The sequence below is a fragment of the Mesoplodon mirus genome (genome assembly GCF_964341445.2).
Source record: "Mesoplodon mirus genome assembly, chromosome: 11".
NCBI lineage: Eukaryota > Metazoa > Chordata > Mammalia > Artiodactyla > Ziphiidae > Mesoplodon > Mesoplodon mirus.
In genome coordinates, this window is record NC_138987.1 from 12149014 (window position 1) to 12221102 (window position 72089).

Below are 72089 nucleotides of genomic sequence, written 5' to 3' on the forward strand. Positions count from 1 at the left end.
TGCTAACACATATATATGGAATTTAAGAAAAAAATGTCATGAAGAACATAGGGGTAAGACAGGAATAAAGACACAGACCTACTAGAGAATGGACTTGAGGATATGGGGAGGGGGAAGGGTAAGCTGTGACAAAGTGAAAGAGCGGCATGGACATATATACAGTACCAAACGTAAGGTAGATAGCTAGTGGGAAGCAGCCGCATAGCACAGGGAGATCAGCTCGGTGCTTTGTGACCGCCTGGAGGGGTGGGATAGGGAGGGTGGGAGGGAGACGCAAAAGGGAGGGGATATGGAAACATATGTATATGTATAACTGATTAAATTTGTTATAAAGCAAAAAATTTTTTAAAAAAAGAAATAAAAAAAAATACTACAATGAAGTATCACCTCACACCAGTCAGAATGGCCATCATCAAAAATCTACAAACAATAAATGCTGGAGAGGGTGTGGAGAAAAGGGAACCCTCTTGCACTGTTGGTGAGAATGTAAATTGATACAGCCACTATGGAGAACAGTATGGAAGTTCCTCAAAAAACTAAAAATAGAACTACCATACGACCTAGCAATCCCACTACTGGGCATTTACCCTGAGAAAACCATAATTCAAAAAGAGTCATGTACCACAATATTCATTGCAGCTCTATTTGCAATATCCACGACATTGAAGCAACCTAAGTGTCCATCGACACATTTTATTTTTTTTAATTTTTAAATTTATTTTTTGGCTGTGTTGGGCCTTTGTTGCTCCGTGCAGGCTTTCTCTAGTTGCAGCAAGTGGGGGCTACTCTTCGTTGCGGTGTGTGGGCTTCTCATTGCGGTGGCTTCTCTTGTAGTGGAGCACGGGCTCTAGGGCTGTTGGGCTTCAGTAGTTGTGGCTCACAGGCTCTAGAGCGCAGGCTCAGTAGTTTTGCACGGGCTTAGTTGCTCTACGGCATGTGGGGTCCTCCCAGATCAGGGCTCGAACCCATGTCCCCTGTATTGACAGGTGGATTTTTAACCACTGCGCCACCAGGGAAGTTTATCTTTATCCATGAATGAATAAAGAAGATGTGGCACATATATACAATGGGATATTACTCAGCCATAAAAAGGAACGAAATTGGGTCATTTGTAGTGAGGTGGATGGACCTAGAGTCTGTCATACAGAGTGAAGGAAGTCAGAAAGAGAAAAACAAATATGTTAACACACGTATGCTAACACATATATATGCTAACACATATATATGGAACTAAAAAAATGCTTCTGAAGAAACTAGGGGCAGGAGAGGAATAAAGACACAGACATAGAAAATTGACTTGAGGACACAGGGAGGGGGAAGGGTAAGCTGGGACGAAGTGAGAGAGTAGCATGGACATATATACACTACCAAATGTAAAATAGATAGCTAGTGGAAGCAGCCGCATAGCATAGGGAGATCAGCTCCGTGCTTTGTGACCACCTAGAGGGGTGGGATAGGGAGGTTGGGAGGGAGATGCAAGAGGGAGGAGATATGGGGATATATGTATACGAATAGCTGATTCACTTTGTTATAAAGCAGAAACTAACACACCATTGTAAAGAAATTATACTCCAATAAGATGTTTAAAAACACAAAACCAAACTACAATCCTAGATTCAATAGAAAGGCATGTATGATGACCTCTATAGACCCAACAAGGCAATAGGAAGTTGGCTGGAGCTTGTATTTTTCAATCCAACTCTAATAGTGTTGAAATGACCTGCAAGGGCAGGGAGGGAGCAACAAAGGAATATATACACCTTCTATCTCATTTCTTAATCTATGGCCTTTCCAACTTGGATAAATGAGAAACTTCGGAATTTTACTGAGGTACAGTGATTTTCAATTGTTCTCCATTGTTGCACATTAGAATTGCTTAGGAATTTTTTTTAAAATACTGATTCCTGGAAACCACAGAACACTTATGATAGACTCTCTGAGAGAGGAGCTGAGGAATGAGCAAAATACTTCCCTGGTGATGTTAACAAGCAACCAGACTTAAAAGCTACTAATTTAGGTAAATGTAAGTAAAGAATAATGGTGTTCATAAGAATTGGGTTTAGGGTTTCACTCTCAAGGTCAGAGTTTTGATCCAACTCAACTGTGTGATCTTGAGCAAATTGCATAAATCTAACTTGAGATACCTCATCTCTGAAGTAGGAATAATAGTCATTCCTACTTAATAGAGCTGGAAGGATTTAATGCAGTATTTCTGAAAGGAGTTCATGCACCATCTGCATCAGTGTTAACTGGAATACATTAAAAATACCAATTCCTAGACCCATACTATGTGTACCATAAGAATGCAGTAGTCTGATATATGTATTTTCAGTGAACTATCCAGGTGATTCTTTCTCATAATGCCTTGTAAAAACCATTGTTTTAATAAGTAACAGAAGTACCTATTAGGAGAATACCCCATACATACTAAGCACCCAGTACATGTAAGCTGATAATGTAACTTTAAAGTTTGTTGGTGTTTTCCAACCTTTCCAAAATATTTACTGAAAATTTAAAAAAATTCAGTTAATCAACTAAAAATATTTCACACATATTGCCAAACTACCAACTAGGCAGATTTGGGGTTAGAGCTATGAAAGACTATCATATAATGCAGTAATTCAAATTTACAACTTTGGGAGTCCTTTAATACACCGAGTCCATAAGTTTTGTTTCTTTCTCAAATAACTGGAATTAGAAAAAACAAAACAAAACAAAAAAACCAAACAACCTTAGACTTCCAGGCTGTGGCTGAGTACAGTAAAATAAATTGTAGCAACATCTTAGATGTTCAAATTTTTTAAAAATGACAAAAAACATTTCATATGAAAGAACTTCAATCTAAATTCAGTTTTAAACTTTTATATTATTTTTAATGTAGTCGTATCTTCTAAATAATCACTTTATAGCCATATGCATTCATCGTCAATGAATGTATCATAATTAGGAGGTGATTTACAGTAGTGGTTAAGAGCAGGGACTTTTGAATTACACAGACCTGAGACAGAATCTCTTTTCCATCACATATTAGTTACTTGACCGTGGACAAATTACTAAACTCCAATTTCCTCATATGCTGTTAGTTTAATAATAGTTATTGTCTTACATGATTGTTTCAATTATTAAATAAGATAATGAAATGTACATGAAGTCATTAAACCATTGTTTCACAGTCGCTCAGAACATGTTATTTACATGTAAGCACTGTTTTAGATGCTGAAACTATACAAATAATCTATAAATTAGAGACTTGTTTTGTCTTCTTATCAGTCCAGGTGCCTTTTCTTTGGAACTTAGATAACTTAGTCTCACTTTCTGTGTTCCTCTTTTACCCTCCATTAAATATGAATTATTAACATCATGATTTAATCACTCAGTTTGTCAGGAAATATTTAATTTGTTAAAATTGCCAATAGATGAAACAATGCCTTTCTTACATCACTCAAATTTCATTAAGGAATGAATCAACTGGTAAATTTTGAATTCTATGGTAGATTCATTAACATAATTAATAAATTCTATCAAAAAAAACCCCTGAATTTTTCCCAAAATTGAAAAAATTACGTTTTTTATTTTTCCTTGTATTTCTTGGAAATAGAACTTACATTCTTGGGTCAAGTCAGTGAAAGCTGTTAAAGTGATATGAATGTAGACACATTACTTAAAAATCCTCCTAGATTACTTAAAGACCTGTGAATACTTTGTCAGTATAGTCCAGCTGTAACACGACCATATGTTTCTTGTTATTTTTAGGTCTATTTGGACACAACTGATTTCCTTGCGTGCACTCATTTTAATAAATTGTCTTGAATATATTCTGAAGAAAATTATTGGTTTAACAAATCACATTTACTATTCTTAGACTATTCCAAATTCCTATTGATTTCACAATCCAGACACTATTTTGCTTTGAAACCAAATGGAGAAATTGTAAGCAATTTAAATTAAATATTTTACATTATATTTTATATGGTAAGACCAATAAATTGACTTATCAAGAATGTTGACATAGTATGTAAAGCTAGTTCCCTAATTCACCCAAAAGGTGTCTTTGTACCTGTACAATCTCTATCTCTATGACTCATAAAATGGCTAAAAAAGCAAAATTAATCACTTAAATTATGAGATTAAATACAATGAAGCAGTGGCATGGAGATTGTTATTGTGTTAAGTAAAAGTGCACCTTGTAAAATCTTTTAGGTATTGTGAGAGTGATGTATAAACTTTATTGCAGCAATTATTAAATTTACTGATGAAAATCAGAAAAATGGTGAAAATGAATGTATTTATAATAAATTTAGTTATTCATAGTAATACAATTTACATTAATAGTAAATAAGTATATTTGAAAGAATAAAATAGGCATCAAAAGAATTTAACTAATGTCACTTTCTTCTTACAAAACAAAATACTAATTGTTAGGGTGACACTGTATGAATGGAATTTATGACAACTATTTTTAGTAGTGCATCAGATCACTACTTCTTAAGTACCTACTTATTGGTGGTGTGTTGATTGAAAATGTGTAGCTATAAATACATTAACTTGATTTGTCCAGTTGAAAGATTTATCAGAAAAAAATATTACAAAATATCTTTTTACTTTTCAAAGCTGATCAGTTTAGTTTGCTTTAACTAGAAGGGCACTTATATATTTTTAATCGATTTTATAGGAAACACACGACTCAGATTCATCATTCCCCATATTAATTTGGACCTCCTGTTGTAACATCCCATAGCAGAAGACAGTTTATCCATTTTATAAAATGGCAAACAAAATACAGCTTTGAGCCTAATCTGGAATTTTGATTTAATTAAGTGTGAGCTTGATCTATTTGGTCAAGTAATATTGTCTTTTGACAGTCTCAAGGATCAAATTTTGATTTGCAGGAAGAAAAATTTGAGGAGTATTGTAGACTAAAAAGTTGAGCCATGGTAATTTGTAACGCTGACAGGAAAGATAACTTGCTTTAGGCAAAATCATGAAGCAAAGATTTTCAGTCTGAATCCTTCCAGCTCTTGTATGAGGTATTTCCTGTTGTGATTTTTACATTCTTTGGTTGCCCAGCAACCTCTCCTTACCACAATATTTGAAAGGATTATCTCATCAATTGTCAAAGTTCAATTAGCAATCAGTTATTATTATCACTCATTTCATAGCAATTTGATATGATAGAGAATATTATGAGAGGATGTTTTTTGACCACTCTGAGAATGGTTACAAGGAATCAGCAGAAAGTGAAGGTAGAAATATGTACTTTGGTTCATGAATTTAACTGAACAAATCTGCAAGCATTAAATTACAGATACTTCAAATACACACTTAAGTCTTAGAAATCTTCTTGACTATTAGTGACACATTTTCCAAATGTTTCTCCAAAGTAATTGGATATTCTAAGTGATTTTTAAGGACACTAATGAGGTCATGATTGATTATCAAATTATGGTGGATAAAGATAACACATGTAATAAACAAAAATTTTGTGCTCAGTTATATATGATTTAGAGCTTGAGAAATGTTGATAATAGAAGTACAAATTGCATTAACATAATTAAAAATTTTTTAATTTGGATATTTACTCAAATGGCAAAGCCTCTTTATTGTAATTCTATAAAAAGCTAAGGTTATAAATATTTTCATTTAGGGAAAAGCCATTGTTCATTCCATTAGCAGAGATCAGTTTGCCCTTTGGAAAATAACTGACTTAGATAGGTTGATTTATGAATCAAAGAAATTAGTTTTTAGGGAATTATTCTTCTTAAATTTATCCTTTTATTAATAGTATAATTATTTGTAGGTAGGGAATTCTAATTCAAGAATAGATCCAATGCGTTATAAAAAGAAACGTGGAAACCCTCAATGCTGTTCAACAGTACTCATTGTTAAAATGCAAGCTGTAGTTTGTTAATGTGTTTATTTTCTAATACGAATGAAAAACTTCTGCCAACTATTGACACTGTCTTATGTGGTGCACAACTGTAAGATTACAGACGTAATTTGTAGTCAAAACCAGACTACTTTAAAAGAGAAAAAGTTGGTAGAATTGAGATCATTATTTTAACTTTTTAGAAATATACTCTCACTTACTGATAAAGTAAAAAATGTAAAATAACAGTGTGTGGCAAAATATAAATATATTTAAAAGTTGGAGTGAACTATATAGATTATTTTAAAATGGGAATATAGGAAATGTCAAACATTTAAACCAATATGAGGTATTTCATGGGGAAAAATGAATATAATATTTTAAAAGTTTTTTTCAAATAGTTGGGGAAATACCACAGATAAAATGATAGATTATTATTCAATAAGAAAATTGTCTTAGATGAAATTATAATAAAATTATTTTTAACATCTTTATTGGAGTATAATTGCTTTACAATGGTGTGTTAGTTTCTTCTTTATAACAAAGTGAATCAGCTATACACATACATATATCCCTATATCTCCTCCCTCTTGCGTCTCCCTTCCATCCTCTCTATCCCACCCCTCTAGATGGGAGTGCCTGAAGTACCACGCAGAGATAGATGGCAATCCCATTTTCAATCTCCAAGGTTTTAAACTCTGTTACAAACTAGACATTTAAAAAATGAAAATATTTTATTTATATTTAATATTTAATAAAAGTATTTTTTAAATGTCTAGTTTGTAACAGAGTTTAAAACCTTGGAGATTGAAAATGGGATTGCCATCTATCTCTGTGTGGTACTTCGGGCACTCTGTTTCCTCGGTGACACACAGTGAAGTGAGGCAGGAGGAGGTAGATAGAAGAAAAACTTCTCTACATCTCTTCCAGCCCTTTGAGTATACCATAAACTAAATATTTTTGCTATAATTAGCTTTCAAATATGAGTGCTAACAGCTTCCATTGCTTTATTTGTGCATTGACTTTTGGTGATTTTTATACATTAACATTGTATTTATCTGCAGTTAGACAGAAAGATTGTAGGTTATGTTGGCTATTGTGGTTTAAGTTGTATTAAACACGTAGTATTTTGAAAGTATAGACTCAGTTTCTAAATATTTTTTTATTCACTGTCATTATTTACCCTTAACAATTAAAGTGATAATTTCCTGTATATTAAATTTAATGAGCATATGCCTAAAATGAGCATTAAAAAATGAAAATTTTTATTTAATAGAAAAGGTATTGAGAATCTTTTCACTGCATGTTTGATTCAGCCATTTTAAAGAGCTGGCTATTTAGGGTATTGCCTTTTCCTCCTATAAGACATGAAATTTGAACATTCTATGTTCTTAATGTGATTGTATTTTTCTATGAGCATATACACTTACATATTTTCTCACATAGTGAATTTAACTTTTGAGTAATACTTCAAAGAGAATATCTAGACAGAGTGACATGGGAAGCTGAAGCAATTGTTCAAATAAAAAACTACTTTGGTCTCAAATATGTTTTTCAATACAGATGTTCATATCCAATAATCCAGAACATGGCTTCAAATCTACATTTCAATCTCAATGTTAAAAATAGAAGAGTAAATCATCTCAGAAGATTTGGGGATTAATGAAATGATTTCTACTCTGGACTTAAATTGGAGTAACTAACTGATTTTGAGCAGATTAATGAGGTGGAAGGGATTAGAATTTGGGGGATGCATGACTTTGTTATCAGAGTATCTTTACAGTTTGGAAATACAACCTCTTGAAACTGATATTTTAACCTTCAAATTTTATTTAAATTTTATTTAAATTCAAAGGAATTTAAATTAAAAAATAAGGAATTTAAAGAATCTAAACAGTTGCACAAAATCTCTAACGAGAAATATTTTCAGAGGATGTCACGTATAAAATATGTGGTAAGGACAAGTAACCAAAAGCCAGTTCAGAAGGGGAACATAACCAGGAAGACAGCATGTCATGAAAGCAAAAGCCAAAAATAAATGGAAGTGTGGAAGCTAAAAATAATGCAAAGGATATACATCTCTCTCAGCTATATAGGTACACGTGTACAAATATATATATATATATATATATATATATATATATAGCTAATATATAATATATACATGTATATACATACATGTTTATATACATATAAACATATATATATGTATGTGTATATACACACACATATATACAGAGAGAGCACTCATGACAGATATGTAGATACACGCATGTGCAATGATTTTGGAACATATAAAAATACTAAAGGAGATGTTTTCTCAGGGGTAGATAAAAAGTACAGTTAAAAGCAAAGGAATAACATGGGACTTCCGTGGTGGCGCAGTGGTTGAGAGTCCACCTGCCAATGCAGGGGACACGGGTTTGAGCCCTGGTCAGGGAAGATCCCACATGTCGCGGAGCAACTAAGCCCGTGTACCACAACTGCTGAGCCTGCGCTCTAGAGCCCACACTCTAGAGCCCAACTACTGAGCCCACGTGCAACAACTACTGAAGCCCGCGCACCTAGAGCCCGTGCTCTGCAACAAGAGAAGCCACTGTAATGAGAAGCCCGCGTACCGCAACAAAGAGTAGCCCCCGCTCGCTGCAACTAGAGAAAGCTCACATGCAGCAACGAAGACCCAACTCAGCCAAAAATAAATAAATAAATTTATATTTTTTAAAAAAGCAAAGGAAAATCAAAAAGTAAGAACTGATCAAATCACCTTACATTACAGCCTTTTCCTTCCTAACAAGAATTCTGAAATGAATAGAGACGAAATTCAAAGCAGTAGAAATACAAACACTGGAACTCAAGGTAGTCAAGGGGATAAACTGTCTATTTCCAAGTTTGAACATCATGCCTGGGTCATTTATATCATTGCACTGGTCACTTTTGCCATTAATGGAAAAGATACCAGAGAACAGGAAGTCAACATTAAAAATTTTTTTTTTTTAAATCCTCAGGTCTATGAGCTTAATAAAGATTCTAAGCAAAATTTTAGAAAGTACAAAAAGCCTTTCTTTTTCTTTATTTTTCAAAGTAAATGAATTTAGATTTCTTTAAAAAATGGTCATTAATATTTACAATGGGAACATTAGGAACAAATGTTACAAAAAAAAAAGAGGAACAAATGTTACAAATTTTGAATAAGATTTCTAAAGTAATAGATTAGAATGACAGAAATATATCTTGATTTTAGGAAGGCATTTACGTAATTCTACATGACATTCTTTTGGACATAACATAAAAAGGAGGGTGGATAATATATTTAATGCATAGTCAAGTTTATGATTCCTATTGATCAGGATGAAGGTCTCTGGTAGTGTTTTGAAGGGCCATATCCTTTTACATATGTATAACATGGCTAAAAAGGAAACATAAGTTTCTTGATGAGTTTATGTTATCTGATTTCCAACTCTAACATCCTTCAAGGTAAAATTATTCCAATTTCACAGATGAGGGAACTGAGTTTCAAAGAGATTAAATAACTTTTATCACATCTAGAGACTAATTATTGTAGATCTGAGTTTCAAACTCAGGTCTGCATGACTCTTCCATTGTATCTCCTATGAAGACAAAAGACATACATATTAAATTATGGTAACACAAATTTGGAAGGCTATGTTAAAACACTGAATGACAGAATCAAGAACTGGAAAGTGTGGGATCGTGGGTAAGAAGAAACAAAATGAAATTCTTTTGAAATTAATATTAAATTTTAGAAGAAATCTTCAAAGAATCAATTGAACATGTACAAAATGGCAAATCATGTTTTATCAGTAGATCATGTAATATAAAGTTTGAGTGTGGGCTCTATTAGTCAGTAGTATGGTGAGAAAAAATGTGTTGCATTAATGGATATATTGATGAGGCCACAGAAGAGAATTACATTTTCATCTTCAACTGCTAGAGGAGATTGAGAGCAGTGTTTTGAGAGCAGGGTTTTCAGTGTTAATCCTGGAAGCAATGTTAAAAAGGACATGCTGCAAACTGGCAAATATTGAGTGAAATGTGCCATACGGACATCTAGAAGAGCAAGTGCTTTCCCTGCCATATATTTCATATGTTTGTTTCATTTATACACCATTATTGTACAGCCAGTTTTTCTATGATAGCTTTATAAAAATTCCCCAAGAATACTGGCTCAGTAAGAAATGGAATGTTCCAATGTTATGAGTGTAACTGTATGACAGAAATAGTTCTAAATGACACATTGGTTTCCAAATTATATTTTTATAACTGGAAAATATCTATTTTATAAATTGCACAAGGTTATAGTTTTTCAATGAGAATGTAAAAGTGCTTGTGTTAACAAGTTTTATGTACATTTTTTATATCCACACTTGTTATTGCCGCTAAAATGTGTATTTTCCGAAAATGGTTATTTTCCAAATTTGTATTGTGCTTTTCCAAGATGCTTTTCTTTGATGTCCATAAATGCTGAAAAGGCTCCCATAAGAAGAATTTTAAGTGTAAGTAATCTCAGTCAGTTTAAAGTATAAAAATCGAGACGTTATTTGTCATACCATATTTTGTGCTTGAAACCTGTCAGTGTCTATTTTCATAGCAATTAAATAACTCAGCTATTCATGTCACATTCCAGTCGTTTTCAATGGGTACTTGTAACAAAGAATTTAATATATGTATTTTTTTAATTACTGCAAAGACAGAGATCTCACATAATGCTTAATAACAGAATATAATTAAACCTGTTTTTTTTTTGCTTTGTGTTTCTGAGACAAGATTATTAGAGCCTTATTCAGAATTTTAAAATATAGGATATATAGCATTGAACCATGTAAAGATAAAGAATGTTTGGTCAGGTTTTTTTTTTTTTAAAGAGAAAGGTTATTTGTCCCCCTAATCCATAATGGAGAAGCTTTCTTTGTCAAAGTCTTTTCTTACAAAGTTGACCCACAGTCAACCTGTAAAGAAAACAAAGAGACAGTCTTAGGTGATTGATCAGCTCAAACCCAGTTTTAGTAATGAAAGGATCAAATTTAAGATGAAATGTGATCCCTTTGGTTCACATTAGCATTTGTAATTCTCCAGCAAACATCCAATTTCACTGTTACCTTAAGTAATCTTTCTTGAAGCATTTTCCAGAAGTTGATGTCAATGGCTGGTCTTTGGAAACACTCTCAGAAGAATATGTAAAAGTTTACAACTCACCTCATGGAGTCTACCTAGGTCTTGGTATTATATGTCTTTTTTGTGTACCTATTATCACTGAAAGTGCAGAAAAGTTATTTCTGATTTCTGAGATATGCGTAGAATACTATATATATGATTAGCCAGTTAATAAAAGAGGGTGAGAAAAACCAAGAAAACAGAATATTTTTAAGTGTCTGGCAAGCATCCTCCAAATGAAAGCAAAGGTTATTACCGTTAGCTTAGTTTAGTTTAGTTTAGTGGCAGTATTCACCTTTTCTTTGGACTTTAAGACTTAGATGTGCCACAGAATATTTATACTTATAGGTTCATTGTTTTCTCTATCTAACACTATAGCAACTGGGTGCAAGGAAAATACACAGTAGCTATTGTATCAATAAAAGAAAATATTTCCCAATTTTTAAGTCTGAGTTTCTAATTTAATTGATTTGAATAGAATTAATAAAATACTTTCCATTCTATTTTTGGACTGTATCATACCAGTGAGTCCTAAGGATTTTGTTTCAGGATGGAAGAACAAGAGGAATTCCTATGCCTTCTCACTATCCCAAGTCTAATATCTCTCTCTCTTGCGCTCTCTCTCCATATATATATATATATATATATATATATATATATATATATATGTATATATTTGTCTATATAATAGTGTATATGAGTCTCTCCATAAACATCCATGAAGTACTCTTTATTTCTCTTAATAATAACCCCCTTCACCTTTGCTGTTTGTCAAAAAATAAAAGGATGAGACAAGCTCAGGACATTCTGAAAAAACAATGATTTTAGGATGCACTAAGGTGTCCTGAATTGTTTTAATGGACCCATGGTGTGGATACTATTGTCAAGTCCCTCACAGTAAAATTTTGACAAGTTTCCGTACCATTTGGGTGCATATACCACAAGAGCATCATTTAGCACACTTTAGGATTATTTTACAGAATGATAACATGACTTACAGAAGAATTATACAAGCTACTTCCAATAGGATAACTTATTATCTGAGACTCACATACCAGAGAACCAAAAGCATAAATTATGTGAAGACTAATCTCTACATAAGGGAAAGAACATTGTCTGGATATCAGAACATCTGATCTCTCATTCTAGCTTTGCTATGAACTAGCTCTGTGTGTAGAGGTGACTGATTTCTGTTTCTTACTTCTGTCCTTCATAAGATGTCCATTTGAACTCCAAAAAAGTATATGATAAATCACAATGGTTTCAATCATATGAATTTTAATACAAAACATATAAAATCAATTTCAAAAATTTTCTGCATATACTGAAAATGTTCATTAAGAATGGACTAACTATAAGCCTTCTTTAATTTCTTCTATTAAATGCAGGTACCCAATGGAACCTGAAAATATTGAGCATAACTTCTTCTTTGCAAAAGGGAAACTAGAAAAAGACTGCTTCCCACAGAAAATTTATTGACAATAGGTGTTCAAGTTTTTATACATTGAACAATGTCCCCTTTTATATAATCAGGGGAAGATATTTTTTAAGTCTTTTTTTTTCTTTCTTTCTTCATCACCCCACCTACACACAAAATTCTGTTGTAAAGACATCACTTCTATAAGGAGGTATTCATTGTAGATGTACAGAAGTCTATGGAAACCTAAGTTTACAAGAAAAAAAAACATTCTCATTCTAACCAACTGCATAGTCACAGAGATGCTTAATAAAAGTTATCTGCTGATATAATGAAGTCACTTCTTAACTAAGTGCATACAGTGGCAACTATTTTTCAAGATTCACCATCCAACAAACTACATTTTCTCTTTGAAATCCTTCATGTCACCTTTTGACATTCAGATGAAATTTTGAAAGTAATATGATAGCATTAAAATATAAACAAAAGTAGCATTAACTGTGAACTTATACTCAACTTCAGAAGTTAAAATAAATGTAAGTGTGTATTAGAGTAAAAGTATGCTGACAATGTGTAAATCAAAACGGCCAAAATGAGTTTTTGAATATCTGATCCACTGTTTTCCCTCCAGAGGATAAAGGGAGCAAAAGAGGAAGGTAGCCAAAAAGGAAACAGGAAGACCTGCTTCAGTAACTGGACATATTGATTTAATTGGCTAAGAAGTCCAAATGCTAATACTCCTAATAATCAGCCATTCCTTTTGTGTTTTGGTAACATATATCCTCATACAATGTATATCAAATGGAATTTTTTGATTTACATCAGATACTTCAAAGTTTCCATTTTTGAATTCCCCTAGTCTTATGTAAGTAACACATTGTCTATTTTGTTTAAAATATCTAATATCTCCCCCAACATCTAGGGCTCCATGATGCAAAATGTCATTTTGTCGATCTTCTGTTCCAGTATTCACTTTAATTCTTTTGATTACAATTGGATTTTCAAATATAATCACAAAGACATCTCCTGTTGACGGTGATTTTCCCCAAAAGTATTCATCAACACTACTATAAGCCTTGCTCGCATCATAATTTTCAAAAACACTCATGTTGGTATATAGACTTGCAGGAGGGTTATCTGGGATATCAAATGGCTCCTCTTCAAAATCATCATCCTTCAGCTTATTCTCAGTTCCTTTATATGACGAGTAATAACCCATGTGCTGAAAGAGAGATGGTTTGAAACGAATCACATTTTTCTGAGCCAACAGACTGCGGAAATGAGTCAGTAGCCAATCACAAGGCATTTCTTGATAAAACATTAATAAAAAGTGCGCCAAACGTGGGAGGTCATGAGAATGATAAAGTTTTCCAATATAGCCAAGCTTAGAGAATTCAAGGGTTACCCAGTAAGTTGCTTCTAGGGATGTAATGACTTTCTTGATGGCAGTAAAGAAATTTTTTGAACAGCGAACATCATCTTCAAGCATTACATAGTAGTCTGAAATATTGGCACAAAAATTAAGCAAAAAAGCATAATCTACATTTTGTTTGGAACGAAATCTCACTCTGTCTTCTGGATCATTGTAATTTCTTTTAAGGCCACTCAGGATTGGGTAATATTCCTCTGGAGCATGTATAACCATTAATCTTCCCGCAATAATATGGTGGGCAAATTTCTGTGTAATATCCTGTAACATGACCTCACGCCAGGATGAATTAAAGTCAGCTAGATGAACCACCACTGAAATTTCCTTCAACTCTTCATAGCTGGATTGCTCAAAAATTGACTTGATTGTCTCAAGTAAATAATTTCCTTTTTTTCGTCTCACTGATGAAAGTCCAATTGTAAGAAACCCTGAACAAAAGAATTCATAAGGAAGACAAATTAAATGTGAAATTAGGTTTTGAATAACAGAAAAAAAAAAGAAAAAAAGTTCTTTTCTCTTTAAGCCTGCTACTCTATTAAGTAAATCTAAGTGAATGATTATATACAGAACATTTTGTCATTAAAGACTTATGCTAAATATATAAAGGTTATAGTACTTTATATATAATTGATATTTTCTATGGAAAAACGGCATCTTAAGCACAATGATGTATAAGCTCTATTGCTTAAACATTTGTGTGTGAAATAAGATATATGGTTTAAAGTGTTCTGCAGCTTAATGTTCTCATATATGCCCATTAGAGAAGATAGATATTTAAATAACATTGACAATGTTTTCTTAAAAAAAAAAAACTGAAAAAGGAGACAGGAATTCATCCAGTTAAGAATGACAAACTAGGGGCTTCCCTGGTGGCTCAGTGGTTGAGACTCCACCTGCCGATGCAGGGGACACGGGTTCGTGCCCCAGTCCGGGAAGATCCCACATGCCGCGGAGCGGCTGGGCCCGTGAGCCATGGCCGCTGAGCCTGCGCGTCCGGAGCCTGTGCTCCGCAACAGGAGAGGCCACAACAGTGAGTAGGCCCGTGTACTGGGGGAAAAAAAAAAAAGAATGACAAACTAGTCTCAAATGATGAAAAAGAAAATTAAGGGTCACTCATTCTTTTAAACATCTTTAAGTTTTTCATAGCAAACATGCCATATATTTTCATCTTTCTTTAATCACTGTTATTATCTTGTATCAGAATAATTCATAACTGGACTTCACAATTTTATTTTGAAATTTATCTAGTATGTTAATTAGAATGAAAACAATATCATAAGCTATTTTTGAAAACCTGCATTATTGCTTAAACGTATGATGTATTGTTCTAAGACATAAGTATTACTGATTTCTTTATTGTAAAACACATTTTGTAGTAATTTTGTCTGGTGAAATTTTTATTCAAATATTTAAAACCTAAAATTAGAAATTAGATATTTTTAGAGAATAAAATAAAACACTGTGAAATGGCAGTTCACCACTGAGAAGCATTAGATGTCTTCTAATTAAAATGTTTTCACTTTTTAAAGCTCTCATTCTCACCATGACTCAGAACTGAATAAAATTTCAGAGCCACCATTTGGAAAATAGGGAAATGTTTATATTCACCAAGATCACCGTTTCAAGACAGACACCTACATGATTTGATTTGCGCGATACTGAAAAAGCCCCTTCCATAAAAAATCTTTTTTACTAGTCTATTAGAGAGGTAGAAATTTACATGTTTCATTGAAATACCTGGGCTTATGATCCTGTCTTCTACTGAAAAGCTAACATGCTATCTGTTACAATTTAACTCAAGACACCAGCCCTCATTAATACTCAATAACAGCCAATACTTATAGAATACTTTCTACATAAAAGGCAGAAGTCTGAGTATTTTACAGGTAATATGCATCTTGAATATTCAAAACAGTCTTTTGAGATAGCTTTGCACTTTTCAACATTCCTGTTTTATAGATAAGGAAACTAAGTCACAGTGAGATGAGGAAACTCGTGCAAGGTGTAATACCTAGTAAGTAGTGTGTAAGAGCAGTAGACATTTGAAATAGAAGAAAGATCTAAAGAAAGCTGAATTGTTACAATTTCCTCAACCTGGTGATCACAAACTCATTTGCATAAACACTTCTTAACAGGGAACTCAATTTTTGTGGTCTCCACACGATGTACTAAGAAGTTCATGATATCACGGTGTATCACTTATTCTAAAACTCATATTTTTCACACAGAAATATTTTAAAATCAGGTTGTATATCACAACTGATGGCATCTTACAACTTAAAACTGATAATGCTTGTACTTTCTTAGTGGTGCATCAATTCGATCATGATACTTTCTGTAATCTATAATGTCTTGAAATCCATGAAATGTAGTATGTTACTTCTTGGATCCAAAGTGTCTGTAGTGGATTGAATAGTTTCCTCCAAAATTTCATGTCTACCTGGAACTTCAGACTGTGACCTTATTTGGAAATAGTCTTTGAAGATGTAATTAGTTAAGGATCTCGAGATGAAATCATATCGGATTCAGATGAGGACCTAAATTCAATGACTAGTGTCCTTATAAAAATAGGAGAGGACACAGAGAGACAGAGAGACAAAGGGACGAAGGCCATGTGAAGATAGTGGCAGTGATTGCAGTTTTGTTGCCACAAACTAAGGAATGCCAAGAGCGACAAGAAACTGAAAGAGGCAAGGAAGGACTCCCTCCTACACGGAATGTGGTGCTGCCAGCACCTTGGTTTCAGACTTCTGGCTTCCAGAAACATGAGAGAATACATTTCTGTTGATTTAAACCACCTAGTTTGTGATATTTGTTATGCTATCTTAGGAAACAAATATAATGACTTTCACTACTTCAAGCTGGTGGCATGTCATAAAAACCAAACCAAAGTTTGAAACTATTACTATGGGAATAACTAGTTTTAAAAGCTAACTTTAAAAATTTAAAGTCAATTGATTTTTCCTAGTCTCTCTACACGGTACTATAGCAAACTGTTAAAAAGTTTATGTCACAATTAGGCATTTAATTTTTTGTTGTTATTAATGGAATTGGATCCGTGAATAATTGCAATTTGTGAAGAAACACTGAACTATTTCCCAAAGAATATATTAGTAAAACCCATAAACTTTTATTGTTATACAAATGAAGAAAGTTATCATTTTAAAACAAAATATTTTATTGTTCTTGATTTTAAAAGTCTAAGGATACTTACGCTTTCTTTGTAAAGGCATAACAGCTAAGAAGCGATAGGTGACATTGATGGCTCCTGAGAAATTAGATAAATCTTTGAAAGTATGCACATAGCGTTCTGGATTCAGTTGATGTGTAGACGTTTCCCTTACAAGTTGTTTGTCTCCTTCCTGAATGCCAAGAGGAAGGCAGAGAAAACAAATAAATAATAGATGGTCATGGATTACATAAAATTTCTCCTTACACAATAAATATATGGGTCTGATATATAATATGGGTATTACATAAATCTCAGTTACTGGCACCAAAAGCTGTAGATAATTATCTTTTCTTTTCTTTTTTTTTTTTGCGGTACGCGGGCCTCTCACTGTTGTGGCCTCTCCCGTCGCGGAGCACAGGCTCCGGACGCGCAGGCTCAGCGGCCATGGCTCACGGGCCCAGCCGCTCCGCGGCATGTGGGATCCTCCCGGACCGGAGCACGAACCCGTGTCCCCTGCATCGGCAGGCAGACTCTCAACCACTGCGCCACCAGGGAAGCCGCCAGATAATTATCTTTAACCTGAATTCCTACCTAGAGTCTCTGTTCCAGTTATATTCCACTTTTTATACTATGCTTACAATTGCTTTTCTACAGCATACATCAATAGTGGCATTCTCTTGATAATAATAAAGCATTCTCTTGATAATAATTTTAAAAATCTCTATTTGAAACTCTATTTGAAAATCTCTATTTGAAACATGAATTTCATGTTAAAATTCAAATTCTTTACAATAATTTAAGGATCTTAAAACTTGACAGTAGGGCTTCCCTGGTGGCTCAGTGGTTGGGGGTCCGCCTGCCGATGCAGGGGGCATGGGTTCGTGCCCCGGTCCGGGAGGATCCCGCGTGCCGCAGAGCGGCTGGGCCTGTGGGCCGTGGCCGCTGGGCCTGCACGTCCGGAGCCTGTGCTCCGCGACGGGAGAGGCCACAACAGTGGGAGGCCCGTGTACAGAAAAAAAAAAAAAAAAAAACTTGACAGTAATCTCTTTTACAGTTTCACGTAAAGCTAATTCTCACTAGATTCACCATATTTGAGTCATATTAAACTATTTACTCTTCTTCAAGCCTTATCAAATAAAAGACCACACATTATTTCTATGATTTTGAAATTTTAGGAATGATTAGGAAGATGCAGCAGTGAACATAATAGTTGGAGTCTGGATAACTTATTAATTAAAAAATTTTAGTCAGTCACTTATGTGGCCACTATAATCGAAGGCTGTTGAGAATGGACAGACATGGTCCTTGTGACACGGTAGTATTTTTTTCAAATGTCTTCAAGATAACTCAATTAGGATCCATTTGTACAAAGTCTTCAAGGAAATGTCTTTAGACCTTATACTAGTCTTTTCCATGATGTTTTCTTGTTGCTTGTGGGTGTAGAGGGGGAAGGGGAGTATTCCGATGGAGGTGAAGTTTGGTCCTTTTTTATTTAAGACCCTCATTATCGATCTGATACTGGAATTATGTCATTCAATCTTCAGGATGGTTTATATTCAAGAAAACGTTCATATTCAGCTTTAAAAATATCCTGTTAACTACTAATTGCTTTGTTTTATCTCCCTTTGATATAAGTTCAGTTGTAGATTTTGATTATCTAATCACCATTTGATCAAGCCTCTATTGGTTATACATTACTAGCAAAATGACTTGCTTGGCTTTTGTATATGGTTTAGTACCACTGGTAGAATATTAGGGCAACTAATTTGGAAGAAATGTTTCTTTTTTGGCAAGGTGTCTATTGTGCTGTGTGAGTTATGTGGATATTTCTACTATTCAGTATAGGAATGTCAGGTCAGGCATGGGCATGCCATTAAAACTACAGAGAAAGTGAATGCATTAAATAAACTTGGTCCTCATGTTTTTGGCTGTGGTCAATAAAACTTTAATCAATTAAGCCTTGTTCTAAAATATTAGAAAGGATTCAAATACAAACTTTACCTCAACTGGAACATTCACTACTTTGTGTCAAATTTAAATATAAATGGAAAAGTTGACTACCTCAAACTTTTAAATCTATGGCAGGGCTAAAATTGTCTTAGAATAAAAATTGAGAGTAGTGAACCCTGACTGGGAAGAGCTATCAATCTGGTCCTTGATAAATGAAGATTCATTCTGAATATCTCTTCTGTATATTCAATTATGTTTATGAACCTATAGTTGTTCTTTAATACTGTATTTCTATATTTTATATTGACTTGATGATTTAGACAAAGAAAAAATACTTTAGTCTGATTTACAATGTATTTGCCTTCTGTAAAATTATAGAGTTTCAAAATACATGATATTAAACTTTGGAGGCTAGTTTTCTTATAAATGTACTCATTGAATATCCATTGATTTCTGATTATTTTAAATTCATTGCACATAAATATTTTCATTTTTGTATTTCTGAAAACCTAAAAAACATCATGGAAGTTTTAAAATGAACAAGTTTAGGATTTCTAAAAGGTAACCAGAGACTCAGTTCTGCATCAGCTACTTTAATAGTAATGTAATGGTGTACACAGTCAATAGGGTGTAGAAGAAATATGTATAAAAATCACAGTAGTCACAACACCGAATTGATTTTACCATTCTGGTCTTATGTGATATCACATTCTAAAGGAAGTGTAGGATACTGAATATCTCTTTAAGAATTTTATCATGAACACGTAAAAATCCAGACTTTTTCTGTGATAATATAGAGTACATTCATCCTGTTTGAAGGCCATAACAGAATATAAAATGAAATGAAACTTACATGAAAGCACTTTATTAAATTCTCAAGAACAAGTTTCTTTACACTTTTCAGCATAAATAAATCATGCAACTTTCACCTGAGTCTGTCTTGTTGGCTGCTTTCCAGAAGCATCTACCTGAACAGCCGGGCTCTCCCTGGATACCTTCTTTCTGTAGATACTATGCTGTAGTGTATTTCTCAGTAATAAGACAAAGCTTTATGACAATCATTTTCTGGATAGGAAGGCAATTCAATGGACTAGCTACAGACTAAATATATACCCTGGTGGCTACTTTGAAGATGCTCACAGCCGAGAGGCTAAGTTGATTGGATATGCAGTGTCTCTTCTACTTAGTTTGCCTTGTAATACTATTTGTCTCTTACACTGAACTTGGTTTTCTTTCCCACTGAAAGGCACATATGCCCCTAACATGTAAGAAATAAACTAAACTGTTACATGCCCAGATTTTGGGGCCACTGATAGATTTTCTAGCAAGAATAGTAGAATAGATGTGCTAAATAACTCTAGAGACCTTACTACTGTAATTGTTTATCTGATTTCCCTGAATTATAGCTATTATTTCGCCCTGATTTAAGAAAAACATAAGAAGGGGCTTCCCTGGTGGCGCAGTGGTTGAGAGTCCGCCTGCCAATGCAGGGGACACAGGTTCGTGCCCTGGTCCTGGAAGATTCCACATGCCACGGAGCGGCTAGGCCCGTGAGCCATGACCGCTGAGCCTGCGCATCCGGAGCCTGTGCTCCGCAACGGGAGAGGCCACAACAGTGAGAGGCCCGCGTACCACAAAAACAAAAAACAAAAAACAGAAAAAGAACAACCTGCTAATGTCTCTGCTTAGAAAATTGCATGCATTGTGATATTTTGGAGTCAAGAAAGAAAATCAACTCAGATAATTTTAGGAAAACTGAACAAGCACAGATAAAAGGGTTGAAAAGGTAGAAGTATTAAAAAGAAACTGCATTATATCCTAGTAGGAGGCCAGTTTTCCATGGTTATTAGACATTTTTAGAAGAACAATTTTAATTTAACACGAATGATTTAATGAATATTTCAAATATTTATATATATTAAGCCTTGGGATAAAATTTAGCTCAAAAATGCAATTTAGGTAGAAAACATCATCTAGTAAACAGTGAAACATTAAACTAATAAAAATATTGTCATTGAATTGTCAATATGGGGGTGTGCTTGTATTTAAAAACCATTTTAACTCACTTTTTCTAACTTAATATAAGTATTTAAAAATAATTTCAGGGCTTCCCTGGTGGCGCAGTGGTTGAGAGTCCACCTGCTGATGCAGGGGACACAGGTTCATGCCCCGGTCCGGGAAGATCCCACATGCCGTGAAGCGGCTGGGCCCGTGAGCCATGGCCGCTGAGCCTGCGCGTCCGGAGCCTGTGCTCCGCAACGGGAGAGGCCACAACAGTGAGAGGCCCGCGTACCGCAAAAAATAAAAAAATAAAAAATAAAAATAAAAATAATTTCAATTTTTAAAGCTAAGAAGCAAACAATCTCTTCTCTGCACCTGGGATGATTTGCAAATTTGACTAGATATATGGTTAATGTAGCAAGAAAATTTTCATTGAGAAAGTACTCTTTAGTAAGAGCTACTTCATTAAATCACACTTTTTAATTAGGTGTCTAGGACCTATGTTTAGATAGAAATGCATAAAGAGAACAATAGTGTTTGACTTTCTTAGGATATATACTCTATTACTTCTTACACATTTTATAGTGAATTTGAAGCTCTTCTATTCCAAAAAGACATAAGGATGTTTGCTGCATACAATAATCTTTTGTCTACTTAAAGTTAAATATTGAAATTTCACTTGAAAGTGTCTTATATACATCATCATTGAATACAACAAGCATCCTGCCAATACCATGTTTTTGATTTACAAGATGTGATATACTTCTACCAGTACATACAGATGCAAGAAATAAATTTTTATCACAAAATTAAATCATTAATCAAGAGCTCCTCTAGTTGATTTATGATCTTTAATTCTATTAATTAAAAAATAGCTGGATCGGGCTTCCCTGGTGGCACAGTGGTTGAGAATCTGCTTGCTAATGTAGGGGAGCCAATGCAGGGGACACGGGTTCGAGCCCTGGTCTGGGAAGATCCCACATGCTGCGGAGCAACTGGGCTCGTGAGCCACAACTACTGAGCCTGCACGTCTGGAACCTGTGCTCCGCAACAAGAGAGGCTGCGATAGTGAGAGGCCCGTGCACCACGATAAAGAGTGGCCCCCCCTCGCCGCAACTAGAGAAAGCCCTCGCACAGAAACGAAGAACCAACTCAGCCAAAAATAACTAAATAAATTTATTAAAAAAAAAAAAAAAGCTGGATCGCCTGGGCCTTGCTCTACTGTCCTTAAATTTCATAAACCTAATAACCAGTTTAAAAAAATCTAAAATGCATGTCATTAGTAAGTTTCTCCAGTTTGCTATGTTTACCTAAATCATGCCTAGTCAAATTCTATTAACTGTGGTAACTTCAGTATTATGAATAGACTAAGGATGATAGAATGAAGAGTCCACAAGATTAAGAGCTATACTTGAAAGTAAAGGCTTAGGCAGAGTCAAGATCTAGGAATCTGACAGAATTTCGCCTGTAAAGCAAGATGCTTTACAGAAGACTTCCTAAGAGGATCTGCACAAACTTAGATCATGTGGTTGGCTCATAGGATATATCTAGAATAGTATCTGGCAAATAGTAGGTAGTTACCAAATCATGTTCAATTAATAAAACATTTTACTAGGAAATGCTCTTTGTAGTTATTGTCAGATTCTCTCTAGCTAAGATATTAATTGAAACTTAGCATGCTTGTATGATAGAATGTATTTTTAGGTCCTCTATTTGTCCAGAGGCTTTGATCTTCTGAAATATGTGAACAGGAATAATTGCATAAAGATTAGAATTTTCCCAGATATCTTAAGCTCAATTCAGATAGAAAAAGTGAATTACTCTCCATATTACTTTCATATTACTCTCATCAGACATATTACTCTCATCAGATGTGAAATTATATAATTATAACAAAAATGAATAATAGAAACACTTTGAGTTCTCACAATTAGTCAGAATGTGTCCTTTTGCATACTTTCATAATTCACTTAAAATTTATTCATAAATTATCTACTAATTTTACCATTTTTAAACTACTGAATAGCTTTCACATAATATTATCTTTAGTTCTTAAGGACCTTTATTACTTTTCAGTGACCGTAAATGTATAACATGGTGGTCATTTAGTGTTATTCAAAACCCAAATGAGATGTCACACATTGTAATAAAATGTTCCTTCTTAACAAAATAGCACAATTAGTATCACTAATTAGACAATGGGATTTTAAAATTTTTGATAATATAGAAAAGTAGAGAAAGTAAGGAGTAACACCTTTAAGCAAATTTTGTTTATTCTATTTACAGCAGACCCTTGAACAACACAGGTTTTAACTGCACAGTTCCACTTATAAGTGGATTTTTTCCAGTAAATACGTAATACACTACACGACCTGAGGTTGGCTGAATCTGCTGATGCAGAAGTGTGGCTATGGAGAGCCAACTGTAAAGTTACACCCAGATTTTTTTGAGTGCCTGGAGGGTCAGTGCTCCTAAAACCCACATTGTTAAACAGTCAACTGTATTTCAAATTAAAGCTCACAAATTACAATGATTTTATGCAATATTAATTCAGATAGGGATGATAGCTAACTTATTTGGAATTAGAGTTACATATCTGAACCACTATATATATATATATATATATATATATATATATATGGCATTAAAGAAAACATTGCAACATAAACCAAAACAATTGTAATGTTGGTAATATATAATATAAAAAGTAGCTAGATAGGAAATATACATGTTATAATTTTGCTTAAACTAAGGCTATTTCAATAGCCTGAGACTGAAGTTAGGTTACAAGTGGACTGTCTGGTTCCACTTAGGCCTTATTCTGAACAAAAAATAATCAGCCTCCAAGACTTACCATAACATAGCTATCTTCAATGTACAAGTTCATAAACAGAAGGAAAATGACAAGAACTCCCAAGAATGAGACTGTAGAACGTTTTCGCAGGCATCGCATTTTATCTAGTGTATCAAAAATATGTTTCACTTGGTGAAATTTAAACATTCTCTCCTGTGGAAAAGAGGCACAAAATTATTAACTATTAATTTTGTATGCAAATATTTCTTCATCGTGTCAGTCAAATCCAGTCTTTTATAAAATCTCACTATTCAAATATTGGAACCAAAATTGTTTCCAATTTCACAATAAATTTGGCACAGGCTATTAATACATTAACAGAAGGATAATGCAGTGGTTTATATTGATGTAGAGTAAGTAAAAATGAAATGCACAGGTATTTCTGAACAAATAAACATTGGTAACAATAATGTAAGAAAATAATACTTCTTTGATAAGAATAAAAATTAAAGCGAAAAGCAAACATTAAGGTAACATCTACTTCCTCATATTATAATGTAATGAAAATGAAAGAAACTAGAAATATGGGCCTAATACTGATCTCAGAGTAGGTGCACTGAACGGAGTGATGGGGAGAAAATCTGGGTGAAAGAAAGAGAAGTGACAAAGGAAGTGAAAGTTTTGGGGGCAAGTCCACACATATATTTGAGTTATAATTACTTTGTTTATTTTTCCAGTAATTCTTGCTAAATCAGAGTAAATCCTGGAGTGGCATATCAACATTGCCTTGCTTGATCTACTACCTAGAAGTCTGGCAGTTTATAATGATTTATGGACTACAAAAAGGCAAAACTGGAGTCAGCAAGATTAGTGGAGGCCTAATGATTTTCCATTTCATTCTTCTACATTTTGTGATCTGCTCCAACATTTTGTGATTTGTAAATGAATTACAAATTCATTTAGATTACCATTTTTAAAAAATAATAAATATCTGGGATGATCAAAAGACCAGTGGAATCATATTTTGTCAAAAATCAACTATAATCTGGAAATCGTGCCTTGTTATGTAGTAAGTCTCCCTGGGTTCAGCTTTAGGATGAAATATTTATGGGCCTAAAGAACTTCAGGAGGTGAAAAGGCCTGCATCCCAAACCCTTACAACAATGTCTAAGAAATAGCCAGCTAATGATGGCTCTTCAATGAGTTAATGCAAGAAAGCATTTATGAATCCTTGTAAATTATAGGAAAGAATATTAGGAATTGGGAGAAAGGAATGTTATAAGAATTAATGCCCATTTCCTTTGGCCATATTTTTCTCTAGGGTTATTTTTTCTTCTTGATTTTTAGGAGTTTTAAATATATGTGTAGGGATGCACACATATATATCAATCTTTGCTCACGTTGAAAATATCTAAATATCTTTCCCAAGCACTTTTTGTATTTTCTCCTTTTTGGTATGATGTTTGTAGCGTAGTGGTTCTTATGGCAATTTTATTTCATGGATGTGGACTTTTTTTCTATAATGCTTAAAAAAAATCCTTCCCTATCTTGATGTCATATGGGCAGTCTCATTTATTTTCTTCTGGGATTTTTTGTTTTTCATAGATAGATTTTTTTTTTTTTAGTATACCTGTAATTTATCTTTGTGTCTTTTATGATATAGTGGAATAATTTATTTTATCTTTTCTATGCGGAGAGCTGATAATCTTCTCACAGTGCATTGGCATAACTACTATTCATACTACCACTCATAATTTCAAGGGTGTGGGCAAGCATACTCTCCTATGTACACAGAAATATAGAAGAACTGGGTAATGGTAAACATTAATACTGTATACCAGACCATACATTGAATCATCTCTTCTTTTGGTTCATGGTGCCAATTCTAGGATAGGGTCACTTTCTAATTTGCATTTATGGGTCAAAAATGTATTTATAGAGTCATCATTTATAACATTTTTCAATAAAAAATACATACATAGCACTTTTGAACCAAAATATTATAAGTGAAATTCTGTTGTCTGGTTCTATATTTTGTACCATACTGTAATCTGGTCCTGATTCTACAGATAAAATATTCTGCTTGTAAAAGCTTTTTATCTGGATTTGGGTGCAGGATAAGGTGCCCCTTCATGTTCACTGCAGTTGTAGCCTGCCTAAGGATGCCTAGGAAGGATAAGAAGCAGGATTAAAGCTATGGACTCTCCACCTGGGTGGCTAATTTCAAGAGAATGATGTTCTGGTAGGGCCTCCAGACCCCAAGGAACTGGAGGGGATACCTACTGAGTGCAGATTCTGGATGCAGCTGAGATCTGTTAGTACAAATGCTTGTGAGTCTGGATGCTTAAGGCAGAAGTCTCAGGGTCATCTGAAAGGGACCGTTTTGGAGTAGGGTCTGGTGAGGGGCTTATCTGTTTATATTCAGTGGCCGGTCCCAGAACCCTGGTGCTGCCCTCTATATTTTAGGAGGTGCTGGATTCAGGTCCAGGAGAGAATGTCCCAGGCACTTAGCTCTTAGAACCATGACTCCACATTGCCCATGGATTTTTCTCACGATTTGTCATCAGAAGTTATTTCAGCATACACGTGAAGGTGTTTTCATCACAAATTTGTTTGAAAACCAACAAGTGAAACTATTTTAAATTGACAACAGTAGAAGATGTTTGAATAATTTGTAGTGTTATTAGACTGAAGCCATTGACAATGTTGCCCTAAATGCATATTTGATGATATACAAAGGAGTTTATGAGACAGGTTAAGTAAAAAAATGGGTATAACAACAAAAAAGATTTTTATCTGAATTTTGAAATGACAAAGGATTAGAATCTAATCATACACAAGCGACACAATATTTCTAAATGTCAATTTGGGAAGACTTGGCAATAGTATGAAATACATTTATTCCCTTTAACTCAGCAATTATATTTCTAAAAATCTGTTCAAAGACCAAAAAAATGTATTTGTGAGCAAAAGTTTAGCTATGGTATTGCAAAGCAGTGGTGTTTGTAAAACAAATTGGAAACAATCTATAAGCTGTTAACAGTCATTATCTCAGTGTAGCAGAACAATCAGGAATTTTCAATCTTGTTTTACTTTTCTAAACTTTCCATATCTTTAAAAGCACATATATTTAGTAATATTTTTTTAAAGTTACTTTAAATTTTCAAAATTCTTTATTGTCTGTTGGAAAATAAAACACATTTTATTTCCTGGACACAAAAGCATAAACAGCAAATTTTTTTCAAGAAAATAAGATTTAACAAATATGTGACACTTTATGGTTATGCCTCTGGATGCTTGGAAAGTTGAATGTTTTGAGTTCAATATAAATGCTAAGTCAAGAAGAATTCCATCCTAATTCTATTTTTTTGAGACAAAAAGAAAATGTAAATTATAAGATGCAAACTGAATTTGCAAAGTTCAAATGTACATAATTATATATAGAGATAGTGCTGGGCAATACATTTTGCATGGATAGCTCATTGAACCTTCATACCAATGCTAAAACATTAATATTACTATTAGACCAATTTTAAAACTTAAGGAAAACAAGGCTTTCTCATCTTCATAAAGGATGATTTCAGCTTCTAAATCTTGGAATTATTACAGAGCCCCAGTGCTTCAGGCACTCTCTCCCTTTGCTGCCTCCCTACAAGCTGTGTATGCTGGGGCCCTGTCAATCACCAAGAGCCCAAAGGGGAGCCAAAGGACCAGCAGAGAATCTTTGCAGACTGTATGGAAGGCAGAGGCCTGGCATCTTTTTCTTGAGGACATTGAAATTTCTACAGGTTGTGACTTTGTCCAAAGCCACCTGACTGGAAGAAGCACATTGCAAATTTGCCACCACAGTGAAGTTTGGATTGCTTGAAATTGGAGCTTCAGCAGTTGCTACAATAACCACAGGAAGAAATACTTTGAAACCTTAGTAGCTTTATCCAGAGAGTTTCAAGATGGCAACTCAGAGTATCTAGGCTGCCAACTCCAAGGTCCTCCCTCTGACCTTTAATGATGTTAAAGTGCTTTCTCCTAATGTTTCACTTGTATACAATTCACATCTTTTAAAATGCAAAGCAAGTGATCACAAAGTCTATTGTCCAACTAACTTGATCACTTTGAAGTTCTACAAGGTTGACCAAGATGGACAGATATCTATTTGGGTAGGTCAGTGTATGAGTGGTTGTGGGAACATAGCTCCACAGAAATGGCTACATCTCTTTCTCATACAACCCTTAAACTACTGTAACTCTACACTGAGTACCAGTGGAATGGTTGCCAGTCTTCCAGATCGTCCAGAAAAAATAGCCAAGTAATTAAATTTCCTTGGAAGATGGACAGGTGAAAAGAAAGGATCAGGTAAAACTTAAGGATAATAACCCTTTCTGGATTGGGTTCCAAAATCTTTGATGAACTGCCGTGCACAAATCAATGAAATGCAGAACAGTCAGCCAAATAGGACAATACCTTTTTTAGAAAAGGAATGTTCATACATTTATTAGAACTTTCTATCCTACAAGCCTGATGTTCCTGTGTCTTCGAGTTTGGTCCCAGGTTTGAAATCACCTACCTCTGAAAAATTTCAGAGCCAGCAGGATTTTTGAAAGTCCTGGTTGAACCATAGGAAGATGGCCTGTTCATACCAGGACTTGGACTTCCTTGGCAAAACTTCTGGTTGAGACCAGACCCAAGCTATTGAAAATAACATTGTGTGCAGATAGGATAGTTCCAGGGGCACTATACAACTTCCCAGCACCAAAAGCAACATTCGTGTGCCTGAAGATAGCTCCTGGGGAAATACAGCAGATCTTCCTGAAAGGTCTGTCAGACATTCTCCTTTGGAACTCAGCACTGAGCGGCATCAGTCCTGTATCACAGGTAAAGGTGAGGCACATAGAAGTGAAAACCAATCTGTGTGTTAGTTCTGGAATCCTTACTCCTGGTTAGAGAAATTTAGGGATCAAACTATTTAGAAGTACATAGGGCCAAGAAGGATATTGTTTGGTGCAACACAGTTTATTTCTCAAAGACCTAACTATAAATTGTTATGTATGTGGTTGTGCTTTCATACATAATTCCTTTTTCCTCCTTAAGCACAGTATATTCTTGGCATCAGCTTGAGAAAAGAAAGTACTGTTCTCCACATTTGCCTCACATTTAATCTTTATGGATTTGTTCTCTTCTCTTACCAATGCTCAGATTTTGGAATATAATTTTTAGGTCACCAAAATATTACTTTCTTGATGAAGATTTCTCTGAACCTCATTTTCGGTCAAAAATTGTTCTTCACTTTTTTGAACTCTTATCATTTTATCTATATGTCTCTTAATTTACTTAATACTTTCTGCTTCTTGATATTGTATTCATATGTCTTATTTTCCTTTGGGTTCTGAGCTTCTTATACATAAAACATTTTTTTAAAACTTCTTATATTACTTGAATACTTAGTGGGGTGTTTTTTAAAAAAGATAGCAAACAACTACTACCCTGGGTTTTTTTTTGTGTGTGTGCACTTTTGCATTTTAGAAATCTTGGACTTGGAGCTGTGGAAAAAACTACCAACCTGTGAATATTTGCATCTCTTTCCCACAGCACAGCACTCATAAAAGCTCGCCTAAGAGCTTCCCTGCCATGACCCAGATCTACAGTGTAATCTCTGGGCTCTTTGGTTGCAAAAATGCAACTGAGCATATCAAACTTGACTTTGTACATTATCAAAGCACCATGGACTCTTCTATGTTTGTTTGTCTTACAATTTATTTAAGTGAGAAGTGAGGATAATGTCACTTGTTATTTTATTATTTAATGGATTGAAATATTTTATACCCAACATAAATCAAAGTCTCTGGGGACATTTAAGAAATGCAGCAGAGAAAAATAATGTTGACACTGTAAACACATAGAAGACCAGTAGCAAAATGACTGGTTTGTGCTGGGGAGCCTCCAACAGCTGTAATATGATCTATTTAATATCAGAATTCAGACATGGTACAAAGTTTTACAAGCCATGCAATTTGGAGACATATTCTTTGGACCTATGGAACTATTTACTTATCTTTACTACCTCATATATCTGCATACATATGTATAGGAATAAAGGTTCTGTCTTTTGTAACACTATGAATATCTATTATTGACCTCAAATCATTGCTCATGGAGGCAGATAAAGTGTTGGTTGTACAAACTTCTTTACATTTCTTCTTGGGAAGACACTGGGGAAATCTGTATGCTAGTTTTCATCAACTCAAGAAACATGCTCATTTATTAAAGGATTGATGCTGATATAAAGTGACAAGTGGATTATTACACAGTAGAAGCACTTGCTTAGGGTGCATATGCTTGTGCATGTTATCATGTTTCTGGAATGTTACTTGGATTATATGCGACAAACCACCAAATGTTAATGAGCTCAGTTCTCTCCCTCCAGCTCTTTAGGGTAAAATCACTTGCACTTCCCAATGCAAACTATTCCATGCCCCATATGAGAGGATGGAAGAAAGGAAAACCATATTCCTATCTACCTGAATGAATGTGGCTACGGTAATCTCCCCCAAGGCTCTAAGCTGTAACTGATATTTAATAGTCTACTTTTAAATCAACAGTCAGAATGCAAAAGTAAATTACATTCTCCACATCACATGGGCTGGTATCCAATACTTAACCTCGCATCAGGGAAAACATGAGAGAAGTCTTGCAGTCAACCGTTCATCTGTCTGACATGTGCCACTATGTGCATCTGACTTGCTTGGCTTGCCTTTTTTAATGTGTGCCCAATTTGTTTTTTTACATTGCTTTGTGGAAGGCTGAACATGCCCTCGGGGCAGTATTCAATACTTTCCAATGAACAGAAAGAATGTTGCTGACATAGCAAAAGCTTCAGGATGCCACGAAAATGAAAAGTGTCTTGTAAAACATGATTATCATTAAGTTTTGTACAAAAGGCTCAGATATTCACACATTGATAGGAACAAATGTAATTGCTTTTTCCATTTAAGATTTTTTTTTTAACAGTCCCAAGCTGTACTGTTCATTTGTAGCTATAGGTGGTAGCGAAGTGGAAAATTATAGAGGCTAGACTATTCCATAGGGTTCACAATGATGATGAGTGAGATTTATTTTCTGGTGCCTTTAAGCTTCAATTCAGATAGAAAATGTGTAGCATTGATAGGCTGAAGGTTTTCTGCCACTGATTATAAAAATAGGAAAACTTGAGATGAGGATTGGGAAGAAAGTAGTCTTTTTCAACACTGAAGCTAAGACAAGACGTACTTTATTTACTAACTTCTGTTTTAGAATATCATTCTGTTACAGATTTCTAATTTCTTTCCAATGAGCTGAAAAAGACCTGGCTAGAGTAGAACCAATAAAAGCAAACATTGAACTAACTACTTCAGAGAGAATGCAGGAGTTAATGCTAAGGAAAGGTATACTCATGAAAGCTGTTTTAAGTTGCAGTGAGGAAGAAAGGAATAATGATAATGATGGTGATAACTAACTCAGAGGGCTGTGAAATATATTTTATTTAATCTTCCACAAAACTCATGAGGTAGATAAGAATATATTTATGATTATTCTCACATTACAAATAAGGGAACTGAAGATTAGATAGATTAAGTGATGTGTCCAGGTACAGTATCGAGCAATTATGCTATGTAGATATGATAAACGACAGGTTTTCTTTCTAAATCTCTAACATTTTATGCATTCCAGTCTACTCAAAGAGTTTATCTGAGAGATGTAAAAATTAGGTGCTTCCAAATCAAGTTAAAATTTGGTTAAAGCAATATTACTGAAAAACATTAATGATCATATTTCTGTCACTAATACATAAGATGACTATTTTTCCCCAAAGGAATTGTGCAAACATTTATGCACAATTACTGCTATAGTATAAAAGATTATAAGATGTTGTCTCAATAAAATTGCCATACATTTTTATATGCTAATGGATCAGGTAAACGTTAACTTGAATTCAGTAATATGAACTACCGATTTGAGTAGATACAAATGATATATGCATATATATTTTTTATTTAAATAATATGCTGTATTAGAATAGTGATTGCCTTTCTCTTTAAGTAAGAATTGTTTTTATTAAGCTTGTTATTAAATTCTAAAATCAGAATGAATAAGTCTGTTATACATAATTCATTACCTATTTATTTATCCTTTCTTTCAAACACAGATAGAGTTCACAGTAAGTACCAGGGATCTGTGCTAGGCACAATGACTGTAATTTCATATCCAGCTTAACTGGAACAGAAAAAAAACAAAACAAAATAAAATGTTACAGAGGGAAGTACAATAAAGACATACAATGTGGTTAGAAATACTTTCCTGATAGCTGTTATCAGGAATTTTTAGAAACATCATTAAGTGATTATTTAGTCTGTGTTGCCCTAGAGGTTAAATATTGCTTTTGTTCTTTCAACATTTATTGAAGCTTCACTATGCACATGACACTGTTCTAAAAAGAAAAGATTAATATGCCCATGGTTTTGCACTGCTGTTTAGTGCAAAGGAAGGTAGATGTGCCAAAATTCGATCCAAAAAGTGTTACACGTACAACTTCAGAAATGTGCACAAATTACAGTAGAAACACAAAATAGGGAAAGAAGGGAGTTGTGCTGTTTACTTGGGAGTGGATGTCTTCAGGAAATATCCCATAGAAGACCTGACAGAGACAGGGAGCAAGATAAGAGTGGGGAAGATTCCAGAAAAGAGTACAGCAGAAAGCAGCTTGTAGAGTGTAACATTTGTAACATTTCTGTTTTATGAAGTTTTCTTATTTTCTTAAAATCTTACTACCATCTAAGCAGAAATAGTACAAATTAATACACTACAAAGATCTTGACAAATAAAATGAGCAGACTGGTTTCAGACTTTTATTCCATAATATTTTTATTAAAAAGGAAGATAATGAGAAAATATCTTGGGGCTTTTGAAGAAAAATGCTATTATCCTGTAACTGCAGTTTACAAAAGTTATCTTTATTTTCCAGGGGTGAAATACACTATTTTATCCTGATATGTAAGGTCTTAGAAAATAAAACACTTACGTATTTTTCTTTTAAAAAATTCTTAAATATTACTCAGCCATAAAAAGAAACAAAATTGAGTTATTTGTAGTGAGGTGGATGGACCTAGAGTCTGTCATACAGAGTGAAGTAAGTCAGAAAGAGAAAAACAAATACCATATGTTAACACATATATATGGAATCTTAAAAAAAAAAAAGTAGTCATGAAGAACCTAGGGGCAAGACGGGAATAAAGACGCAGACCTACTAGAGAATGGACTTGAGGACACGGGGAGGGGGAAGGGCAAGCTGTGACAAAGTGAGAGAATGGCATGAACATATATACACTACCAAATGTAAAATAGATAGTGGGAATATCTAGCATAGCACATAGCACAGGGAGATCAGCTCGGTGCTTTGTGAGCATCTAGAGGGGTGGGATAGGGAGGGTGGAAGGGAGGGAGATGCAAGAGGGAAGAGATATGGGGATACATGTATATGTATAACTGATTCACTTTGTTATAAAGCAGAAACTAACACGCCATTGTAAAGCAATTATACTCCAATAAAGATGTTAAAAAATAATCCTTAAATATATCCACTAAGTCATTTTAGAGATAAATTAAGAACCAAGAATGGAGAGACATGGTGAAAAACGACTGCAGTTCTTTTACTTAATTTTGGTTCCAAATTCAAGAAACCAATAGGACTTAGGTATACTCACGTTGATTTTGAATCTAAGCAGTGAAGTTGAATTTTATGTTAAGTACTACAAAGCTCAGTTCCTCTTTTGTACCTCTGAATTTTCTAGAATCAAGAAATATGTTTATAAAACTGTACCCAGTCTTCAAATAGAATACATTACTCATTGTTTATAGCCACTTGAAGCAGTAACTGGATTTTTTCAGTTCATGAACTTGCTTATGATGGCTATAACATTAACATAGTTTGGAGTTTACAAGGGTAATTGCCAACAAATTTTGGTTTTGATTTATTCCCATCAGAAAGGTAGTTGTACTGGGTAACTTAAAGTCACTTCTATGTCGAGAAACTTGAGGAGTGAATTTTTTTCTGTACCTTAAAAACTCTTCCTGAATGAAAATGTCCTATATCGTGTGTCAATAAATCACCTATTATCTTGTATATTATCTTGCATCTAAGATCTGTAAATATTCTTATATATTTACTATTCTTAAATACATAAAATTTTAACTATGTAAAAATGCGTAGAGAAAAAGATTAAAGAACTACAATGAAATATTAATATTAGTTGTATGCACTTCATACAAGTATGGATGGTTGTTACTTTCTTTATATTCTTCTGTATTTCCCAGTTTCGTTAGGAGGCATATATTTAAAACAATATATTTGTAAAAAAAAAAAAAACACCTAAAATTCTACATATATTTTAAAAATTATGCAAAAAAGTGTGAAGCAAAGATACTAGAAAGAATTAGTTCTAAAGGTAAAGGTTGTATGTGTTCTGAGCCTAGGAGTGTTTCAATTCTTCTTTCTCTTTTCCTATGTTATAATATTACTGCTCATATATGGATTTTATGGACAGTATAATTTTCATTTTTAAAAAGACTCATAACTGTAGTCCAATACCTAAATGGACAACTTAGGCCATAAATTTCTATATCATAGAGATTGATAAATAATTTCAGGTTGACTAAAGGTGCTAATTCAGATATAAGACAAATATCACTAACTATCCTATAACCTGCTCTTGGTGAAATTGAAATAGTCATTTCCACAGTTAAATGCTCTAATGGGAAGCCTGTAAGTATCTGTGGCCTAGGAATATTTCTAGCTATAGTATAATTGACATTTTAAAAAATGTATTTTTAAAGTCTCAATTCCCTTTATTCACCTTGTTGTCAGAAGTCTTAAAAATTTCTAATATACCAGCTTATTTTTTTCAATTCCCAGGCTCTTAAGGTTAGGATTAAGTCTAAAAGTATTAACAGCTGTATGACAATCTTGGTTCATTTGGTTTATTTGCACATAGAAACAGAATCAAGACTTTGTCTTTTCCCGTTGGTTACTGATTTCTTAAAGTAGATCATCAAGTGATTTTTTTTAAAGAAGTAAATGAATTTCAAAATAGACATATTAACCTAGATTCATTATCAGTTCCTTAAACATAATTTTTATACCAACCTTTCAGTCTCTCCTCTTTTTCATTCTCCCATGGTATGAATTACTTTATTGATTAGGAAGCTATGGCCTGAATGCATAATGAAAATCCACAATGAAAACTCATTTTAGAAAGAAATTAATAATTTAAACAGTGAAAACCAATTTTCCTGTGTTCAATCTTGTCATCTACTTTGCATTATTTCCCATGTGCACCCCAAAATCACTGATCGTGGAACTGTGCAGATAATCAAATAAAATGAAAGAATTACATAAAATATGTTTCTTCAAGGCTAATATCTAGATCTCTCATACTAAAATAGTTATATTTCTATATTCAGAAGCTAAAGATATTATTAGAGATTAAACAGTTTTGAAAATGTATTCATTATTGAAAAATTCATACAATAATATTTCATATATTGTTTTAGGAATTATAATTTATTGAGGAAACAGGCTATTAATATAAACCTATGAAAAAGCACTAAGAAAATTCTAAATTTCAGGGGAACTTATTATATGATTGGCACTGTGCTACAGGATTTTCTACATGCATTATCTATTTTAATCCTCCTAAGACTCCAATAAGTGGATACCATGGTATTCATTTTTCAATCAAGAAAAAATGAGGCTTTGGGGAACACTTAATAAACTTGTCCAGGGTCACATCGTTGTTGAGATTCAAGCCAAAGGCCTGACTTTATATACTATGCTCTTAAATATTATATTATCTTGTCTCTCTTCATATAGTGAAAGTAATTCATTATCAACTCGATTCTAATGCTTAGACTTCCTGTACAAAAAAACGTATATATTCGTATGAAAAAATTATATCCATATATATATTTCTCCTGCCAAACTGGCCCATGGTAGTGAATGACAATGATTAATTAAGAGGAATACTGTTCTGCAGTTATGATGGCATGTTTATGTAAACAGTCCTGAAATCTCATGTTTTTGCTAATATAAAAATAAAAACAAATTTGTTGTAATAAACAAAGGAAGGGTCCAAGTCTTATTCATAAGGAGTGGGGACAGAAAGAGGACCTATAGTACTTTCATTTTAAGTGACACAAGTAATGCAAGGATACATACAATTAGAAACAGTGAATGTCTTCCTCCACCACACCCCTAAATTCCTACTACAGATAACCAGTTACCTCCATAATTTAATTTTCCAGGGCTTTTTCGACACACACACACACACACAGACACACACACACATATGCACCTTCTTAAAATAACACACATACATTGAGTCACATTGTATGTGTTATGTCTTTTTTTCTCTTCATGTATGTTGGAAATTTTTCCATGTCAGTACAAATAGGGTACTTTATTCTTTTAAATAGCTGAACAGTCTAGTTGAAACACCTAATTACTTGACCCTTGCCTTATAAATATATATGCTAGTTGTTTCCAAATTTTCTCTATTACAAAAAATGGTACAGTAAAAATTCTTGTCATACATTTTTGTGCATAATTCTTGGTAATAATCTTAGAAGTGAAATATCTGGGTCAAAAGGTAGGTGCGTTTATGGTAGATACTGCCAACTTCCTTTAACCTTGTAATATATTCCTGTGTATTAAATGTAACATAATTAGAACCAGTTCTGTGTTTATTGTCAGCATTTCAAATAGATCTCCCCGCCTCCCAATAAATTTAAGCAGATCTGAGAGATTGCTGTTGACAGCTTAGTTAAATAAGCTTTCTTAGCTCTTCCAATCTGTGTGATTATAATTCTTCCAGAGCCAGAGACATTACTGAAAGGGGTCCTTTTTAATTAAGGTAGCAACAACAATGCATTTGTGTATCATACCATTTGCTAAGTAGACAGTGATTTCTACAGAAAATGTGCCTACTTCAATCTGCATTGGATTTGGTTTCTAAAATCATTATTAACCTGCTCTCAGTATATTATGAAAAAATATGTTCACATTCTTAAAAGAAAAATAGCAACAAGATAAAGACATAATGAAACATTGGTAGGAAATCTTCAGGAACAAGAGGATTTTAACTTTGACATTACACCTCACAAACAAACTGACCATATAACATCACACCAGAAGGTGAAAAGGGCTGCAAAGAAACCCTGCAGAAGCATTTTCATGGGTATTTTTCTGGCTTATGGTCCCTTTGATAGCTAAGTATTAAAAGAAGACTTTTTCTGTCTTCCTTGTATCCTCAAAAACAATGGCCAATGACTAAGTTAAAATATCCTAGCAAGAAGCATTAAAGATCATTGGAAATGTTTGTGTTTTCCAAAAATTTTCTTTTTATTACATTTTTATGTTGAAAATCACTAGTTTTTCATTTGTTCCTCATTGGTTATTCTGATATTTAATATTTAATTAATTACTTAGGTCAAATTTTATAGTGTATAGGTTTGCCATGAAATTCATATGATGAAAAACATTAACTGAGAATATATGTCATTACAGACTACACATTTTTTTAAATAAATTTATTTATTTTATTTTTTTTTTGGCTGCGTTGAGTCTTTGTTGCTGCGCATGGGCTTTCTCTAGTTGCAGTGAGCAGGTGCTACTCTTCATTGTGGTGTGCAGCCTTCTCATTGCGGTGGCTTCTCTTGTTGTGGAGCACGGGCTCTAGGCACGCAGGATTCAGTAGTTGTGCCTCGCGGCCTTTATAGTGCAGGCTCAGTAGTTGTGGCGCACGGGCTTAGTTGCTCCGCGGCATGTGGGATCTTCACGGACCAGGCTCAAACCCATGTCCCCTGCATTGGCAGGCGGATTCTTAACCACTGCGCCACCAGGGAAGCCCCAGACTACACATTTTAACTGTTTTCTATCTGGTTAGGAATTCTGGTCCATGTCTTGGCTCTTGTAAATAGTGCTGCTATGAACATAGGGGTGCATTTGTCTTTTTGAATTATAGTTTTGTCCAGATATATGCCCAGGAGTGGGATTGCTGGATCATAAGGTAATTCTATTTTTAGGGGTTTTTTTATGGAAAAGAAGATGTGATATATATGTATATATATCATATATATTATATATATATATTATATATAATGCAATACTAAACAGACATAAAAAAGAATGAAATAATGCCATTTGTAACAACATGGAAGGAACTAGAGACTATCATACTAAGTGAAGGAAGTCAGAAGGAGAAAGACAAATACCATATGATATCACTTATATGTGGAATCTAAAATATGGTACAAATGAACTCACCTACGACACAGAAATAGACTCACGGACGTAGAGAAAAGACTTGTGGTTTTAAGGGGGAGGGGAGTAAGGGAGGGATGGATTGGGAGTTTCAATAATGCCCTACTACAATTTTATGATTTATAAGAAATATATATTTGGTCTTTGTTCACAGTTCCAGGCTCAAAGCTCCCAAAACATTTGGCATTTCCTAAGTGCTGAAAGCTTAAAGGTGTCTTTTATGTTAATAAGGTGACTTGGGAATGCACTAGGGATGGGGGCTGGTTGCCAGGAGAACCAGCCATGTGATTAGAAAGCTGGAAATTTCAGTCCTACCCCCAGACCTCCTGGGAGATGAGAGGGGCTGGAGGTTGAATCAGTTGTCAATGGCCAATGATTTAATCAATAAAGCCTTTGTAATGAAGCCTTCATAATAACCCAAAAGGATCGTGTTCAGAGAGCTTCCATCTGGCTGGTGAACATGCTGGGAGAACAGCACACCTGGAGAGGGCATGGAAACTCAGTGTCCTTTCCTCATACCTTGCTCTATGTATCTCTTCCATCTGGCTGTTCCTGAGTTATATCCCTTTTTAATAAACTTATCTACTAAGTATGATGTTTTTCTGAGTACTGTGAGCCACTTTAGCAGATTAATCAATCCTGGGAAGGGGCCTTGGGAACCTTTGATTTATAGCCAATCGGTTAGAAGCACAGGTAACAACCTGGGCTTGCAACTGGCATCTGAAGAGTGTGTGTGTGTGGGGGGGGTGGGGGGTGGCGGGGCGGTCTTGTAGGACTGAGCCCTTAACCTGTGGGATCTGATGCTATATCCCAGAAGACAGTGTCAGAATTGAGTTGAATTCTTGACACTCTGCTGGTATCTGTGAATTGCTTGATATTGTGTGGAAAGCACACCCCAGCCTACCCTTCCCCCACACACAAACTTTGGAGTTGGGTCCAGGAATCTAAAAGACTTACCAAAATCTACTCATTTCTACAGTTCATCTACCATGTTATTAGCATTATCTCTCTAAAGATTCATTACAATTCTGCTTTCTTATTTAAAACCTTTCAATGATTTATAACTCCTTGTCATTCCATGTTAGGTGCATTGTAACTTGACTTCAGCCTGCAGGTCCAGTCTGTTTTTCAGGGATTCCTTTCTAACAATTAATATTACAGCTACGAGGGCCTACTCACTTCCTAAATTATGCCATTTACCTTATCATGTGTGTGTTTGTTTCTATTGTTTTCTGTGCCTCGAATTACTTTGTCCTTGTCTGCTTAATTAAGTCCAATTCACCCTTAAAACTCAGAGGCATGGACATATATACACTACCAAATGTAGGGTATATAGCTAGTGGGAAGCAGCCGCATAGCACAGGGAGATCAGCTCGGTGCTTTGTGATGCCTGGAGGGGTGGGATAGGGAGGGTGGGAGGGAGGGAGACACAAGAGGGAGGAGATATGGGAACAAATGTATATGTATAACTGATTCACTTTGTTATAAAGCAGAAACTAACACACCACTGTAAAGCAATTATACTCCAATAAAGATGTAAAAACAAACAAAAAAAAACAAACAAAAAAAACCTCAGCTTCAAATCTCATCCTCATTTGCTTGAAAGAGATAACGTTGCAGCTAGATACATCGGAATTTGCATCCTGGATTTCCTACTTACTCATTGTGTGATTTTAGGCAAGGCCTTAATCCTCAGGTTCTTCATTTTAAAACTGGCACATTAACACCTGACTACTTCAAGGGTTATTTCTTTGACTACAGGAGAAAACAAAGCAACTAGAGCTTGGTACGCACCTCCCAAAAAGTCTTATCAGATCAATTCTGTATCCCAACATCATCAGTTGAATAAACTGCTCCCATTTAGTTCACATTTCTATTTCAAAACTTGTAGCAATTATATCTGTTTAACTTTCCAAATCTAACCATCTGACAGTCACCAAGTAGACTGTAAATAAATAAATGTTGAATTTATTGCTGACTGAGATATAATCACATGTAATCAAAGTATACTATACTTTCTTAAGCCAAATATAATTTGTGGAGGTTGTTTTTATTATTCTTTACTGCTAGTAATAAAGAGGTGATGGATTCTGTGCTTACATAAGCTTTCTACACCTTTTACATCAATAGTCCCACACAGTTTTATCTGTTCAGCATTAGAATCAAACAATGAATTAAATAGAATGACTCAGATTAGAAAAGGTCTCCAGCCCTATCAAGCTTTGTCATAGTTTAAGGCAAATGTAAATGTCAGTGTCAGGTCAGAAAAGATAGAGTTGAAAATTAGGGTGAGTCATGGGAAAGGCAATGCACAGTCAATTGGAGGGCGGGACTGGATCTGCTATCACACATGAGAAAAGCTATAATGGAAACATTGCTGATTCAGTGCTGATTTTAGTATGCTTTGTAAATAGTTTATTTAAATACATACAAACTGCTTTTCAACACCTTGGGCAAAGGTATGGCCTGGTAAAAACTAGTAGAGTCTTCTCCCATTGTGATAACCCCAAATTTCCCTTCTGCTTCTTGTGGCAGTTATCGTTTCCTGCTTTGCAAAGTGTCAGGAGGCTGGGGCCCCAAAAAAGGGGGGAGGGGAGAACTTGCTGAAATATTTCTTGGAGATCAGAAATTAATTTATTGTTTTCTTATATTCATTTTCTCGGAGAGAAGGGGGCAACTTACCTAATTTAAAACCACTGCCCATGATATTAGTGATTACACTTTATATTTACACCTAGTAAGAAACTTTACAAGATAGCTATATTACAATTAGATCCTGGCTCAGAGATTTCCTTTTATTCATTGATGAATGTGTGCAACATTAAAAAGAACTGTGAAAGTGTAACGGTTACAGAATAGAATAGAATGTGTCTAAGGTTTAATTATAATTGCATATAACTGTATTTGGATGGACAGCTTAGAGAAAAACACTTAATAATTAAATTTCTTAATTACAAATAGCAATTGACTTGGACAGACATTTGTTGTGCCTATAATCCTATTAAAAGGAGCACTTTGGAAATCCAAGTGTTTTTTTTTTTTTCCTGCATTGGAAATATCATTTTTCATGACAATGACTTGTAAAGGAAGGAAAGAAAGAAATGGTCATATATGTTAAGTCACGCACTGTTTTATAGAAAAGGCAAAGGAGGCTCAGAGATTAAATAACTTGCCTGCATTCACACAACTATTAAATTACAAAATAAACATCCATACTTAGTTTTGTACATTTTGAAATCCCATGCTAACTGGTGAAAATAAAAATTGCTTGCAAATAGTCTGTAGGAAATTTGTGGGCTATATATAGTCTGATGTTTGTGTCCCTCTTCAGAGTCATATGCTGAAAAACCTAATGCCCAAGGTGATGGTATTAGGTGGGGCCCAAGGTGGGACCTTTGGGAGGTGATTAGGTGATGAGAGTGGAACCCTTATGAATGGGATTAGAGCTCTTATAAATAAGGCCCCTGTGAACTAGCTTGTTCCATCTGCCATGTGAGGATACGACCAGACCAGAAGTTTGCAACTCTGAAAAGGTCCCTCACTCATGCTGGCACTCTGATCTTGGACGTTAGCCTCCAGAACTGTGAGAAATAAATGTCTGTTGTTGATAAGCTATCCGGGCTGTGATGTTTTGTTATAGCAGCTTGAACAGGCTAAGACACTGTTTCTATAGATTGATACTGAAGTTGAAATCAGTATGATTGTGGAATAAAAAAGAATACAGTCTATGCTAGAGATCCTCACTTCACTGTGCATTTATGAGACGAAGCTTGTAATGTATCTTAATATTAGTGAGTGTCACTTCCTGTACCTGGTACTATGTAAGAAACAGCACATTAAATGGAAAAGCTCACCCACCTGTATCAATGAGTAAAAAACACCTGTTGAGAAATCTATTATGCACAAAGCATTGAGTTTTTTAAAGAAGGTTAAAGAGGCAAGACTAAAAACTGATTAGCTGCAATACATATTTATACATTGCTTTGTAAGAGAATATTAGTTATATCATAATCTGGAAGAGAATGTTTATAATTTACTCAGTGGCTCAAAGCATATTTTATTTTATATTAAAATATTTTTAAAATGACTTAAAAGTCAAACTGGTAATTATAGGATATCAGTCTAAAAAGGAATGCAAAGGTCATTAGTCCAACCACCAATTTATGCAGCAGAAAAAATAAATAAATAAATGCTAGAGAGTCCAAGTGACTGATGTAACTTATCAATAGGACAAAGGCACAGTGGGGTATACCAAGTGAAATGGTAGGTAAAACTGCCTAATGCAAATTTATATAAATTGTTATTTCTGTTCCTCTCCCATTCTCTCTGGTTTTGCTCACCTTTTACAGTTTTATTTATTTGAGTTAAATTTGTTTAGCATGCTAAACAAATTTAACCTTGCTCTCATGCACTTTAATGCATGAGAGCAAAAAATTTAATAAATTTTAAAAGACAGAGCAAGACTAGATTATGAGTGTGTGTGATATCAATATTCATACATAAATATCAATATGAATGAACATCAAAAACAAAGCAATATATCAGGTGGGACATGGCCTAAAAAACAGGAATTTCATGACAACATCTGCAACGTTCCAATGATGTAGGTTTCACAAAAAATAGCCAGGTGAGGGAGATTCTAGGTTCTAACAGAGTTGGCTTGGTCAATGCAATGTGTGAAAAAGGAAGAATTTCAAATAAATATCTAGATTTCTTTTAAAATTAGAGTGTATAGTAATAATGGGCTTTCATTCCCACACTGCAACAACTGGCTGGACCTAAGTATTAGCTAATCCCATTTAGATGGGGAAGGCTTTTTCCAGTTTCATACAATCTCCCCACCTCCAATTGCTTAATATTTTACTACTGAAGTGCATTACTCATTTATATTACCTATATGATTCTAGACAGTTGAGTATGTAACATCTGATCCAGAGGAAGGTGAACCAAGCTGTAAAAGGTTTTGATATTTTTGTTCCTAATGGTATGGCTATCCTTGAGGTGGAGAGAGAAGCAATAAACACACTTTAAGCATTTGCCACCCTGCTAGAAAAGGAAAAAACAGAAAACAAAAAATCTTGTCATTAGATGTGACTCTCTTAGCTTGATTTCACTAGATCCTTACTCATCTGACCTCATATTTCGTATTTTGATAATCAGAGAAAAACATTGTGGTCTTTATTGTATTTGTCTCCTTATAAGGAGGAAATGTGTTCAAATTACATTTTTTGGCTATTTCTGGTCTTTGTGAAACTGAATTTTGATGATATATAGTATTATTTGACTATAATAAGATTTTGCTGATTATGCATACACATATGTCCAACTCAAATAATATATATATTTCTTATTGTAAATTTAAAAATTGGCAAAGTTGCCATCCATTTTAATGTCTTATGTATTTTTTTTAGTGTGAGTCCTTTTGTCAGGACCTGGTTATATCTGAAGCCCTGGTTACAGGTAAGCATTTACAGTGTAGGGACCAAACTAATGAATTTTAAATGATAGCACTATTACTTCTAAATATGTCCTAACAGATTCCTACAGCACATACAACAGAGTCTAATCTATTGAAAATGAGGCAAAGAATTACCTTTACCTTTTTCTTGGGGGGGAGCGGATCTAGGATGCTATGGTTAATTGACAAAATGCCCCAAATTCTTCCTTGTATGTACCCCCTTTTCAATATGACTATAACTTCTCTCATCGAGAGGTGGAGTTGTTTTCCACACATGAATGTAGGTTGACTTTTCTATACATTCGGCCAAAAGAATGCTGTAGAATTAATAGTGTGCAATTCTAAGCCTAGAACTCAAGAGGTCTTTCACGCTTCAAGTCTCCCTCCTGGAACACTCATTGCCATGGGAATAGGCCAGGCTAGCTTGCTAGAGATACAAAGGCCATCATCTCAGCCAAGGCCATCCTAGAGAAGCCAGCTTCCAGACAACCCAGTAGCTGACTGCAAACACCTGAGTAAGCCAAGGGAGCTCAGTCAAGCCCAGCCCAGACTGGCAGAATTGTCCAGGTGACCTGTAGACTCAGAGGGAAAGTACATTGCTGTTTGAAGCCACTAAGTCAGTAATTTTCAGTGTCATCTAGGGTTACCTTGGATCTTCACCACCTTTCTCTGTGGAGCTGCAAGGTCAAAACTACTTTGATAATTATATTAAGACTTTATTTGTCTTTTAATTCTCATTCTGTCAAGAGTCTACAGTGGAGTTTTCCAAAGTCATCATAATGTTTTACATCAAAACAGTGAATGCAGTAGCAGAAATGAGAACCCAACAGTCTCCTACTGAGCCACATATTAAAGAGATTAGCAAAAATGAAAACCAATGCTACCTTTCTCACTAAATTTTGCTTTGCTTAGAAAATGCAGCTATTTTTCATTAAAATACATTATTTATAAGTAATAGGTGTATTGTTAATGTTAAAGGAAATGATAAATATCTTAAATTTTATACTTTAGTTTCTAATACAGTAAATATCAATGTAAAATGCACACAAACAAACCTCTTTGGAGTCCTCAATAATTTTTAAGAAAGGATCCTGAGAACAAAAAATCTGAGAACCGCTACACATTTCTTATTTATTTAGCATTTCTACATTATGAGAATAGCAGTTTGTTCCTCAAGTAAAAATCACTATGCTTTGTCCCTTATGACATAATTCCTCTAGCACTCCATGCAATTCTAAAGCCTTATGATCCATAGACTGTGGATATATGTACTTTCATTTCTAGAGTAATACAGAGTAATTTTCAGTCTTATCATTTTATATTTTAAAAATGCGACTTATTCCCTTTCTAAAGCACATGCAGATCAATATCAGTCTATCTAATTTGTAAGCAAATATTTGCTTGCTGATTTTATACAAAGCAATAATTTCCATGGAACATAGAAATACAGAAGCTGAGAATTTTAACTAAGAGAGCACCCATTCAAGGTTTTGCCAAATTTAGCTTAGGGTTGAAGGTTAAAGAAGCCCAGTGGAGTTGTAATAATGATGCACTTGGGGAGGTTAAGTTGCTCATAAATTTTATTCTACAAAGATCAAAACTAAGGATTTTGAACTGGATATGCTTCACTGCTCTAACATTATGTAAAGAAATGAAATAAAAAGTGAGAGATGACTACTCAATTCCTGAGAAGTCCATATTTATAAAAAATGACAGATAGGTAATATGGGATCACACATCTGCTGTGATGAAAGGATTATAAAAAGTAAAAATTTTCTGTGGGCTAATACTGCATACTGCAATGCAAAACAGCTCACTATAATATCTCATATGAAGCTGGAAAATTCAACTGTATTTGAATAAAATAGCTTCTTTTGTTTAGTATTTTGTTATTAGCTCTTTGATTTAGCTGTAGGTAGTTGAGTAGTGAAAATGCAGGAAGTAGAAAATGTAATTAAAGAGCCCTACCCCTCAATGCATTGAAAGGAAAAATGAACTACATACACTACAAATATTTGGGACAAAACAAATTACTGTGAATTTTAATTGCTCCTAGACACTGTTTAAAAGTAAAACTTAAAAAGTAAAACAGCTTATGAAAATGAACTCGGTACTGATTGATTGAAATTTATGTTTGAAAATTTCCTCCCTCCCTCAAAAAACAGTTTGTTATAAACTGAATGATTTTGTACTGGTATTTTCACATTATCTTAAAAACTCCAGAAAAATAGCACGTGTTGTATTTTAAAGTAAAAAATAATAATGGATTTTATATTAAAAAACATAGCACATGGACATTTTAATACTGTTTTCTACAAATAAATCTGGCTGATTTAAACCAGTGTGAAAGTGCCAGCTTCCAAAGGGAGTAAACAGAAATTTTTCAAATGTTTACGCTGGAAAATGACAACAACAGCTGCTTTATATACCCATCTTTTACATGAGTAAAGAGAAGAAAAAACTTGTGTACGTGTCCTCTCCAATTTTAGCCACCATTTCTAACTACCACATGGGTAACTTCATTAGAGAGCCTGCATGGGCATTTTATGAATTGTCCTCTTAGTTAAATAGTAAGCATTAATGGTAATTACAAGACTCTCAAAAGCAATAAAATTAATACTGTGTGATTTGGGAGTCTAAAAGATTAGAAGAGGAACCAAAATTATGTGTTTTTGTTTTCTTCAAAAGCAGAATCAAACAAAGACTATACTCCTTTTCACTCTTGACAGGGCTTAATATTGTAGTTTAGCAATATTAATGTGATAAAGTCCTTGCTTCAGGGAAGAGAAAGAAGTAACAGAACCATATCAGAATTATGAAGGAAAAGGTTGGAGACTTGTAGAGGTAGAAAATTAGTTTGAATTGAAGTTTTAGCAGAGGTCAACTATTGAGTTGAGTCAAAAGATAAAAACCTCACAGCATACACCATCTGTGAAATATAAAGAATTAAGTATTAGCATTTTTAGTAGACTCTAAACACTTTATTATCTGCTTCAAGCCAGTATACTGGATCTATATAGCCAGCGTAAATTCCTGATGAAAGCAACTGAATAAGATTATGTATACAAATATATGTGCATACTTTTAGAGAATCTTGCATCTGACATGAAAGAAATCTGCAAAGACTAAGATCAAAGTAAAAGCAGGAATCCTAAGAGGTATCACCAAAGCCAACGTACAACATGAGAACTTCTAGAGATCCTCGGAAACCTTGAGCTTCCCTTTTGACTGCTTCATGAGGATAAAGGGAAAAGTATGGTAGAAGACTTCTTCCATAAAATGAGAAAGAAATCTCATGGGGAAAAAGGGTCTGAAAGGCAATATACAGTCTTATCCTTAGTGCTGGTTAGAGAAAAAAAAAAAAAAAGGATTCATATTAACAAGTTGGTCCTCATCACAGACCTGAAATCTACATCCATGCTATTTGAAAGCATTTAGTTTAAAAGCAAAGCATTTAGTTTAAAAATCGTCCTGGACTAATAGTGCCCTTGAGTGACTAGTAGGAGCAAATACTTTAAAAATGGAACTCCAAGTCTGGCCTTAAAGAATTTTCATCAATAACATTCCATATGTGTGAGATTATAGTCAAAATTAGAACACACAAGGAAAATAAGATTTCACATGTGAGAACAAGAAGGAACCGGAAATGCAATTAGAACCATGAAAATCAAAATAGAGGCTCAACTGAAAATAAGAACAAGAAAAAGAGACTATTAAATTTGTAAAACACTCAAGTGGAATTTTGTATCAAAAATTATAAAATTAGGGCTTCCCTGGTGGCACAGTGGTTGAGAATCTGCCTGCCAATGCAGGAGACACGGGTTCGAGCCCTGGTCTGGGGAGGTCCCACATGCCACAGAGTAACTAAGCCCGTGCACCACAACTACTGAGCCTGCGCATCTGGAGCCTGTGCTCCTCAACAAGAGAGGCCGCGATAGTGAGAGGCCTGCGCACCGCGATGAAGAGTGGCCCCCGCTCGCCGCAACTAGAGAAAGCCCTCGCACAGAAACGAAGACCCAACGCAGCCAAAAATAAATAAATAAATAAATTAATTAAAAAAAAAAAAGAATGGGTAACCTCCATTTTTAAAAAATTATAAAATTAAAAGAATAAAAAGAGATTAATTTAAAATAAATCACAAATACAGATCAAATCAGTGAATGTGATATAGACTCAAAGAATATGATACTAAGAAAATATGAAATGATTTGGAAAAAAATTCAGAGACATAAAAGTAGAGAAAAATGGAAAAAGTCACACTAAATGAGATAATGGCCAAGGAGTTCCAGAATTGCTGAAAGACATCTATCCTCAGATTCTGGAAGGCCAAAAAGTCTAAAGTGGGATAAATAAAAATTATACACATCATAACCAGCTTCAGAACACCAAAGAACAAAGGAAGATTTTAAAAGCAGCCAAAGAGAAATAGCAAATTACCTATGCAGGTATAACAATTAGACAGACAGTTGACTTGCCATTAATAAATGGAATCCAGAAAATAACAGAATAAAATCTTCAATGGTGTCAGAAAAATATTTGACAATGTAGACTCACAGTTCAGAGAAACTATTTTCCAAGGACAAGAGCAAAATACAAATACTTTCAGCCAAAGAAAAACAGAAATCTTCACTAAAGGAAAGTCTAAAAAATATACTTCAAATAAATAGATAAGGTGGAAGTTCTAAGAAGGAACAGTGAAAAAATAGTGGTAAATATGTGAGTAAATCTAATATAATATTAATTTATAATACAGTAATAACAATATCTAATTCTTGGACTAATAGAGCAAAAATACCTATAGCATTGATAAAAACAATCTGATGGCTCATGGTAATGAAAATAATCTAATATACTTGTATTTTAGGAGGAAGTTAAAAATATTAACATGCCTGTGTGTGTGTGTGTGTGTGTGTGAGTACTCATTTGCTCTGAGAGATATCTTAATGGTATTAGTTGTAATAGTATATTTTATTTTTGTTCTGTGCCTTGTTTTTTTCTTTTAGCATCAATAAAATTTCCAAGTTTTAATAAACATATCAAGTTACATGCTTTGATAAACTCAGAAATTTCCCATAAACATCCTCTAGAGTTTACAGTAAAAGTAGTACTGTTGAACAAATAGAATGTATGCATATAAAACTGATGAGCAAATACCTTCAATTTAGGCATGCACAACTACCCTAAGACAATTTGGCTTATGGAATATCTTTGATAATATATTAAAAAATTTATAGCCTCTCAAACTTCTACTGTGAATGACACCCAATCTCACCTTAAGAAAGAAGTTGTTCACAATGTGTCCTGTGCAGAAAATGTTGACACACTGGAAAAAAGAAAGCGCAATATTACTAATACAATCCTCTTGTTTATTATTTATTAAAGTTAAAAAAAATTATTCTAGATAATTTGTTATTCCCATGCAATCATATTATATTCATATTTACTAGTTTTCTAAATTGAGAGAAAAATATAGAACAAACATTTTAACATAGTGCTTTAATATATATATCGCACAGAACAATTCTTTATATTAAGTTAAATTATTCATTAAAAGTAGTCAAATTAAATGTATGAAGTATATGTTATATAATATAAAGATATACACATATATTTTAACATTATCATATTCCTATAACTTTCTTTGTATCTCTATATCCAAAAAATTCCTTTTGAAATCTTTCATTAGAAACTCTACTGGTATCAATATACTCCTTGAATAATTAATATTTTTTACTTTAATTTATAACTTAATTAAATTTATAATTTAATTTTTAATTTATAAATGTATGTTTTGGCAGTAGTTTAAGAAGTCAAAAATTCTCAAAGGCATAGAATTTTATGTATCCATCTCTTCAGTTTAGAGAGTTTTATTAGCTTGTAACAGAAGTTCTGGATTAAGCAGTACACTGGGTTGATCAACATGAGCTTGTCATTTTTATGATAAAAAATGATCAAATTAGTAATTTCATATGGCTCAAGTGTAGATAACTAACTGGCTCACACAACTTAAAAATCTACAGGTAGACCTGGCATGTTTTCAACATTCTGCCCTTATGAGGTTAGTTTCATCCTAAGGCCCCCCTTGTGATATTAAGACAAATGCCAGCAGCACTTAGGACTACATCCTTCCTCCTTCTTCTCAGGTAGAAAGAGGGGATATTTACTTAACAATATTCCCCCCAAAAAAATCCTGAGATATACTCTGGACTTGCAAAATTCAGCCCATAACACTGGCTTAGCTGTGTTATATAAATCCCACCCCTGAAGCCAGAAGAGGAGTCAGTCTCCACAAAACCATATGGATCCCCAAACTAAACTCTGGCATAACAGAAACGGGGATGGGATAAGAATGCCATGAATGCAATGGAAATCATTCACTATTTTGTCTCAAAATGTTTTTAATGTACTAATATTAAGTCTAGCTAAAGTAGGAAAAATTCGTCCTGGCATAATTCCTGGGATTTCTGGATGACTGATATTTACCATTTAGGCTCTCTTGTTTTTCTTTTTGAGATGAGAGGATTTCTTAAAAATCCTGTGTCTTTGATTCAGGGTTTTACAAGTAAGACTGATTTAGTATTTACCCATTATATATGTATGAGATCTTAAGGTGAAGAACAAAAGCAGAATCCTAGTTGGCTGTGATCATGTGTGAACTCCAAATGGGCAGGGGAAAACTGTTTCCAATCAAATGGAATGTCGCTGAAAAAGTGCATGGGCTAGTTTGTTCCATGTTTATCCAAGTTATTGATGTTTCCATCATATATAAAGTCTTACAACATTAAAGAGATTGTTCCTGCTACAACATTATGAATTCATTGCTTGGAACACAGTTTGCTATTGAATGTCTGCCAGATTTTGTTAATAAAGGTATTCAGAAGAAAACTGTGCAGCTATAACACATGCAGCTATAACTTTATGAATACATGAAGTCTCTAATAATGTCTTTAAAGTCATGTGCATATTCTTTAAGCAAAGATAGTTTGAGGAATAAATGCATTGTTATTTTGCATTATTTTTCTCCACTAGGCTTAAAAGTACTATTTATATTTTAAACATTTAGTGCTTCTCTGGACTACTTAGGTACCTCTGAGGAACCAATAATGTTATTTTCTGAAGTTTAATGCTATATAAAGATTTATCGTTTTACACAATGGTTAACTGTGAAAATTCATATGCTCTTGAGGCACAGATTTCTTGGCCTCTCCAGACACCTTCATCAGCTGTTTTCATCTCCACTTAGATGCGCTGTGGTCAGCCTCTGTGGTCAAAAAGACCCTCACTAGGATTTCTGTAATTTTCTTTTATTTTTTTCTATCTTTTATAGTTTCCAGATAGAGCAAGAACAGTTGCAATGGGAGATTGATATTTTAAAATGGTAAGAGTCATTTTAGAATTTTCATTTCAAATAAATTCATTTCTCAGTATGGAGCTATTATTATTACAGCTAATTGGTTATACCTTAGTACGGAGAGGGTGGCACCTACAATTATTAGAGTGGGGCAGAAAGGAGGTAGAACTTAAGAGGGTCTAGCTACAGATTCCAAAAAATTTGGTATGCAGAAGGCTGTAGTAACAATGAGTTTAATTCTGCGCAAGCTGGTACTTAGCTACTGCAGGGCACTTGGGATATGGAGTTTGTTTTCAAACTTATGAATAGAATGTATTGATAAAGGCATTCCAGACACTAGAGGTGGTGTTCAGATGATCAGGCAGCCATGAAAAACTATTGGGTTTGAGAATATAATAATATCCTTCAAGATGAGATGTTTCATAATGGACCTAGGTCTTGAGTCTTTTTACTTACTAGTGATGTGACCTTAAACACACTTTAAGATATGTTTTAACAAAAGATTTGATTTTTTTACAGTGTGTTGATGAATTTTCTAAAAGGCTGATTAACAAAATGGAATCTGCTAATTTGTCCTTGTATGTATATCATGAACTGGAGACTTCAACATACACTGTAAACACAGGATCTTAGTAACCCATTAGTGGTTTATAAGGATTGCATTTGGATTTTGTATAATTGTGCATATATACTGAAGAAAAATATCAGGGGTGTACCTGAGAAGAGATGCATGAAACAAGATATTCAATTAAGTAAAGGGTAATTAAGCAAAAATAAACTTCTCTGATTGTATAGTCATATACTTTATTTTAATAAACATTTTGATACACAAATTTATTAGTATAAGAATTTATTCTATTTAGATAGAGAAATAAAGCATATGAAAAAAGGATGTTTTATTTTTCTAGTTATTAATATTTAGCATGTTAAATGGCATTTTCAATATGTCTTAAATTCTAATAGATATGATTTAGATGTATTTAGTTTCATTTTTGGGTGTCTTCCTTTTGAGGCATTACTATGAACAATGGTTAGTTTAATATCCTTATGTTCTTTAGCATGAGTAAAAACATTGTGAATTATGCTACAAATAATATTAGCATAAAAGATATTAAAGAATTTTAAAAATAATTGGTTAATAAAGTTATTTTATTATTTTCAGCAAATTTCCAATATCTAAACTTTAAATATTCAAATATTTAACATTATAGATACTTAAATTTATATTATATAAATATATGTTTATAAATACATATAATTATTCAGGTTGCCATAATAAGAAAATGATAAATTTCTATGATCCTTAAATTTTATAAATGTAAATATGTTTCTGTATAAAATGAAGATATATGTTGAAAAGAATCTCAGGGTAATGGTAATTGACTAAGCATTCTACAAAGAAATAGTAAACCTAAAAGTAATTATACATTTTTAATGATCATGGAAGGATTTTCAAGATAATAAATCTCAGCAAGTGAAAAATATCTGTAACAATTACTTTCTGAAGAATATACAGCCATTCTTTGATGATGTATATTTTAATACACATTCACTAGATCCCTAATTTTTGGATAAATGAATTGCTTTAATCACATAAATGTCAGCTATTATTATATTTATGTTAAATAATAAGAAATGTGTACTGTATTATTCTCAAGCAATTTCCTTCATGAGCACATGAGAAGCTTCAAGAATCAAATCGACCACACTACATCACTCAGTGAAATTTACAGCAGATAAGGAACACAAATGAAGAAATGAGAGAAAATGAAAGAGAGAATAATTACCTTTCTCAAAAAAATCTATGCTCATCTGAATCTTAAATCATGTATTCTTTTCCCTTCATATCATTCTTGATGGGACTCTTGCAGAAAAAAAAAAAAGGGATTAAACTGACTGTGCTTCACTGTCAAGAGAAACCTATGGTCAGGGATATACCTAATTCCTAAAGCTTTCATCATTAATATTTTATGAGTCTCACTGATCTGTCCAATCTAGAAGAAAAATTTATCTTTCATTTGTGCAAGCACTGCCTGCTGAGTAATAGATTTATTCTCTGTAAATTGAGTGGTGAAATGCAAAAGGCAGCAAAGGTAAGAAGAGGCAAATTGTTCTTTCACTGGAGTGTGGCTGCACTTTTCTGGAGTTGCAGAGTCAGCCAAGCAAAGTGAAAGATCCTTGGGGAACTAGGAAGTGTCATTTCCGTTCTAACATACTTTGGCCTACACATGTCACTGCCCACATGTTTAATCTGACTTGTAAATGAGATGATTAGCTACAGTGACTTTTTTTAACTTAAATATTTACAAGTAAGTTTGGTGCCTACAATGTTGGAAAATCACTAGCTCAACCTTAAAAATTTCCTTCATTGTAGATGAAGTAACGAAAAGGCAAATTAATGGTCTTTGAACACTTCAAGCTGAAAAAGTAGGACATTTTGCCCCTTGGTTGAGCATGGCTTGCCTTAGCTGAACTAAGGAGGCCATTTAAGTAGGCTAAGAAGCCAACTAAGTAGAGTCATCTGTGACACGGGAGCTGACTATTCCCTGGGCAGTGTTCATCCACAGAAAAGTGAAGTAGAGGAAGAGGGTCCAGGATCCCCTTTCACAGTCAAAAAGATATTGGGTGTCCATTTATTAAGTCCACCTGAGATAGTCTGGGACCTGGGACCCTTTGCTGCAGTGCTGCAATGCTTGCACCTGGACACACCTCTCCTTGAGCAACAAAATACAAAGAAACTATATGGGACTAAAAATAACTACATGCATGTGCAGTCGGGGCAAATTCTGGACAAGAGATACAAAAAGACCAAGAAAACCCCAACTGCCACTTCTGAAGAGCTGGGAGCAAAAACAGGGGGTCTGGAGCAAAAGCAGGGTACTGCTCATGCCCCCTGAACTCAACACCACCAGAGGGGTGAGCAAAACACCTAAACCACCCCTCTGGCCTGACCACTGGACACACCCCTACCCTCACCCCATATAAGGAACCAGCTTGTCCCCCTCAGGGAGCAAACGAGCAAGGGAACCTATTACTTGTTCTCGCTCCATCCCCTGCTGCAGCAGAGGCCCCAGTAAAGCCTTGCCTGAATTTCTTGTCTGGCCTCTAGTAAATTTCTATTGGTTGGGGAAGGCCAAGAACCTTGGTCAGTATCATGCCTAGACCACAGGTGCATCTAGTTGCACAGGAAGTAGAGTGTGATTCCCACATGTGGTTGAAAAGATAACTTCTGGATAAATGTATTTAGTGTAAAATCAGAAAAAAAAATTCTGGTTTCAAATGAATATTTTTCTTTGCTAGAGAACATAGAATTCAAAACTATATGGAAAAAATGGTTTCTTTTCTTCAGAGCTGTTATCTCAATTTTTAATTATATATTAACTAGTTTAATTACTTAACATCTTTCTAATCTCTTAGAACATAAATCGGACCCTGTTTATTTTGGCGTACAATTGTATCCCCAGAGTCTTGTACACCATTGGCAAGCAGTAGGTATTCAACCAGCTTTTGGTAAAAAATGTGCATATTTTAAATTTTCATCAATGTCTACTAGCATGTTTTATATAATAATAATGTTTGTGGTAAGAGTGATGATTTATTCAAACTACAGCTACTGATCATAAATTTACATAAAGCACTGTGTTAGAAATGGGGTGATACTAGAATGCTTAAGATTAATTCCTGGGCCTCAAAGAGTTGACCATCTAGTTGAGAGAATAAGCATATGTGTAGAGATTATACAAAATGTGAAATATTAAGTGACAAGAGAACATATTAGTTGTAATTGTACATAGGTATTAGATAAACAGAAATGAAAGGACATCTTGGTAAGGAGAACTACATGAGTAAATATATTGGAATCAAAGGAATATAAATCACAAACCATAAATTATGTTGCTAAGAATGATATAACTTAGAACAACTGACAAGAGAACACTACCCCTGTCTATAAGAACCACCTAAACCCAGTTCTTTCATTGATTTGTGTATTTAATTTTTGTAGTAGAAACACACATGATTCCCATGAACTGAAAGAATCTACATTCGACACTCACTAATATAATATTACCGGAACTACATGAATATTTCTTTTCTCACACTCCAGCTGGCTGCTGTATCCTTTCAAACTTTTTAAATCTTTGCCAATTTAAAATGTTTGGGGGTAGAGGGGGAACGGCCTCTTGTTTTCATTTGATCTTTACTTGGGATTTATGTATCTTTTCATATCTTTATTCTTTCTTCTCTAAACATCAGTGCTTTTCTCATTCCTCCTTCTCCAATTTGTTTGCCTAAATCCTGGGCATCCTCACCCAGGCTAGACAAATGGAGTGAAGTAGATAATAACTTTTAGAGAAAGGTAGCCATTTGTAGATATTTCCTACTAAGCAAAATGGTTGTTAGTTGTTGCTTATCAATGGGTTTGCTATACTAGTCACTAGTCACTAGTTTCAACAAATATTTTCTTTTTCTTTAAAATTTTCTCAGGCATACTTCTGGAATTTTTAAATTAACTCAGAGCTCATTTAAGCCTTTGTTTTGGCAATAACTCACTAGCTCTGTTATTCTATATCTATTCTTAAAATTGATGTCAATTTGTGAAAACTATTATTTTAACCAAAAAAGTACACAGTATATAAAATGAGTAATCTACTTAAAAAATAATATAAAAATTCAATGTTAAAAAATATATATAACATGTTACATACCCTGAGAAAACCATAATTCAAAAAGAGTCATGTACCAAAATGTTCATTGCAGCTCTGTTTACAATAGCCAGGTTAAGGAAGCAACCTAAGTGTCCATCAACAGATGAATGGATAAAGAGGATGTGGCAAGTATATACAATGGAATATTACTCAGCCATAAAAAGAAACAAAATTGAGTTATTTGTAGTGAGGTGGATGGACCAAGAGTCTGTCATACAGAGTTAAGTAAGTCAGAAAGAGAAAAACAAATACCGTATGCTAACACATATATACGGAATCTGAAAAAAAAAAAAAGGTTCTGAAGAACCTAGGGGCAGGACAGGAATAAAGATGCAGACGTAGAGAATGGACTTGAGGACACAGGGAGGGGGAAGGGTAAGCTGGGACGAAGTGAGAGAGTGGCATGGACATATATACACTACCAAATGTAAAATAGATAGCTAGTGGGAAGCAGCCGCATAGCACAGGGAGATCAGCTCGCTGCTTTGTGACCACCTAGAGGGGTGGGATAGGGAGGGTTGGAGGGAGGGAGACGCAAGAGGGAAGAGATATGGGAACATATGTACATGTATAACTGATTCACTTTGTTATAAAGCAGAAACTAACACACCACTGTAAAGCGATTACACTCCAATAAAGATGTTAAAAAAAATAGAATGGAATAATACCATTTGCATCAACATGGATGGACCTAGACATTATCATACTAAGTGAAGTAAGTCAGACAGAGAAAGACAAATATCCTATGATATCACTCATATGTGGAATCTAAAAAAAAAAAAGATACAAATGAACTTATTTACAAAACAGAAACAGACCACAGAATTCAAAAACAAACGTATGGATGGTTACCAGAGGGGAAACGTGGTGCGGCTGGTGGGATAAATTAGGAGTTAGGAGTTTGGGAGTAACATTTACATGTTACTATATATTTATAAAATAGATAAGCAACAAGGACCTACTGCATAGCACAGGGAACTCTACTCAATATTCTGTAATAACTTATATGGGAAAAGTATCTAAAAAAGAATGGATATATGTTTATGTATAACTGAATCACATTGCTGTACACCTGAAACTAACACAACATTTTAAATCAACTGTACTCCAATATAAAATAAAAATTAAATAAAAAAATAGAATGTCGTTTACATTCCCTAAACCTTGAAAATTCTCTAAATTTGCTAATTTCGTAGTAACATATTTCTGAAACTATGTAAACTTTGTTCATATCCATGAATATCATTTGATGGCCTTTGTATAGATATAACCCACTGGTAATTCCCACATTCTACTCTTCTTTTATTCAAAGCAACAGATAACTGGATTTAGTTTTTAAACTTCCTCACCTTTTTTCCTTTATCATCTCTATCATTTACACTAATACATGGCTTTTTTAGGGTCACATTTTACTACATAACAGAATTCTTTTGTTTCTTGCTTATTGATTCCTTTTTCTTGTTTTTTAACCACTTCACAATAATTGCATCTTCTTTAAAGACTAGTGGAACTTTTTTTAAAAGATAAGTTGAAGTATAAAAGCCAGTGGTTTGGCTGCGTGTATTCCCCTAGTGACTCCTTTTTGTGTATCATCTTAAAGCCTTTAAAATGTGTGTAAAAAATCACAACATGATGCGGACTTTCACAGTTTTTCAATTACTACTGAAAAACCAGGAATGTTAAATTCACAAATGCCAAAGAGTAATCATATAGTCAAGTTCAGGAGAAGGGCACAGAGTTCATTGGTGAATCTGGGTTGGAGGAAAGGGGAATAACATCCGTTCACTATTCTTTTGTGACACAGTGGCACATAACAATGACATTGGGGAAAAGTTGTGGATTAAGGAAAACATTTTCTCACTGAAACTTTTGGAGCTCTCTTTTCCCAAGCATTCAGGCTCCAAGTAATGTTCCTGTTTGCACAGCAGCTACCCTTCTGGCTTTTCAGTATATCCCTAACTAAGTGGTGTCTATTGTCTCTCCCAGCCAATTAGATAAGTGAATCAGATAACTCTGCTGACAAAATAATGTCTTAAATGCAGCTGCAGTCAGACCACTCTACAATTTGATCCCTTTATTGTTTTCTCATTGTCTGTTTGGTTAAATAAATTTCTTTGCCATATATTTTATTCACACCAAGCATCTTATGCCTCAGCCACAGTGGATTACCTGCCGTTTTTCAAACACATTTCATATGAACTTTCAAGCTTCAGTGCTTTTGAACACATATTCCATCTTCCTAGAACAAAATCCTGATCAAATGTCACTGTTTTTTAGAAGGTCTGTAAGCTCTGCAGCAATGCTGGTCATCCTTTTCTTGAGACTATAATTAGAGGCTGAACTACATCTTACTGCAATCTTTCTGTGAATGTCTGTATCTTCCCAATGCTGTAAACTAAAGGAGAGAAGTTATATTATGTCATCTTTGTGTTTGGAATATAATAGATATTGAATAATGGCTAAATGACTAATATAGTGAATTTATATGACATTTTCCCACTAACTGGAGCTTTTCAGGGAAAATAACACAAGATTTCTCTAGCAGACAGAATTTTGAATTCTATGCACTGCTATTTGAGGAGGTATTTTTGATTTGGCAGTTCTTTCTGGACCTCATAATAATAGATTATCATAGATTTACTTAAATTTAAGGGCTTTTAAAATCTGATTTTAACCTACATTGCCTCACTTCTTTGCTTAGTCATTAACTAATCCTTTCCTTAGATAGATATTTTTACAAGAGAAAAAAAGGTTATAAATGAAAATCCACACTTAATTAACAATGGGTATTTTTTTATATCTATTCATTTTAGTTATTAATATGATGTTGGGGCCTAAATTATCTAGAAAATAATATTCCTTCAAATTAACTGACACATATAAATGCTATAATAAATCTGCTAGAAAGATAGTGCAAAATAAAAAGCCTCATCAGAAAGATGACAGCTCTCTTTCGAATAGTTCTTTTGAGTAGTTTGTGTAAAGAGTATGAATGCCCCCAAAATCTATAAAAATATTTTGTATCATGACAAATAAAATATTCAAACTATTCTCATAACCTCTTTTAGCAAGAAAAATAAACTTAACAGTCTACTAATAGTGATAAATATTTTCCCCAGTAGTTTATTCAATAAGGCTTACAATTAAATTATACTTAAAAATTTACAGTGTTTTAAATTTGAAAATGCTTCAAATATATTACTGTCATGGATTCTTAAAACAGTCTTATAAAGTAAGCTCAACAAGTTTTGGTACTATCTTTATCTTTTATATTAGAAAACCGAGACTATGAAAGATTTGGTAACTTCCTCAAGGCAATATATACAACATGTCTTCTAGGTTTGAATTAAAATTAATCCATGATATATTATGGGGATAAATGTCTCTCTGACATTTTTTACTTGGTCTGTCCCATGATTTTAATAAAAAGGTAAGAGTTTATTCAACTCTAACAGATATATCTAAATGTCTAATTTAATATTTTATTTATCTTTTAGATGTAAAAACCATATTCAATTTTCAAGTTTGCCCTCAAATTCTTCCCAATTCCAATTTCATTAGTGGACAGTCTTAAGTTTATACAAAGCATTTAGATAGATATCCACATTTCTAGGAAAAGCATGAATTTAAAGAATATAATATTTTACACAAACATTTCATTCAATTCATATGCCAGAGCATTCCATTTTCCTGGAAGATCGAACATCTCCCCTTAATGTTCACATTAGCGCCTCCTTTGTGTTCTATTCATCCCTTTGTTCACATTTGTTCACCCCTTTGCTGATTTCTTCTGCCTTCAGAAGGAACCATAGTTCTACTGACCAGCTGGGCTAAAACCAGTGTTTCTAGTTTCCATTCCGCTGGTTGAAAACAGCTGTCTCCTCTGTTCTCTTGTGGCTGCAGACAGTCCCTGCCCACCCGAACCCTCCCCCGGGGATATATCCATTCTGGAAGGGCAGACATAGGATAGTTCAAGCGCCAGTGTGATGTGGCCTGTATATCTGATAAAGGCTATTCTACCTAGACTGTGGTAGCCAGATACGTTTACTTTTCTGACACAAAACCAGTGTCAGAACACTGTGGTTCTGATTACCATGAGCTAAAATGACAAAGATTCTGTCCTTTTGGTTCTTGCCCCTCTCACTTGACAAGCGCTATGTCTTAAGAGTACCAGAGCATCAACCTCTGAACAGGAGTCTAACACTTGTGGAGTAAGCCATCCCTCTCACACCATCCACCTTATGATGCATATCAGCAAACTGAAACTGATCAGAGAAGTGGGAGATAGCAGTCTTCGTGTGGAAACAGAAATAAAGCAGGAAGCAAGAGAATGGACACAAAGCATTGTCTTTTGAAAACTTCTTTGTTCTCAATTTCCTAGAGGTAGAGAGGGAAACATGCAAATATGGCTCTCAACTGAAACAAGACCTACAGCTTCAGTTTTTCCAAAGGAAGTAGAGATCTCTGGAGACGACAAACTTATCTGAGGCTCAAGGCTTCTAATCCTCTTTTTTTGATACACTGGGGGAGGCCTCTAGACAGATAGCCCTCTTTGAGGTTGTCATGTCACTCAAAGAATAAAGAATTGTTTTTCCCTAATAGTATTTTCCCATGGGCTCCACATCTTTTTTGTTTTGTTGTTTTTAATGAATAAAAATTATTTAGGTAAAGTTCAGGAAACTTTCACGATTGTCTTATAAATTTTTAGGAAACATATATGAATTATTAAAGTTTCAAAATGATCTATAATAGTTGTTTAACTCCTCATGTAAAATGTCTATTATAGCTTTTGCTATGATTGGCTATTTAATCATATAAGAATACAAAATTTACCAACCTAGAGAGTCCATTAAATTGGAAATAATTTGTTCAAATAATTTAAGATATCACTTTTAACTATAAATTATATTCTAAGAATTATAATTTTATCAAGTCTCAAATTGACCTATTATCTAAAAACACTTAATTCATAGCCAGTAAAGCAAAAGAAAGAAGATGCAAAATGATAGAAACATTTCTTCCTCAGATTCTGGATCTTCAGAAAATTCATGTGTAGAATTCAGTCCAATAGGGGACTCCTTTGAGGAAATGACCGTAGGTAGTGAATTCTGGGTTTGAACAAGGCTGACAAGGGAATGTCTTAGTGGACAAACTTTTACCAGTGCTGGTGGGGCATGGGGCTGGCCAGCAAAATCCCCCCTGTAGAAAGTAATCGGAGGTGGAGGGCAGTCTTCGTATCCTTCCTGGAGGAAGGTGGTCGGGGAGGAAGGAGGACCTTGTCTCATCAGTTTCCCCCATTGTTCATTCCTGCTATGGGCCTCCAACTCTTGGTGTACAGCAAGAGAGCTTGGGCCAGGTGCTTTGCTTTCAAGTAAAGAGATACATAGTGAAAATGCAAATTGCCAAAAGCATCTTTAGTATGCTAAAGTTCTACTGGACTTCATTTTTAAGGATACTGGATCATCTGTTCCATGGGCAGAAGGCATGTAATAGATTATGAGTCCTGCTAGTCCAGGTTGATGAACAGAGACAAAAGCAGGAGTGAACTTTCTTGCCATACAGAGTAAGAGCAGGAGCAGAAGTGGAAGTGCTGGCTGGTCAACAGTGGACATGGATCCTAGATCCACAAGTCCTCTCAGCTAATGTCTCTTACTAGCAACTCAGAGGATTCCCTGGTCCTCTGGGCCTCCGCCAAAACTGGATTGCCTCTCTAAAATTTCAAATTTAGCATCCACTTCAGTTTATTGTGGTCTACTCTGTGTGTTCTTTGAAGTCATTGGCATTTCTCAGACCAGCCTGTGCTATTGACCACATATAATATATTTTCTCATAAGGGGCAACAATGCAGATTTTTTATTTTGTAATTGTCTTTTTGTTTTTTTATTTTTTAATTTTTGGGGGCTGAATGTGTCAAGTTTAATAACTATTAAGTAAAATAATGTATCTTAAATTCTTTTTTTAATGTACCCTTTATTTTTTTATTTTCTCAACATCTTTATTGGAGTATAATTGCTTTACAATGGTGTGTTAGTTTCTGCTTTATAACAAAGTGAATTAGCTATACATATACATATATCCCCATATCTCCTCCCTCTTGTGTCTCCCTCCCTCTCACCCTCCCTATCCCACCCCTCTAGGTGGTCAAAAAGCAGCGAGCTGATCTCCCTGTGCTATGCAGCTGCTTCCCACTAGCTATCTATTTTACATTTGGTAGTGTATATATGTCCATGCCACTCTCTCACTTTGTCCCAGCTTACCCTTCCCCCTCCCCGTGTCCTCAAGTCCATTCTCTATGTCTGCGTCTTTATTCCTGTCCTGACCCTACGTTCTTCAGAACCATCTTTTTTTTTTTTTTTTTTTTAGATTCCATGTATATGTGTTAGCATACGGTATTTGTTTTTCTCTTTCTGACTTCTTTCACTCTGTATGACAGACTCTAGGTCCATCCACCTCATTATAATTGTACTTTTATTGAAGTATAGTTGATTTACAATATTATATTAGTTTCAGGTGTACAACATAGTCATCCAATATTTTTATGGAGTACACTCCATTTAAAGTTATTATAAAATATTGGCTATATTCTCTGTGCTGAACAATATACACTTGTAGCTTATTTATTTTATAGCTAGGAGTTTGTATCTCCTAATTCCCTACCCCTATTTTGCTCCTCCTCACATCCCTCTCCCCAGTGGCAACCACTAGTTTGTTTTCTGTATCTATGAGTCTGTTTTTGTTGTGTTATAGTCATTGTTTGTTTTATTACAATGCAGATTTTTAAGAAACAAATTATTCTTTGTTCTTTTCTTTAAGTTTGATTTTTTGGTAGGTATTCTACTCTTTGGGGTTATGGTTCCTGTTTCTGTCTGCTTTGCAACATCATTATTCCTCTCTCTAAGCCATTCTTTCCCACTACAGTTAGTTTACCGGGGAAGTCATTTCTGTTTTGTTGTTGTGTGTTAGTTAATTAGTTTGTTTTTTTCATTTATTGATATGGTTCAGTCATTAATGTAAATTTCTGATGAAGCTTTTAAACCTCACTTTCAGTCTCTGCATTTTCTGATTCCAAGGATTCATTCTTGTTTCGCACAGCTGTGACATAAACCATAATTATTTCTTTTATCTCCTCCAGTTTATATATATATGTGTGTGTGTGTGTGTGTGTATATATATACACACACACACACATGTAAATTTATACCCACACACACTCCCGGAAAAGCCTGCTCCTTCTTCTGTCCGCTTGGCCTGAGCCATTCTAATCTGTAGTTGAGCTGGGTATCTGGGATGTGTGGATTATTGAGGTATTCTTTTTACTATTTTAGCTTTCCATGCCTCTGACAATCTCTTTCCAGTTTGCTACCCTGCCCCCAACCAGTTATAGCAGTACAGTGGATGAAAGGCCTGTAGGCCTTGAGTGAGCTTTCTTAGCTCTCCTCCCTTGCCCCGATCTTTGTTAGGCCATGGCCTTGCAGTTGGTGAAGCTCCTCTGTGGTCAATGCTACAGAACTGATTTTTGATGGAGATGCTTTGGAATTCTAATTCATTGCTCCAACCCACCTGTGACCATTCATAGCTTGTTAAAAATTGTGCTAGTTCCTCCTTATTTTTGTCTAATGCAGACAGTTTCCTTCTGCTGCAGTACCCTTAGGGATGAAAAAAATCATGAGATTCTTTTGCTCTGGGAAAGGCCCTTCCTTTTCTGGAATTTGGTCATTTAATTTTGTATCTTCCGTTCTCTGAGGAGTTAAAAACATATGACTTTTTAGCTTATCTGGCTTATCCTCCAGTATTCTTTTAATAAGCATCTCCTCATAAACTCTTTTTCTTGATTAGGACAACTCTACCTACAAAAATATTGATTCAAGTCAAAGATGAGATAATATAGATTTACTTCTCAGATACTTAAACCACCATCAATGCTGATCCTTCCACAAGTGACTGGGTCAATAACAGCACTCCAAATTATTAAATAATCAGAGCATATATATGAGTCTTAGATTTTACTTAGTCTATTTATCTAAAACCTAATATAATATAGCACTGACGGGAAAGTGAACAGTGTAAGCTATGGGAGGTTAAGTAAACAGATGAATCTATACCATATTCTCATTCCTAACTGATGTCTACTCTATTTTTCCAGTCCTTGAGGCCACTTAGAGTTCAACTTCATCTTACAATCAATATCCAATTTATCAGGAAATCCTGCTGGCCCCCATCTTTAATATTTATCCATAATATAACCATGACTCACTAAAACTACTGCTATCACCTTGGTTCAAGTTACTATGATTTCTTACCCTGATTTAACTAATATGGTTTTAACTCATCTCCATTCTTCCACTCTTGCAACCTTGCCCGCCCCCAACTTACTCTAACTAGACTAACTAGAGGAACCTTAATAAAATAAAATTCAGATAACCTCATTTCTTTACACAAACCTTACACTATCTCATTTCTTTTGAAATGAATGCCAGTTACAATGATCTAAAAAGGTCCTCATTGGTTTCCTATTCCTGCCCTCTTCTTTCAGCAACAGCCATACTGCCTTCCTTGTTCTCTGCACACGCTGTGAGCCTACTGATGTAGGCGGACTTAGCACTCGATGTTCCAATTTTCTTTTTAAAATCTCTCCCCCTAAATATTCCCATAGGTCTAACACGTACCCTCCTTCAAGTCACTGTTCAGACATAGCCTTCTCAATGAGGTCTATCCTAACCATTAAGCTCCAAGTTTCTTCCTCCAAACAGGCATTCTAAAACCCCTCACCTTGTACTATATTTTAAAAATATTCCATAGCATTTATGACCTTCTAATATACTATATAACTTCCTTGTTTATTTTTTATTATATGTCTTCTCAGACTAGATTGCAAACTTTACAAGAACAGAATTTTTTCTCTGATAGTTTGAAAGTATTTGATAAATAATAGATATAGTAAATATATGTTGAAAGAATGAATCCAAATGAGGGAAAAAGCTAGTCAACCAGTCTATTGTGCATAGGTTCAATCAAAATATTTACCAACAGATATTTTTTCCCCAAATTTAAACTTTAGTTTAAGTTGATGGTTTTTAGTTAAAATTCCCTTAATAATATTTATTTGTAAAAATAGCAATATAGTTTTTAAAGGTTATAGTGCCCTTTCTATAACCTTTATAGAGAGAGGTCTATATATATAGACTGTCTTCTATAGTCCTACAGGAAACCAGGGCTCAGAAGGAAGACCTCACAAGACAGAAGAGGTTTAATCAGAAAAATATAGGATGGAGTAGCACTGTTTTTTTTCTGAGAAGAGGAGATTCATGTCACTCCAGTGACGTGAATAGGTGCAACTCTTTGACTGACAAGAATAGCAATTGTATATTGATATCTAGTCAAATCCTGGCATGGAGATGGTACTTGATAAATATTTTCTCAAATGAACGGGATTAGGAGGGATTCACTCAAGGTAATAAAAGAGCACAGATACAACCTTATTGTCTCATAATTGTAAAGGACCCAAGAGACTATCTATCCTATTACTCCATTTAAGAATTTTGCCTAAGTATAACCAACAACAAGGAAAAGGTGAGGAAATCATAGCTAACTTGCTGAGAGGTCAGGTAGCTGTTTCAAATGCTAGACTACAAAAGCAAAAGGAAAAGGTTAAACCCTGACTAAAGAGTGGTACATTCAGCAGTCTCCTCTTGAAAATATCTAAGGATACCCAATGGTCATCTTTAGATATCACTAAATAGCATGGTCTTGTCTGATGGGAGGATGGGGTTTGAAATGAGGGTTAGAATATAAAGGCAGCAAGAAAAATGAAATTTCCCTAGAAAATTTACCCTGAAAATTATTCCTATTTACTCATATGTTACATATATATTGTATGTTACAATAACATGCATGGGAAATGGACAATGTACATATACAAAACATGTAAATATATATATATATATATAATATGTGCTATAATTACAATCATACTTTTGTATCCTTAAACACTAGAAATGTTTAAACATTGAGAATAAAGTGAAATGGTGATTACTGAGGGCAGGTTCTCCCTTTGGGCGTGTGTTCATTGAATGAAATGACTAAGCCATTAGCTGGTTTTCACGCACACTCTCTCTCTCCTTCTCTCCTCCCTCTTTCTTTCTCTCCATTTTCCTTTTTAAATTTCTAGTTGATCTACCCCTTTCCCACAGTTCTTCCTGCTGTGCTGTCAGTTCTGTTACACTGGGTGGACATAGCTAAGGCCCTCCTTGCCTTGAGCCTTAGATAAGGCTTCTCCTCTAACCTTCCAGATACGTCTTTACCAGAAGTGACTCGCAGTGCCAATACCGTGCCACTGTTTGAGTCCTGTTTTGTCAGATGCTATTGACAAGGCATATCTTCTTTATCAGAGTGTGACCTGCATTTCTCCTCTCTCTACTCTCTAATCTTTTTATCCACATTTATTTTTTTGTCCTTTTGCCACCTGCTATATTTAAGTATTCTGGTTTTAACTAAAGTGACTGCTTTGTCTTGTTCAATCCTACTCCTTTCCTTTGGCTGGGAAAGCAGTTTTACTCACTGTTATGGGTAATTCATTTGGGTTAATTTACCCCCTAGTAACTGACTCAGGCTTTTATCACAGATTCATGTTTTGTTTGTTTGTTTTTTTAAGTTTCCTTTATATTTTTTGCTTTTTATTTTACTTTGATTACCAGGGGAAATAGGCAACATATATTTGCCTGATCAAATAGAATATTTAAAAATATTTGGAAATATATGAAGTGCTATTAAAGCAGCAGCAGAAAGAGCTTAAAGATGATCCCATCTGACTATGCCTTAATCTGGTTATAAAAACCGGTCAGTGAACACACATATGCACACACATTTCAAAGGTACCACGCATTCAGCCGGAATCAAGACATTGCAACCAGAATTCATGTTACTGCTGTAACAATGGCAGATGGTTGTAGTTGTATATTCTACTCAAAATTAGTAGGTGTGGAGAAAAAGAGATGTTTATTAACTGGAGGGAGGACATATTCAAATAAATACGTTGCCCCATAAAATGCCCCAGTGCGAGTATGATTTAAAGCATAATTATGCTTTTCCATTACTGTAAAAATTTTTGGGTAACAAAATTAAAATGTTTAACTTTTAGAACAGGCTCATGCTCTCAGCATGGAAATATCTGTGTATTTTTAAAATAAATTACATATGAAATAAAGCTGTAAATTGTGTAGATATATTCTAGGCATTCAACTTAAGGTAAATTAAAAAATTAAAAGTAAATGACATTTAGTTGATGTAAATAGAAATCACTATTATTTCTCTGTTATTCAAGGGAACGTGGACAGAAGGAGTGTGTTTTGTAATGCAAGATAGTTTTAGTACGCCACACTGGGGAAAATATATGTGATTATTGTTGGTAAGAAAGAATAATAGTGACATATGAATTAAAAATTTTTGAAAAATTCCTAGATAATGGATTATGTTCCAGTAAACACATCCTAGTAACCTATAGATGTTAAAGAACAATATGTAATGAAATGGTTTTCATTGCCATTGATTTGTTGCCATGGTGACTTTTCAGGATGATGGGAAGGCAACATAGTCACAGTGATTTAAATATGAGAGTGTGTGATCCAAACCAGAGATAAGTGGTCAGTGGACAGAAATCAGGGGCCTCATTTTAATCTCCCAACATTCTATTTATCATAGCATTACATTTATTTTTACAGCTCTGTTTTTTGTCCACGTAAATTTACAAATTCACCATGAATCCAGCTTTATGTAATATTCAAGAGAATAGTGTTCATCTAGCACGACTGACAACACTAGGGAACAAGGTCTGTTACAGCTCCTGGAGCACAGAATGTGTAATATCTGTTACAGGAATTGGATGAAATCTGGGGTGGCATCTCAGTGACATTTTGCACTATTGCTATGAATATAGCTTTTACATTGAGGCCTTGCTCAACTGTTCAGTTACAGAAAGGGCCAGAGAGATCATGCTGATTTCCAAAAGGAAAAAGAAAAAAAAAAAAAAAAAAAGGGATCTACACAGACAAGGCCAACTATCTTGAAATACCTCCTGTTGCCCTAAAACATAACATCACTGAGTGTGAGAGGCTATAGGCTCTGTCTCATGGGACGTGGTAAAGCAGGTTAGACAACTGAGATGCTTGCTTAAAATCTTCATTTAAAAAAAAAATTCTCTATTGTGAAGGCTCCATGTCACTAGAGAATGGAGACATTATATAGCTCATTACAATTTATGCAGTATGCTGTCTAGGGACTCTATGCCCAGCTGGAGCTCTTAGTAGCAGAATCCTTCGCAGGCATTTTTTGGCAGAGAAAGTATTTCTGTTTAGATATGCTGTGAGTCATGCATAGATGCTTTATGAGAACCCTCTTTCAGAGGTGTCACGAAGTGGGCCACAGCACACAATAATAAAATGAGCACTGGATGAGAACCAGAAAACGGTATTTCTAATTCTAGCAATGCCATTAAACAAGCCATGCAACCTTAGGCCGGCCTCAGTTTCCTCATCTGCAAAATGAGGACTTTGGACTAAACCATCTCTAAGGTCTTTTCATCTCTGAAATCCTATGATTCTTTTCAGCATTATTATGTGTCTTTAATTTCCCAGTGGGATGATTCCTTTGACTTTCCTTTGACTAAATGGAAATAAAAGTAAAAGTTTATACTGAAAAAGGGAATTGGTAGACAACTATTCATTTGTCTTACTATATTTCTTCAGAGACATTCTGGAGCATGTGTTTCTGTCAAATATGAGGTTTTCTTAAGAGAGATTTCATACTAACACATATCAGCCACAGTTTAAGCATCTTCTGAAAAAAAGAGAAAAAAACCCAGCACAGTCATAAATGGTAAATTGTAAGTTTCACTACAAAATTATCAAAAGGCAAGTTTAATATAAGGATCAAACTATTAAAAATGATATGAAATATATTTGAAATTCTTCTCCTTCCACAAAATACCCTGTTGGGGGGTTTGTTCATTATAAAAAATCAATGGTGTGGGAAAAAATGGGAGGGTGTTTACAAACCCAAAGTTAATTTGAATCTTTCAATAGCAAAATAATTCTAATATATTTTATTGACTTTACTCTCCTGTTTTTTTTCTTATTTGTTTGTTTTTTGCATTCTAATCTTCTATAGACTGAATGTTTGTGTCCCCTCAAAATTCGTATGTTGAAACCTAACTCCCAATGTGATGATATTTGGAGGTGGGGCCTTTGGGAGATGATTGGGTCCTGAGAATGGAGCCCCCGTGGATGGGATTAGTGCCCTTAAAAAGATATTGCCAGGGAGCTCCCTGGTCCCTTCTGCCATGTAAGAACAGTGAGAAAATGGACTTCTGTGAACCAAGAAGCAGGCTTCCATGGGTCACCAAATATGCTGGCACTTTGATCTTGAATTCCCAGCCTCCAGAACTGTGAGTAATAAATGTTTGTTGCTTAAGCCACTCAGTCTATAGTATCTTGTTATAGCAGTCTAAACTGGGACAGAAATTGGTACCTAGAAGTAGGGGTGCTGCTGTAACAAAGACCTAAAAATACAGAAGTGACTTTGGAACTGTGTAATAGGCAGAGGCTGAAAGAGTTTTGAGGTGCGTGTTAGGGAAAAAAAGCCTACACTGCTGTGAATAGACCTTTACAGGTGATTCTGGTGAGACCTCAGAAAGAAAAGTGGGGAGCTGAAGTGAAAGCCTCAGTCTTCTTAGAGACTAGCAAAGTACTTGTGAATAGAATGTTGATGGAAATGTGGACAGTAAAGGCCATTTTGATGAGGTCTCAGATGGAAATGAGAAACATATATTGGACACTGGAGGAAAGGCAATCCTTGTTATAAAGTGGCAAAGAACTTGGCTGAATTGTGTTTGCTTCCTAATATTTTGTGGAAGGTAAAACTTGTGAGCAATAACATTGGATATTCAGCTAAGGAAATTTCTAAGCAAAATGTCGAAGGAGTAGACTGGTTCCTCCTGACTACCTGTAGTAAATTGTGAGGAGAAAGAAATGACTTAAAGATCCAATTGTTGATATAAAAGGAAGCAGAACTTAAAGATTTGGTAAATTCAAAGAACTCCATTTCTTCGATGTCAGTTACTGGACCTCTATTATGTTCCTTTGGTGGTGTCATGGTTTCCTGATTTCGTGATCTCTGCAGCCTTGTGTATGTGTCTAAACATTTGAGGAAGCAGTCACTTCTTCCAGACTTTGTGGACTGACTTTGGTAAGAAAAGACTTCACCTGTGGATGGGGACACACTGGAATGTGCTGTGAACCTGGGTCTAGTGGTGTGGCATGCCAAGTGCAGGGGTATGTGGCAGCTCTCGGTCTGGGGGGGATGTGATGTCTCCTTGGCTCAAGCAGTTGGGGCCCATGACATCACAATTGCATGATCCTTGGTGGTGAGAGCTGTGGGGGGGAAGGGGGTCCTCAGTAGCTGTGCACCTGTATGTTGCTGGCTCTGACTCCTGTCACCAGCCTGCACTACTGTACTTGAGCCTGCAGCTCGCCCCTGCAGCCACACAAGTGCATGCCTGGCAGACAGCCCAGGCACCAGCAACTCTTCATGTACGCACATTGGCCACAGTCAGGGTCACCATGCATGGACCTGCAACCAACCCCTGCCACCATGCAGGCACCTGCAGCCAAGCATGTGCATACCATTGGCTCCAGCACCAATGCCACCTTGCCACTGAACCCAGAGGTAACACTGAGGACCCTGTGGCCTTTGCAGTCACTTCTTCTAGACTTTATGGATCCTAGTATATCATCTGTAACTAATAATAAATTAGTCTCTTCTTCATCTGAATTATCACTTATATTTCTTTGTCTTCTCTGACTTAAAGCCTTAAAATTAATACAGAATATTAGTAGCTATTGTGGGTAACTTTGTCTTATTCCTAATTTTATTGAGGGACTATTTAGATTTTTGCCATTTCACGTAGTGTTTGCTGATGATATCTAATGAAAAATCTTGATTATGTCAAAAGAAATTTAGTACTAACATATATAAACCACAGCTTAGGCATCTTCAGGAAAAAGAGGAAAAAATATTATAAATGTTAAATTGTAAGATTCAGTACACAATTCTCAGAGAGCCTAACATAAGTGTCAGATTATTTAAAATGATGTGAAATATATTTAGACTCTTCCTTTTTTATTTATAGTCTGAGGAATTGTTGAAAAAATTCCTGAAATACTTTTTGTTGTTTTATTGCATTTTCATCCAAAGAAATATACTCTAGCATCTCTATATTTGCAATACATTAAGTTTTATTTGTAGCCAGCTTCTTGTGTATGTTCCATAGGCATAACACAATAACATATAGACACAGTTGTGGATTTAAACTACATGTAGGATCAATCAAACATGGTATGTGCATTTGTCTGTATTAGATTGGCCTTTTTTTTTGAATTAAAATCTTTGATGTCCTTCCTCCCCCTATCCCCACCAGGTCATTAGATTGTCAATTTTCTCGGAAAAAATGTTTTTAAAATCCAATTTCTGGGCTTCCCTGGTGGCGCAGTGGTTGAGAGCTCGCCTGCCGATGCAGGGGACGCGGGTTCATGCCCCGGTCCGGGAGGATCCCACATGCCGCGGAGCGGCTGGGCCCGTGAGCCATGGCCGCTGAGCCTGTGCGTCCGGAGCCTGTGCTCCACAACGGGAGAGGCCACAACAGTGAGAGGCCCACGTACCGCAACAAAAAAAAAAAAAAAAAAAAAAAAAAATCCGATTTCTAAGGAAGATGTTTGTTGATTTAACATTTATTTTTTTCTGTGCATTCCCAAAGTACTTTGGGTTACACATTTCTTGTCCTACCGATCACCTTGGTGGGTTGCACCATTTATCATTAAAATTATCCATCTTTTTACTGTTTAAGTTGTGGGAATTTTTTTGCAGTTGATTTACAAGTTGTGGTCTTTAAACGCCATCATATCTAATTAAAACTTGGTACCACTTATTTGCCTATCACTTAATTTTAAATTACTTTTTGCTATTTCACTTTAGGTATGTTTCTCCTTAGCAAATTTTACTGTTTTTATTTATTTATTCAAAATTGAGAGTCTTTATTATTGAATATCATATTAATCAACCCATTCCTTTTCATAAGTGACATATTTAATCTCATTTCTTTAACGTACATTTTATCCCATATTTAAAATGTACTATGAATTTACTGTTTTTTTCTTTCTTAGGAAAATATTGTATGGTTTATCAAGTTTTCTAAAGTTTTATTTATCTTTAAAAATATTACTGGGCTTCCCTGGTGGCGCAGTGGTTAATAATCTGCCTGCCAATGCAGGGGACACGGGTTCGAGCCCCGGTCTGGGAAGATCCCATAAGCCGTGGAGCAACTAAGCCCATGCGCCACAACTACTGAGCCTGCACTCTAGAGCCCGTGAGCCACAAC

The 72089-nt window shown here is 34.6% G+C and overlaps 1 protein-coding gene across 1 annotated transcript; it reads right to left on the reverse strand.

Moving 5' to 3' along the window:
- Window positions 1-12438: 12438 nt before the first annotated feature.
- MGAT4C (MGAT4 family member C) lies at window positions 12439-48924 on the reverse strand. The gene is made up of 4 exons (XM_082636875.1): window positions 48879-48924; window positions 23862-24014; window positions 17099-17246; window positions 12439-14312 (listed from the first exon to the last, which is right to left on the reverse strand). The coding sequence occupies exons 2-4, from the start codon at window positions 24006-24008 to the stop codon at window positions 13171-13173; spliced, it is 1437 nt and encodes a 478-aa protein (XP_082493001.1). The 5' UTR covers window positions 24009-24014; window positions 48879-48924; the 3' UTR covers window positions 12439-13170.
- Window positions 48925-72089: the final 23165 nt, after the last annotated feature.

Excerpts from the sequence above, each read along its gene's own strand:
- MGAT4C (XM_082636875.1), bottom strand. The coding sequence starts at position 24,008 with ATGTTTAAATTTCACCAAGTGAAACATATTTTTGATACACTAGATAAA. Across the intron at positions 17,247-23,861 it reads TTGAAGATAGCTATGTTATG|GAAGGAGACAAACAACTTGT; the intron begins GTAAGTCTTGGA and ends CTTGGCATTCAG. Across the intron at positions 14,313-17,098 it reads TATGCCTTTACAAAGAAAGC|GGTTTCTTACAATTGGACTT; the intron begins GTAAGTATCCTT and ends TCTTTTGTTCAG.